This window comes from Lepisosteus platostomus, chromosome 5, assembly GCF_059453375.1.
Source record: "Lepisosteus platostomus isolate fLepPlt1 chromosome 5, fLepPlt1.hap1, whole genome shotgun sequence".
Taxonomy (NCBI): Eukaryota; Metazoa; Chordata; class Actinopteri; order Semionotiformes; family Lepisosteidae; genus Lepisosteus; species Lepisosteus platostomus.
This window is the reverse complement of record NC_142615.1, coordinates 44,968,391-45,029,338: the sequence shown is the minus strand read 5'-3', so window position 1 is coordinate 45,029,338 and position 60,948 is coordinate 44,968,391. Positions and strand designations below refer to the sequence as shown.

Below are 60,948 nucleotides of genomic sequence, written 5' to 3'. Positions count from 1 at the left end.
TGTCTCTAAATACTAATAATACAGTATGTGATCTCCTGTTCCAGCCTGAGGAACAGACAGTGAGCCTGTCTCTCAATAATAATAATACAGCGTGTGATCTCCTGTTCAAGCCCAAGCGAAGACACAGTGAGCCTATCTATCAATAATAGTAATACAGTGTGTGATCTCCTGTCCCAGTCTGAGGAACAGACAGTAAGGCTATCTGTCAATAATAATAATACAGTGTGTGATCTCCTGTCCCAGCATGAGGAACAGACAGTGAGCCTCTCTCTCAGTAATAATAATACAGTGTGTGATCTCCTGTCCCAGCCCAAACGACGACACAGTGTGCCTATCTGTCAATAATAATAATACAGGGTGCGATCTCCTGTCCCAGCCTGAGGAACAGTGTGCCTGTCAATCAATAATAATAATACAGTATGTGATCTCCTGCTCCAGCCTGAGGAACAGACACAGACTGAGCCTGTCTCTCAATAATAATAATCCAGTGTGGGATCTCATGTCCAACTCTTAGGAACAGACAGTGAGCCTGTCTCTCAGTAATAAGAATATCATGTGTGATCTCCTGCTCCAGCTTGAGGAAGCCCAAGCGAAGACACAGTGAGCCTATCTGTCAATAATAGTAATACAGTGTGTGATCTCCTGTCCCAGTCTGAGGAACAGACAGTGAGCCTGTCTCTCAATAAAAATAATACTGTGTGTGATCCCCTGTCCCAGCCAGAGGAACAGACAGTGAGCCCGTCTCTAAATAATAATAATACAGTGTGTTATCTCCTGTCCCAGCGTGAGGAACAGTGAGCCTGTCAATCAATAATAATAATACAATATGTGATGTCCTGTCTCAGCCTGTGGAACAGAGAGTAAGCCTGTCTCTCAATAATAATAATACAGTGTGTGATCTCCTGTCCCAGCCTGGGGAACAGTGAGCCAGACTCTCAGTAATAATAATAATACAGTGTGATCTACTGTCCCAGCATGAGGAACAGTGAGTCTGTCTCTCAATAATAATAATACAGTGTGATTTCCTGTCCCAGCCTGTGGAACATACAGTGAGCCTGTCTCTCTATAATAATAATATAATGTATGACCTCCTGTCCCAGCCTGGGGAACATACAGTGAGCCTGTCTCACTATAATAATAATACAGTGTGTGATCTCCTGTCCCAGTCTGAGGAACAGACAGTCAGCCTATCTGTTAGTAATATAATACAGTGTGTGATCTCCTGTCCCAGCCTGAGGAACAATAAGCCTGTCAATCAATAATAATACAGTATGTGATGTCCTGTCTCAGCCTGAGGAACAGAGAGTAAGCTTGTCTCTCAATAATAATAATTCAGTGTGGGATCTCCTGTCCCAGTCTGATGAACAGACAGTGAGCCTCTCTCTCAATAATAATAATAATACAGTGAGTGATCTCCTGTCCCAGTCTGAGGAACAAACAGTGAGCCTGTCTCAAAATCATAATAATACAGTGTGGGATCTCCTGTCCCAGCCTGGGGAACAGTGTGCCAGACTCTCAATAATATTAATAATAATTATACAGTGTGATCTACTGTCCCATTCTGAGGAACAGACAGTGAGCCTGTCTCTCTATAATAATAATTCAGTGTGGGATCTCCTGTCCAGCTCTGAGGATCAGTGAGCCTGTCTCTAAATAATAATAATACAGTGTGTGATCCTCTGTCCCAGCCTGAGGAACAGACAGTGAGCCTGTCTCTCAATAATAATAATAATAATAATAATAATAATAATAATAATAATAATAATACAGTGTGTGACCTCCTGTCCCAGCCTGAGTAAGAGACAGTGAGCCTGTCTCTCAATAATAATAATACAGTGTGTGATCTCCTGTCCCAGCCTGGGGAAAAGACAGTAAACCTGTCTCTCAATAATAATAATCTAGAGTGTGATCTCCTGTGTTAGCCTGAGGAACAGACAGTGATCCTGTCTCTCAATAATAATAATCCAGTGTGGAATGTTCTGTTCCAGTCTGAGGAACAAACAGAGAGCCTGTCTCTCAATAATAATAATAATAATAATAATAATAATAATAATAATAATACAGTGTGTGATCTCCTGTCCCAGCCTGACGAACAGACAGTGAGACTTTCTCTCAATAATAATAATACTGTGTGAGCTCCTGACCCAGCCTGGGGAACATACAGTGAGCCTGTCTCTTTATAATTATAATAATAATTCAGTGTGGAATCTCCTGTCCAGCTCTGAGGAACAGTGAGCCTGTCTCTAAATAATAATAATACAGTGTGTGATCCTCTGTCCCAGCCTGAGGAACAGACAGTGAGCCTGTCTCTCAATAATAATAATACAGTGTGTCATGTCCTGCCCCAGCCAGAGGAACAGACAGGAGTGAGCCAGTCTCTCAATCATAATAAAGCAGATTATGATCTCCTGTACTAGCCTGAGGAACAGACAGTGAGCATGTCTCTCAACAATAATATGAATAAACTGTGTGATCTCCTGTCCCAGCCTGAGGAACAGACAGTGAGCCTGTCTCTCAATAATAATAATACAATGTGTGACTTCCTGTCCCAGCCTGAGGAACAGACAGGAGTGAGCCAGTCTCTCAATCATAATAAAGCAGATTATGATCTCCTGTACTAGCCTGAGGAACAGACAGCGAGCCTGTCTCTCAATAATAATAATACAGTGTGTGATCTCCTGTCCCAGCCTGGGGAACAGTGAGCCAGACTCTCAATCATAATAATAATACAGTGTGTGCTCTCCTGTCCCAGCCTGAGGAACAGTGAGCAGTCCTAATAGTTACCGCTTTCCTGATTTATCTCAGCAGCTTTAATTTCGCCTGAAGCGCAAGCAACTTGTGAGAACAGGTTGGGTTTGCTGTGCTCAACTGGCTCGGCGTCTTCGTGTCGTAGCGCCGCAACGGTGTGTTTTCTTTCCTTCTCTTTTCAGCCCGGAAGAAACATTTTACTTGTTCCTTTTGTAGCCCACGCATGCCGACGCCTGTGTTGTGTTGTGGATTTTCTCCTTCTTGAATTTATACTCCTCCTCCCTCTCTCTCCCTCTCTCCACCTCTCCCTCTCTCTACCTCTCTACCACTCTACCTCTCCCTACCCCTCTCTGCTCTCTGTCTCTCACTCTGGAGTTTATTTTCCAGACAGAAATCCAGCTCCGTCCCTCCTGTGGAAGATTGGTGATGCAGGATGAGAGCCCCTAACCGAGAGCACTGCAGCGACAGGTTCTGTGGTCTGTTTCAAATCAGCCCGCAATGAGACACCGAGGAGAAATGAAGAGCCCCAGTTGCGCTAGAAAATCACCCGGGAAAGAGACTTTCAATGTAGAAAAAAAAAGTCGTTAGTAACGGACATAATATGTTTGTTTTGTTTTTTTAATCGCTGCAATGTGTGACTAAGCTCATACTACTAAGAGTTGCCCACTTTGTCTAGATCTGGTAACCTGCTCGTTGCTGGTGGGCCAGATCGTGTCCCCCATCACTATACTGGGGCAATAGGACCCACACAGACGGCAGGGTGAGCACCCCCTGTTGGCCCACAGAGAGGGAGAGGTAGAGGTAGGGAGAGAGGTAGGGAGAGAGGTAGGGAGGGGAAAAGGGAGAGGTAGGGAGAGAGGTAGGGAGAGGGAGAGGTAGAGGTAGGGAGAGAGAGGAGGAGTACAAATTCAAGCAGAGGCCTGAGTGGAGCACTGTCATATGGCCCTGACATCAGTCCCTCAACTCTCTGCATAAAGCAGTGTCTTATGGCCATTACATCCCACATCCACCGCTCTCTGCGAAAAGCAGTATCTTCAGGCCCTGCCATCCTACCCCCGCCACTCTCTGCGTAAAGAAGTATCGTCAGGCCCAGACATCACACCCCCGCCACTCTCTACGTAAAGAAGTGTCGTATGGCCCTGACACCCACCCCTCCACACTCTGCATAAAGTAGTGTCGTCAAGCCCTGACATCCCACCCCCGCCACTATCTGCGTAAAGCAGTACCTTCAGGCCCTGACATCCCACCCCCACCACTCGCTGTGTAAAGCAATGTCGTTTGGCCCTGACATCCCACCCCCGCCACTATCTGCGTAAAGCAGTATTGTCAGGCCCTGACATCCTACCCCTGCCACTCCCTGCGTAAAGCACTGTCTTATAGCCCTGACACCCACCCCTCCACTCTCTGTGTAAAACAGTGTCATATGGCCCTGACATCCCAACCCCGCCACTCTCTGTGTAAAGCAGTGTCATATGGCCCTGACATCCCACTCCCGCCACTCTCTGCGTAAAGAAGTGTCGTATGTCGTATGTCGAGGTGAGGTGAGGTGCGACACGCCAGAGCCCCGCCGCTGCTAATGCGGAGCACTTGTTGAACTGGCATTGAAAGGACGTGTGCGCACGGAGCGAGCCTTCCCTGCGGCGGAGCGTGGAAACTTTCTCCCCGCGCTGCAGGAGTTGTGTGCGCTGCAGCGGTGCCGAGAGAACAGCACAGAAGGCAGCAGGCTCTGGAGAGCGGGTAAGAGACGGAGCCTTGTGGGCAGGCGAGCAGGCCCGTTTTTTGGAAATTGCTGAAAAGGCTCCGGTGTTTGTTCGGTTTGTGGCAGGCGCACGACGCGAGCTTGCGTAGCGATCTGCCGGTCTGGTGTTATGCAAATGAGGCCGAATTGCATCCCGGGACATGCTGCGAATGCGCATTGGCGACTGCAGATGTGTAGGAAACGGCGCGCTCGTTTTCTCGTTTTGCCCACCCTTTTGAGTGTTAGTGTGGCGTGTGAGTGTGCGAAAGAGTGGGCCCAGCAGGAGACAGTGGCGTGCGGGGTGAGGAGCTGGCCTAGGCTGCGCGCTTTGTGCTGTGGGTGCGGGCCGCTTGCAGGGCCTTATACAACTTTTACTTACCTGGCAGGGGTGATACCTTGATCATCCTGTAGGTGGAGTAGTTGGATTGTTTTCTTGTTTTGTGGAAGCAGTGTTTGTTTTGCAGTTTACGAAATGACAACTTTTGGATCCCGCAAGAATGTTGTGCGTTTTGAGCTTTTGGATGACCTCTTCATGGATCGCATGCAATTCAGCAGAAAAGTGTTGCAGAAGGAACTTGGCTTTGAACCTTGGCACTTGGATTTCATCTTCGCTTTCCCAGGTCAGAAAGCATTTTAGGTTGTTTTTGCTATCTATTCTCTGTTTGAACAATGTGTGGATGTGTTTGAGGCAAAAAGAGGGAAAGTTCCTGCCCTTGAGAAGATCAACTTGCAGCCTCTGACACAGAGAGAGAGGAAAACGGTGCATGTTATTATGTTCTCGGATCTGGCAAAGACGGAGGACATTCACACCTGGCTTAACCAGTACTGCACCGTCCACCATGGAAATGAGGTTAGAGATGTTGACGGTATAAAAACAGGAGCAAGGAAATTCAAGGTTCGCTTGCTACCGGACAATGTAAATGGAGGCTTAAGGCACCTGCCCTCTACAATCCGGCTGGGCGCCTGCAATGGCTATGTTTTTTATGTGGGACAACCAAAGGTGTGTCGGTGCTGTAGGGACACCTGGCATCATCGTGCATTGATAAATGCTGCAAGACCTGTGGCAAACAGGGGCATTTAGCCTCTGACTGTTCAATGCTGCCAAAGTGCAATTTATGTGGCTCGAAAGGACACGTTTTTAAGAACTGCCCTCACGCCTACGCCAATAAACTCAAAATGAGAAAGGATGAGGCAGTACTTGTTTCAGCCAAACCGGCCCGACAATCCAAAGCAAACAACAAGTCAAACAAAGAACCCTTGTTGGACAAAGACTCTCAGCCTCCAGCCAGGATCAGTCCTGCTGTGCTCCAGGGCCGGTGGAAGAGAAATCCACTACGCCCCCACAACCGCAGACTGCTCCAGACAAGCACGAGGGTTTGAAAACCCCAAAGAACAGCGAGGACCCCTCCCCCACTCCTGCTCCTCAGAATGAGGGCCAGTGTGGGGCCCCCCGGTGGAGCGGGTCCAGCGAGGATACCCAGGATTCAGCCGAGCTGCTTTTCTCAGACTCTGCAAGTGCTACAGATGTCCTCCTCTCCTCCATCCAGTCCATCACGGAGGATCTGCAGCAGCTGGTGGGTGAGGGGGAAGAGGAGACTGGTGCATCGGCTGCACCCCTTTCCCCTCAGTGCTCCCAGGAGCTGGACTTGAGGAAACGGAAAAATTACTCTGTTTTCTCCCCGAGCGAGGAGGAAGGAGAGCATGGTGATGGGGACAGCTGGAACCCCTCCACCCCTCCCTCTACCCCCTTCCTTGAAATGGACTCCGTGAACGCTTTTACTGCTGCCACCCTGATGAAGGCTCATTCAGAGGATGGCTGGCAGGAAATTGGTAAGAAGAAAAAGAAAAGAAGAAGGTAACAGGTGAGACAGAAGAGAAATGTGTTTTGTAAAGACTGGTTCCACTTTCTTATGTAATACGGCTCTAAACATAATTTCTCTTAACACCAGAGGTATCAATGACAGAGTTAAATGCCAGTCTGTCTTTGATTACCTCCAGCAGAGAGAAGGAGATGTGTTGATATTGCAGGAGTGTGCTTTAGCCTATCAAGAGAGGTATAAAAGCTTTGAAGATAGGTGGGATAAAGGGCTTTCTGTTTGGTCAGGGGACAATAACAACAGAGCCTCTGGCGTGGCCATTCTTTTCAAAGGACGGGCATTCAAACTGAAAAGTATTCAGAGGGTCATAGATGGCAGGTTGCTGTGTGTGGATGTGGAATGGGGGACCGTTAACCTGCGGCTAATCAATGTGTATTGTCCTAGTGACGTGGGAGGAAGGGTGGAGCTACTCAAGGCACTTTCTCCCCTATTGTTATGTAGCACAGACATGATAGTGGGAGGGGATTTTAATTGTATCTTAGAGTACATAGACAGGCAGTCTAGCTCTCCGATAAAATTGGATTCCAGCTCACTGGCCCTGCAAAACTTAGTTAATCTCCTCTCTCTGCTTAGTTCAAGGGACTTTCTTTGGCCCAGGCCTCTGGAAACTCAACACAAAGCTGCTAGAGAACGAGGGGGTAGTATCCCGCTACAAGGAGAAACTATCACAGTGGCTGTCCTTGTAGTGTCTTTACGGGTCAGTAGGAGAGTGGTGGGAGGAGGTGAAGGTCAGGACAAGGGCCTTTTTCGTGGCTGAGGGGAGGAAGGCTACTGCCAGACGGAAAGGAGTGCTTGCCAGGAAACAGAGGCAGCTGCAGTGTCTCTACACGATGCTGCACAGTGGCTTCGATGTGCTCAAGGATATCACCCTTTTAAAAAAGGACATCCGGAGCATAGCCGAAGAAAGTAGTCGAGGAGTGCTGTTAAGAAGCAGAGTGCAGTTCTTGGAAGAAAATGAGAAGTGTACTCGCTTCTTTTTCAGGAAAGTGGTAGGCTCCAAGTCTGTCATGGAAAGTGTAGTTGATGAGGAGGGACGAGAGAGAACAGAGCCGAGTGCTATCCTCTCCTGCACTGAGGCCTTCTAATCAAGACTGTACAGCTCTACAGAGGTAAAGGATGAAGAAATTCATTTTTTTACCTCAAAGCTAGAAAACGTTTTGAGTGAAGAAGATAGGGAAGTACTTGAGAGGGATTTGACAGTAGAAGAGCTGAGACAGGCTATGGAGAGCTTACAGAAGGGGAAAACTCCGGGTGCTGACGGGCTCCCTAAAGAATTTTATTGCACCTTTTGGGATCTGCTTCAGGATCTGCTACTGCTCCTATTCGGGGAAAGTTATAAGATAGAATTGCTGCCTGACTCCTTAAGAGAAGGCACTATCTCTCTCTTGTTTAAGAAAGGAGCAAAGAATGACATAAAGAACTGGAGACCCCTCAGCCTGTTAGGCGTGGACACTGAGATCCTGTCCAAAGCCCTTTTCCTGCGCCTACAAAATGTAGTGGCCTCACTGGTAGGGAAAGGACAGACTTGTGGGATAGCAGGACGCCTGATGAGCGACAACCTGGCCCTGTTGAGGGATGTCTGTCTGTACTCAGAGGATCGCTCCCTCCCTCTGTGCATTTTAGGTGTAGACCTAGAAAAGGCCTTTCACTGCCTAAACCGGCAGTACTTAACATCGGTACTTGAGCACATGAAGTTTGGCCCCATCATGAGAAAGTGGATTAACCTGCTGTACACAGGTAGCAACAGCAGAGTAATGGTTAATGGCAATAGATCACGCCCCTCTGAAGTCTGTTCAGGGGTGAGGCAGGGCTGCCCATTATTCCCCTTGTTATTCGTTTTGGCTATGGAGCCCTTAGCCTGTGCCTTGCGCCAGGATCAGGCCATTAATGGGATACCAGTGCCTGGAAGTGGGAGAGGAGAGGTAAAGACATCTCTATACATGGATGACGTCACCCTGCTCCTCTCTGACAATGCCTCAATTAGCAGAGCTCTGCAGTGCTGTGATCGTTTCTCTTTGGCTTCCTCTGCAAAAATTAAGAAATCTAAGAGTGAGATTTTTTATCAGAACTGGAGGGAGCCAAAAGAAGGACATGATCTCAGGCTGCAAGAGAAGAGAATTAAGGTCCTGGGGGTGTATTTTGGAGAACAGATGGGAACAGTAAATTGGCAGAACAAATTGCCAATCTTAAACAAAAAACTGATGCAATGGAAGGACCGAGACCTCACCATGACAGGGAAGGTGCTGGTCATCAAAGCCGAGCTCTTGCCTGTCTTGAATTTTCTGGCATCTACCTTCCCAATCCCACACCGTGTTGTGACGGTGCTGAGGAGATTGATGTTTCAATTTCTACGGGGTGGGAAACAGGAAAGACTCAGAAGGGAAGTAATGTACAGGCCGCTACCCTCAGGGTGGAAGTCTGTCCCAGATATTGCTACGAAGCTGCTGTGCATTTTCCTGGCCTCTGTGCTGAGAGGCTTTGCAACAGTACCTGCAGCGCGTACCTGGACTTATTTTTCCAGGCTCTGGGTAGGTAGGGAGGTGTTCAGAGTGTGGGGTGTCAGACCCAAGCTGGATGTCCCACTCTCTGACACATGCCCTGCAATTTATGGGACAGTTAAAAGTTTTCTAAGATCTCACCCAATTGGCCATATTCCCCTCCGAGATGTCAGCGTCCAAAAACTGGAAGATTTTGTTGCACCCCAGAACAATAGGCAGACCCCTGTGGGCATTTTAACATCAGCCCAAACAAGGAAGGTGTAGAAACACACATCCTCTAAGTTTCTGTGCAACATTCACAGAGATTTAGCCTGGAGTGTCGTCCACCAGTGCTTACCGTTACGAACTTTCTTGTACCGTAGGGGCCTCACCCCCAGCCCTCGCTGCGTTAGGGGCTGCGGCGAGGAGGAGACTGTGACCCATCTCCTGTGGTCCTGCTTTTTTGCTGAGGCCTTCTGGGCACAGTTTGAAGATTGGTTGCAAGCTCTCTCGCCCCAATTTACCCTGACCGCTGCTTTCGTCATATACGGCATCTCTCCTGTAAAACTTCCTCCTGATGTGTTTGACAGGATCTGGGCCGTGGTGAACAGTGGGAAAGACGCCCTGTGGAGAGTGAGGAACGTGGGGCTGTTCAAAGGCATCGAGGTCCTAGTCAAGGCAGCAGGTAGCCTGGCCCTGTTCATCACCCGAGAGAACTATTACCTCAGAGATCTGAGGAGAAAACGGAGGGAGTAAGCAGAAAATCTGTGGGAAATAGAGAACATAGGTCAATATCTCAAGAAACTGTAAAAAACATTATCATGTTTAAGTAAAGAATGTGATTTGCACCAGAAAAAAAGAAATTGTTGCTATGTAACTGGTACCGTGTCAAAATGTAATGAGATGTGATCATATATACTGTTTTAAGTACGTATATTAATGTAAAGCTTTCTAATTTGTGATGTCCTGTGTTTTTTTTGTGAAAAGAAAATAAAGTTCTTAAAATTAAAAAATCGGTTCACCCAGGGCGAGGCTCGGCCATTAAACTCCGGCTGTGCTGACCTCTGCGAATTCCCCAAATGTGGGAATCTCGACTGCATAATTTCTGGTAGTGGGGGACTGCGTTGGCGCTCTCCCCTGATGTGCTTGGTCCAATATCAGATACGGAAGAGTTACGACACCACGAGCTGCGATAGGATCCCAGTTCGAAAGGAGTCGATGCCACTGCTGGTTCCCGGTTTCTTTTAGTTAGAGGTCCAGAGAAGCATTTCAAGATGGTTACACTACTCTTTCCGGACATTCGTTCCCTTTTCAAAGTGAGTCTTTTTGCTGTAGTCTGCATTATTTAGGCTCATATCGAGGTTAGCCTTTATTTGGTCATGGGGGGGCCTCGGTACTGTATGCTAATTCTCAAGACAGTTTCACCCGTTTTCTGATTGCTAGATTCTGTACCAGTGCAGACATGTCAAAAAGTGAATGGCTGTACCTCTATTTCATCCATGCATCCGTGCTCAATGAATGAAATCAGTAATAAATGAATATATGTATAGTTATACGAAAAACAAGTGGTTTATTGACTCATCTTCATTTGCAGATTTAGAGGCAGCTTCGATATTCGTTTAACAAATGGGTTTTTTTATATGTATGAGTCACACACATGCCATAGCAACAAAACATCTATGCAAATGAAGCTATAGATCACTTTTCTTGGAAGTGTTAAATGTCCATACTTCAGGCTTTCCTCCCAAAGCCTACGGCACCAATCCAGCTCATCCAGCTCTGTCTGTAGAGAAGCCAGGGTATCGGCTTGTTCCACACCCCACCTCTCTCTGTGTACAGTAGAGCCTTCTGTCCTGACTGGAGGAGCTCATCCAGCTGTGTTTGGAGAGAAGCCAGGGTATCAACTTGTTCCCCCCTCCCACCCCTCTCTGTGTACAGAAGAGGTTCCTGTCCTTACTCGAGGAGCTCACCCAGCTGTGTCTGGAGAGAAGCCGGGGTATCGGCTTAATCCACACCCCCACCCCTCTCTGTGTACAGTAGAGCCTACTGTCCTTACTGGAGGAGCTTGTAGGCATCCTCTCACGAGGCACCAATAAATGTAGGTGTCTTGTGCATTTACCGGGACAATTATTAATTGTAGCAGTAAGTCACAAAATGATTCTTTGATGGTTATTAGAAGACCGACCCAGCGGGATAACTCAGCAACGCACACACACGGATACTAATACACAAGAATACATTTATTATTACATAAAATGTGCATATCAACATAACAGATCTTATAGTGACGGTTAGCAGAATACAAAAGGTATATATTCAATCACAAAGAGTTACAAACCAAGAGGGACATACATTCCGTATATCATTCATTTAGACCGTTTTGTAAATGAACTTTGTTACAACTTGTACATTAGATACTCAAAAGCAAGTACATGACTCATAGGAATTAAATTGCTATCAACTCAGGTTAAGGTAACAATTGAATTCTCGAGCTGTAATGCAGAATGTTGAATACTCGTCCACTCTGTGGGGGTTCAGATCTCCCGTGGATACAAAGAAGCAGTGGCAGGCTGTTGCCGTGTCCAATCGGTGCTCTCTGGCCCGGTGCCAGGCAGTGCTGGTTCGACGTGAGAGAAGGAGAAGGAGGGAGAGATTTCTGCTGAGGTGCGCTGCTGATGCTCTCTGAAGACAGGCTAGTTAGTGTTGGCTGAAACTAGCAGAGTTTGCGCGCAGAAAAGTCACAATCTTTAGACAGGAAGAAGGCCGGTTCGTTCCCGATGTAGCGCGAGTCCTGAATACTGATATTCAGCTGTCCACAGTTCCAAAAGTAGTTCACTCGTTGATCAGGTGAGCGTTCGTGGTGGGTTCACGAGGCTTGCTGCTGGGCTAACCTCAGGTGGATCCTTTGGTAACACGCTGGCAACCTCCGTTCTCGACTCTTAGAACAAGGAAAAGTCCTGGCACTGGGACACATTGGCCGTTACGTGACTGTCTGAGCTGAGTCTGAGGATGTCCAGGAGGAGCTGGAGTTTTACCTGGAGGAACTACGGTCGCTCATTGGTTGAAAGTTCCATGGGCATTCGAGAATCATTTTGTGACTTACTGCAACAATTAACAATTGGCCCAGTAAATGCACAAACCCCTACATTTATTGGTGCCTCGTGAGAGGATGCCTACATTTATTGGTGCCCAGTGTGAGGATGAGTAACCATGCACTCATCCTTGGGTGTAAACCACTTGGGATGAGACTCTCCCTTGGAATCTCCCAGACAGTGAGGCACCAGAGATGACCATTAATTAGGGTGGCTGATGTGTCTCAGCTTTGGGAGTTGTTCCTTATCAGAACACACTATCAGCTAGAAAAACACCTTAAATGTGAACCAAATGGAATGGCCTCTCTATGTCCAGCACCACTTGAGATGAGGGGGAGAGAGATTGGCAAAGGAGCAGCAAACTCAAGGTACAACGGTCTCTGTCCTGTGTGAATGCGCTGGTGGACTATTAAGCTACTTGACTGACTAAAACTCTTCCCACACTGACTTCAGCTGAAAGGTCTCTCTCCTGTGTGAATGCACTGGTGTGATTGTAAGCGGCTTTTCAGACTAAAACTCTTCCCACACTGATTGCAGCTGAATTGTCTCTCTCCTGTGTGAATGCGCTGGTGGGTTTTTAAGTGGCTTGACTGACTAAAACTCTTCCCACACTGACTACAGCTGAACGGTCTCTCTCCTGTGTGAAGGTGCTGATAGGGTTTTGAAATGCTAGACTTACAGAAACGCTGCTTCTCCCTGTGCCATAATGGCAGTTTGCCCACACCATCTGAGCAAGGCCTTGAGTGATTCTTCCTCATCCCCTGATCGTGCTGGGGTCTCTTATTCTGCAAATGCTCCATGGAATGGCCTTGCTCTGTGTGATGGAACTGAGATTTGTTTTCATCATTATGTCCCTCAGTGTGCTGCTCAGCAGTGTGAATCATCTGGGGCTCCTTCTCCAGCTCTCTGAGACTAAAACCGTCCAGTTCATTCAGTTGTTCCTCTCTTTGCCCAAGAACAGACATACTCTCCAGTTCATTAAAACTTTCAACGATTTTTTCTGTAACCAGATTATTAAACCTGTGTGTAAAGTCATCAGATACTAAGGGATCATATGATTGTTTAAGAATCTGCAATGACAGTCTCTCCGCTTGAACAGAACAAGGCCTAATTATTATCAAGCCCTGTAGGAGCTGCTGTTGCTGCTCCCTGTACTGACTCTTCTCAGTATGCTGTAAATCAGTACTGTTCTCTTCACCAGGTACATCAGTCTGCTGTTCTGCAGGGTCAATCAACTTGGGCTCCATGTCCTGCTCTGTAAGATTTAAAACATCCAGTTTTTCACTGTGCTCTTGTACAGAGATGCAGCCCAGTTCATTACAACCTTGTGTAATATTGATTGTGTCCAGATTATTAATAGTCTCTGTAAAATCATCACATACTAAGAGCCCAGGTGTCTCACTCTCAGGCTCTGTCTTCATCATGGGCACAGAGTCCAGTGCCTCTTTCCCTTCTGCGGCAGTGACCTCTGTTTCCTGCATCAGCCTGTGCATCTCCACACTGTGCTGCAGTTCAAGAGGAGCCCTTTCCCCAGCTTCAATAAGAGCACTGGCCTCTGAATCTGTAAACACAAGACAAGACCTTTATAAGAATAAACTTTATTTTATAGTTTTATACCTTTAGAGGTGGCTTCTCAAAGCATTTTACAGAATGCCAACAACAAAAAATACACAAACTTAGCATGACGAGAATACACAGTTAGAGGAGACAGTAGACAGTGGTACTAAGTAAAGTAGGAACAGAGGGGTACAGAACAGTTAAATAAAGGTTTTTGAGTCTGGATTTGGAGTTTAGAGAAGGTGACTCTCTGATATCCTTGGGGAGAGAGTTCCAGAGCTTGGGGCATAAAATTAGAAGGTCCTGTCACCCATACAATGTAGACGGGCTTGGGGGACAGATTGGAGAACAGAATTAGAAGAGCGAAGATTGCAAGGTAGGGAGTAGGGTGATAATATGAGACCAGTATGGAGGTGTCAAGCCAAGCCAAGACAAGACATGGAGAGTCTTATAGGTGAGCAGGAGGATTTTTAAGTCGATAAATAACTTGACAGGAAGCCAGTGCAAGGACTCCAGGATAGGAGTAATGTGATCATTTGTACAAGACCTGGTCAGGATTCTGGCTGCTGAATTTTGGACATACTGCAGTTTGTTCAATGTGGATTTAGAAACCCCAGAGAGTAGAGCGTTACAGTAGTTGATTTGGGAGAAGACAAAAATTTTTAGCCACAGGGCGTAGTCGAGCAATATTTATGAGGTGAATGAAAGATGTTCTGACAACATGCTGCACATGTGGGTCGAATGTCAAATATCATCCCCAAGTTTTTCAATTTAGACTGAAGCTTAAGTACAAGACCATCTACAGATAGGGTTACACATTGGTTGTACAAAGTTGATGGGTGGTGCCAATAAGCACGACTTCAGTCTTGTCACAGTTAAAGGAAGGACATTTTGAGTCACCCAAGTTTTTATATCGGGGATGCAAATTAATAGAATAGAGACAGCCACATCATCGTCAGGTTTGGTATGGATGGATATTTGAGTATCATCAGCATAGTAGTGATAGCTGAGGCCATGTGATCTTAAAAGCCTTAAACTACACACACGCATACTAGTACACTCACAATCAATTTGGGTTGTTTTAACATAGTGGAATAAGTGCGTATAAGGGCGTGTTCTGATTTAGCTTTGTCAGAAACATAACTACCATGCAAAAAGTAAGACTACTGTAATAATATCACAATTACATTACATTTACATTAACACTGCACTGAGAGAGATAGAGAGGGGTTAATATAGACACACTGTCTAGACACTCCAGTACATTAACACTGCACTGAGAGAGAGGTTAATATAGACACACTGACTGGACACTACAGTGCATTAACACAGCACTGAGAGAGAGGGGTTAATACAGACACATTGACTGCACAATACAGTACATTAACACTGCACTGAGAGAGAGGGATTAATATAGACACATTGACTGCACAATACAGTACATTTACACTGCATTGAGAGAGGGCTTAACACAGGCACTGCGACTGGACAAAACAGCACATTAACACTGCAACCAGAGAGAAGGATTAATACAGACACTCTAAGTCCCTCTAAGTCTACACTCTAAGCTCTAAGTCCCACACCTGAAGAAGGCTCCACAGCCGAAACGTTGTGTTTTCTTTCTTCTTTTTTTTCAGCATGGAATAAACCTATTACTTGTTCCTAAATTAAAAATGGATGACTAGAAGGTGACTATGACAGACACTTGACTTGACTAAGACTATGACTAAATCAAAAACTGGAAACTAAATGAACACTGCAAATGAGTACACAGAAAAGTAACACTCAGAATTAACAACTTTTCTAAGCACACATTACATTTGTTAGTATCATACACCTCTATTGACAGCAACAATCAGCATCGACCAGCAAATTCTTAAAAACCACGTCAAGGTTTAAACGTGAAAACAGCGTGGTGATTGGTCAAAGCCCAAGCACAGTCCTCAGTGTGCTGTTTATGGTTGAACTCTAGAAGCAGTGAATGGTTTAGAAAGTGAATTCAGAGGGAGACAGTCTGATACAGAACTGTTTAATTACAGAGAGGCTCCCAGCTGGATCAGAATGAGGTGAGCTGGTGATTCAGAAAAAAAAAAAACAAAGAGGGGAAAAAAGGCAAAAAGGTACAGAGAAAACAAGATCGAAGATGATTTTCTACTAATTCATTAGGATGCAGGCATCAATCCCGCTACCTCTCGCATGCTAAGCGAGCGCTCTACCATTTGAGCTAATCCCCCTCGCTTTATGTGTCTCGGCATCATGTCTTACAGCCTCTGCCCCTCTTACCGGGCACCGCCCACTGCCCTTGGTCTGCAAGGCAGTCCTTTCAAGTGCGATGACGACGCTGGGACCTTCGTTGCCTATTGTACGAGCTGAACTTTTGTGCTCATCAATTCAACGCTCTTTCCATCAACTCATCTTGTCTTTTGATGCTTCGTGTTTTGCGCTCCTTTGACTATCGGCATATCGGGTGACTGCAAACACTGAAGTTCTTGCTTACGGAGTGTGGAACATTGTTTTCAAGTGATTGCTGTTCTGTCATGTTGACGCCGAGTGAATCTTTCTTTGGCAACATGGGCAGGCTGACAGCAGTGCGAGCGAAAGTAATGACAAATTTCTTGACTTATTTCTGAATGTGAATGTTCTTTAGAAAAGGGATGCGGCGTTGCTTCTCGCCCGTGGAAAGGTCACGCATTCCAGATGTGGTTATGAGCGAACAGTTGCCGCAAGTGTTTGAAAAGAGCAAGAGAGGAAGCAGCCCTGCCCCGTGTGAGGATCAAACTCAGGCCCTTCAGATGACGAGACTGACGCACTACCAATTACGCCAACAAGACCAGCTGCAGTACACACACCGGAAAGTTTGCCTCACATGGATTTCAGTCGCCCGTTCCCTAATCTTTAGACGCCCTCTGCTGAATGTTGCATTTGCCTTTTGATCTCACCGACACATTTTTGGTCTGTGTCTGTTGCGAGTCCGTCTTTCAGATCTCACCTAGCACAAGTCTCTGTGGCTGAAGTGGCCTCTCTGCTTCAGCATCGTGCCCTCACTCAGCCATTAAAAATGTCACTCGGACTTCTGACATGCAGACATGAAATGTCAAGAGAGAGTGGCGGAGTGACGCTTAAGCCAGAGAGAAGATGAAAAGGGGGCGTGGCTGCAAAATGCTTGACAGCTGCACGATGCTCTCCATGCAAGGCGTGACCACAGGCTGAAGGACACCTTTCGGCACATCAAGCTCTAAGCACACACATGGAGGATGCGGGAATTGATCCTGCTACCTCCCACATGCGAAGCAAGCGCTGTACCATACAAGCCAACCCCCCTCGCTGGGGCTTATGCCTCGGCGTCATCTAGTGCCGCTTGTTCCCCTCTTACTGGGCACAGTTCACTGCCCTTCGTCTGCAAGGCAGTCGTGTAATTGCGGCTTTCTTGACTTATTGATGAAGGTCTGACTGGACGAGCGAATGAGGCCTCTCCCCCATCCTCAAGCTCGCTGACAGATTGAAATGGAAAGTGCTGCCGTGGCTCGTTGGTCTAGTGGTATGATTCTCGCTTAGGGTGTGAGAGGTCCCGGGTTCAACTCCCGGACGAGCCCTCGTGTGCTCGTTTCCTCCTCTTCCACAAGACTGGGAACTGATATCCACATCACTTTGCAGCGTCTGTTTATGGCAAACGATGGAATGTGACTAATGACTGAACGAGCCTGGTGAATTCTCATCACGTGGCACAATGAGAGCGTGCAGTCAGCTGTCCAAGGCGGCAACCTCATTGCTCGTTCAAAAGAACACGTACTGAAAACTCATCACCACTATGTCGTAGATGAGCACCGCGATTGCTTGTTGTCATGCGTCCTTACTTGGGAAATGCAGAAGCAAAAACTGCCCTCTCTCAGCCAAGGCGGCTCGCCTTGCGCTCTCTGCGCCTCGCATATTTGTGGAGCTGTCTGCTCTTCTTTCTGTTGAAGTAATCAAGTTACAGGGCGTTCTGCAGCCTATGATGTTCTCACTGAGAGCTTTCAAGATTTGAAGGAAAACTACGAGCTTGATGGCTCAAGTCGAACGAATGTGATTGTTAAGCAATCGATGATCAAAAGCACGTCTTCTAACAATTCGTGAGAGTATTATCAGCACTGTTTTCACTCGGATATACTTTTCACTTGCTAAGCTGACAAATTGGACGAGAAAATGCTGGAGACGCACTCAGTGCAGACTGAGGTTGGGAAGGAGGTGTGGCCCTTCAACGCTTGACAACTGAAGGACATTCTCTCCGCAACGGAGGAGCACCTGTCAGAAGTCGCAGAGGCTAAACGAGAGCACCAGGCTCCTGGAGCTCCAAACTCAGACCTAGAGGATGCGGGAATTGATCCCACTACCTCTCGCATGCTAAGCGAGCGCTCTACCATTTGAGCCAATCCCCCTCACCTCCTGTGTCTCGGCATCATGTCTTACCACCTCTGCCCCTCTTACCGGGCACCGCCCACTGCCCTTGGTCTGCAAGGCAGTCCTTTCAAGTGCGATGACGACGCTGGGATCTTCGTTGCCTATTGTTCGAGCTGAACTTTTGTGCTCTTTCCATCAACTCATCTTGTCATCTTACAGTCTGGGTAATTGGAGACTGCACTGTTCTGCTTCCTAAGGTCATATACGGGTTTTTCGCATGAAGCCGTATTGAACAGTATTTCTCGCATTGTGAACATGTGCACACAGGGGTCCCCCGGGTTCCAGTTAGTGCGTAATTATGCATCGATGAAAAACGAAATTAGCTCACTGAAAGTTTGATGTAGAGAATGTGGAAATTTCCACAAGTTGTGGTCTTTAAAATGCATTTGGTTTGAAGACATTCTGTGCTTCCATTGTGAAGATATGGACAAAACAATATTTGAGCGTGGTAAAAAAAACTCATAAAAATGACAAAGTGAAGGCTGAGAAAGCATTCACAATGCATTTTATACACAAAGCAAGTGTTTTTGTAACAATAAGAGATTTCGCGAAAGCACTACAGGCGTGCCAAAATCGTTTTCGAACTTCAAGCTAACTTTACCCCGGTCTAAGAGAAAGGACTGCCTTTCACTTCTCTGTGTTTTCTTTCACAGCGCTGTGCACTTTTTCATTTCTCTCGCTTTCAGAGCCTCTGCACAGCACACGACTCGACATCAGGAAGCACATTGAAGTGAAAGCAGAAAGCGCTGCGACATGCACTGTGCAGATCCCGCCACACTAAGAGGTGAGTGGGTCTGTTCGATCACAGCGCTAGGCGAATCCCCAAACAGTGTGCGTGGCAACAAAAAAAGCTGCTCTGTTTTGAACTGGGGACATTCCACGTGTGAGGCTAACGTGATAACCACTACACTATGGAAACAGTGGGAAATTGTGCCCAGTGGCCCAGTGCTGAGCTTCGCCAATGCTATTCAGGGGCTATTCAGGGGCCAATTCTATTCGATGTGAATTGAATGCTATTCAACTCTCCAATGCTATTCAGGGGTGGAAAAGGGTGGAGCCGTGTGTGTCTTTTGTTCAAAGACACCCCCATCTCAGAGCCGAAAGTACAAGCCTTCCTCTCGCATGTCCACAAAGATGTTATTTTTTAAGAAGATCCTGCGAAAGTCGGCCATCTGCCTTTCAGCCCTGCAGTAGGCCAGGCTGAGAGAGAAGCAGTCCTTCACCCTGGCAATGTACAGCCTGACAAGGTCTGGCTTCAGGCCATTGTACATCATGAGGTTCCTCCTCTCCCAGACAGCTGTCCTCGTTAGGCTGAGGAGGAGGTTCACTAAAATGGCGTTAACCCCCCCCCCTCAGACCCGTGGTACCCAAAGAGGAACAGCTCTTTCCAGGGCACCCCGTCAAGAACAGCTCCTCGAACAGAGCGAAACAGGCCATCCAGCAGATCCGTCAAGTACGCCCTGGCTCGAGCTGGGGGAAGATCTTACCCAAGAACACCTCTGAGACCGGCACTCTGAAGCGTTTCGCCACCATCAGCCTGTAGAACATGCTGGTGGTGCACCCCAGGAGGTCCACCCCACGGTCCCCCCACTTCACCCTCAGCTCCGGCCAGGCCGGGCCTGCTGCCCCGTCTTGTAGATGGAGCTTCTCCAGCCAACTGTCTGGGAGACCGAGTTTGAGCTGCTCGTAATCCTAACGGATCTTACTGACAGGCAGCTCGTCGTCGACCTCTCGGACAGCGTCGACAATAGCCTGGGTGGGCAGAAATCCGTCCTTTACTTCATAAAGAAGATCCTTGACCTTGGATATGCCAGCCTCGTAGAGCTGCCTGTTCCATCGAGACACCAGAAGGGGGTTGAGGAACAGAGGCTGTTCCAGAAGCTGGGCCCAGGTCTCCGGTGTGTAGGAGACATGCTGGGACATGAACTACCCCCTCGCCAGCAGGACCTCCCTGTAAAAGGAGGGCAGATGTTTTATCAACCCCGGAGTCAGCCTCACTAGGAGGGTCTCCTGCCCCAAGCCCCCGCAAGTCTCGAAGTAGCTTGCCATACCAATCTTCCAAATGCTGACATTATCCAGGTCAAGGAACTTCTTCACTACTTTCAGCCTAAAGCTTTTCAGCTTCAGGCCTACATCACACAGCTTCAGCCCACCCCTGGAGATTTCCCCAATGAGGATGTCATGAGTGACCCGCGGAGGCTTCCCCTCCCACACGAATCCCACCACCAGTTGCCTAATCTCATTCTCTACCCGTTCAGGAAGAGGCATCACAGACAGTGGGTACCACAAGAGGGACAGGCACAGTGTGTTAATGAGCAGGACCCTTCCCTTTAGGGTCAGGGACCTGTGTCTCCACCGATTTAATTGGCCCTCATCTTAATGAGCTTCTCCTTCCACAGGAAAAGCCCAGTGCCCTGCTCATCAGCGTTAATGTAGATGCCAAGGACCTTCAGGTGACCCGTCTCCACCCTGAAAGGGTAGCCGAAGAGCGGGGCAAGGTCTGCCCTCCCTACCGGCATGACCTCAGACTTCTCCAAGTTTACCTTGGCGCCCGAGGCAGCGCAGTAGGCCTGCACCACCTCTAAAATGGCCGAGATCTCCGCCACCTCTGCCAACGTCAGTCTGGTGTCGTCAGCATATTGGTAGATCAACGAGGTGGAGGTGCCCCCAGGCAAGGTCACTGGAAAGAAGCTCGTGAGGGAACCATTCACCTTGACACAGCTCACGATCCCCTTGTACACGAGCCTCACCCAGGAGATGAAGGCCTCGCCGAAGCCCAAGCTCTTCAAGACCTCAAACAGGAAGGAATGCTCCACCCTGTCGAAGGCCTTCTCCTGGTCCAGTTTCAGGACGTATCCACCCCTCGGCTGCTCCCGCATAAGGTCCACAACATCTCTGATGGAGCACACCGTGTCCGCGATGTCTCTCCACTTGACGCAGTAGGTCTGCGAAGGCGACAGGATCCTGGGCAGAACCTTCCCGAGCCTGAACACGAGTTAGTATCTTATAGTCCGTGTTCAACAGGCTGATCGGACGAAAGTTTTTCAAAAGGGAGGGATCCCCCTGCTTTTTGTAGACAAGGGAGATCACCCCCCTTCTCATAGATGGGGTCAGAGCGCTGGTCCTGGCAATCTCCTGGAACACCTCCAGAAGGAGGGGCCCCAGGGACTGCTGAAAGTGTCTGTAGAGCTTGGAGGAGAGCCCGTCCCACCCAGGGCTCTTGTTAGGAGACGAGCCCCGAAGTGCTTCAAGCACTTCCTCCAAGCTCAGCGCACTGTCACAGAGCTCACGATCGCTCTGTGACAGGCGGGTACTCACCCACCTCTTCGGACCAGAACAAGGCGCTATAAAAAGAAAACACCTCATTCCTAACGGCTTCGGGGGCAGAGAGCCGCACACCGTCCTCTCCCACCAGCTCCTCGATGAAGGAGCTGCGCTGCCTCTCCTGCTCCAGGCCGAAGAAGAACCTCGTGCTCTTCTCGCCTTGGCAAGATACTGGGCTCTGCTGCGCACCCTGGCTCCTCTCCACTTCTCCTCCTCCAGGGCTTGCAGCTCACCCCTCAGCTCCAGCAAGAGCTCGCAGCCCCCGCCGTGATCTGCCAGGAGCCCGAGCTCTGAGGCGATCCGAGCCCGAAGCTCTCTCTCCCGCCTGGCCTTCTCCCGCCCCTGGGACAGGCCATACAAGATACTGAACTCTTTGATGCCGTACTTGAGATTATCCCACCTGACCAGCTTTTCTGACCTATACAGGGGACACTGCAGCTGCTGCCGGATTAGGTCTTCTATGCCCTGACAGAATGAAGCCTCCCCCAGGAGCGCGTTATTAAAGCACCAGGGGCTGGGGCCCCGGTCCTCCTCTGCCCCTGCTACAGAGAAGTGAAGCACAGCATGGTCGCTCAGGGTCGTGAACACATAGCGCATCCGGCTCAGGCACGGGAAGAGACTCATGTGCCCCAGCAACAGGTCGATCCGGCTCTGTCTCAAGACACCTTCAACGACCTGCCGCCGAAAAAAGTCCTTCCGCGCACCATAAGCCTGACACCACGCATCCACGAACCCGTGAGCCTCCGCACTGCGCTCCAGGAAGCTGCGAGCAGCGCTGCTCTTAAAGATCATCCCAACCGCGACATCGAGCGCACTCAGTGCACAGTTAAAATCTCCGACGACCAGCCCTGGCTGCTTGAAGAAGGCGAGCCGCTCAGCTTCCCCATTGGGGGCGTAGATGTTGCTCAGCAGCACGGACTGTCCCAGAAACCCGAGACAGACCTGCAGGAGCCGGCCGTCCGTGTCGCGGTGCAGGAGCCTTACGCTCTCGTACACTCCCCTCCTCACCAGCACGGCCACCCCCCTCCTGCACAGGCCGGAGGCATTGCTGTAAAACAGCTCCCAGTCCCACTGTGCTCGCACCTTCGGGACACACTCCTCGTCCCAGAAGGTCTCCTGGAGGCAGACAACATCCGTCCGCCTCAGCAGAGCTAACACTGCCCCCAGCTTCGCTCTGTCCCTCAGCCCGTTGGCATTTAAAGAGGCGAAAGATGCCATCACGTATATGGCCGGGAAAGAGTGAAGTTAATTCTCCAGCCCGCACAACAGTTTCCCCGCCCTTTCTGCCACATTCTCATTGCCAACACTTGCTGCTTCCTCCCCACCTCCTGTCTCCGCCACCGCAGACACATCAGGGATGGGTCTGCGGACAACTCTTAAACTGGGATTGAGGTTGGGCTGAGGCCTGACGTGGTGCCACTGGATCCCGGCCTTCGAGGGCCCAGGCGGTTGTACCCCGGCTCGCCCACTCCCCTCCCCCTCCTCCCTGTCCTCCCTCTCCACCCCATCCATCTCCACCACCTCCCCTTCCCCCTCCATCTCCATCTCCATGCTCTGTAATTCCCCCTTCTCCGTCCCTGCCCCATCCATCTCAAGACACCCATCCTCCATTCCTTCTTCAGGTTTGTTAGGTTTGTTAGGGTAACGGGGCGCCCCCGCTGGTGGAGATGCTGGCTGGTCCCCGGCTCCTTTCTGCTGCGCTGTACCCAGGATTGGAGGGGCCTCCTCTGCCTCTCCCCCATCACCGGCTGGGGCGTTGCTGGCTCACTAGGGTCCTGGGGCGCCGCTGCTGGCAACTCTCCATGCTCAGCTGCAGCGGCCACTTGTAGTCCATCTTCAACCCCCTCGGCGTTGCAGGCAGCTGCTCCTGCCGCGGCTGGATCTTCCGACTCCAGCTCGCAGTTGCAGCTCATGAGCGCGTGGAGGCAGTCAGCGGTGCGGTTCCTGGCGCGGTGGCCGGGCTGTCTGCACTCATAGCAGAGGAACTCAGGGCAGTCCTTGGCGATGTGCCCCGAGTCCAGGCAGACATGACACACCCTTTGCTGCTGGTCGTGGAGGACCCTAAAGTACTGGTCCCCCTCTGCCGTGGCGAAGCGGGTGCTGTATGGCAACAAGGCTGCATGCTCGGGAAAGCGAATCCGAACAAACCTCGTGCCATCAGCAATGGTGGTACCAGGGTAGTGGCGCATCCTGATGTCCAAAATCACTCTCACCCCCCAGCTACTCAGCTTCTCCTTGATAGTCTCGTCTGAGATATATGCCGGGAGGTGGAGGAAGGAAACCACTACCTCCTTCCGCTCCAGCCAGCGGCAGTAGCAGGGTGTGCCCTGTACATCCAGCCCCACAGCCACTGCGTCCACTGCGTCCATGATCTTTTGAGTCCCCATGATCTTTTGAGTCCAGAGTCAGTTCAAACTCTTTTGGCGTCCGGGGGCGGCAGGCAAAAAGAGAGCCCTCCCCACAGACGCCGTGCACCGCTGCGATAATAGCACCCGCTCACATCCACCACAACATTATGCGCCCTTGCAAAAACCCGCCAGGGGGGTCGGTCTGAATTCCTCATCCTTCTCTTTCTTACACCACTCTCCTCCTCCACTACAATAACATTCTCTGCCTCCATGATTTTTCCTACCATTAAAACACAAACAGGACTCAGAAAGCAACAAAAAAGCAACAACAAAAAACCAAAAGCCTCTCCCCTCCCCAAACAGAGCTAGGCTGAAGGGGAGGGCTTCAAAATCAACCAAAAACACCAAAAAAACACAAAAATTCACAAAAAACAAAGTCTTACTTGAGACAAACAAATCCTCTATTCCTCTCCTTCTTCCTGCTCTCACGCTGACCACGCCCCCTGTGACATCAGAGGTCCTGCTCAAGGGGGTGTGGCCGTAAGCGAGAGCAAGGCTCAATGGCACCCTTCTTATAGAGAGGACAGCTCCGTCACCTCTTTTACAACGCTGCTTTTTTTCCCTTGCGTTTTTCTCTTCTTCCCACGTTCTCTTTCTTCACTGCCTTAGTCCCCGCTCTATTTCACTTCAGCCTTTCACTCTTGCTTCCTTCGAATGAGGACGGAGCTGCGGGAGAAAGGGCGCTATAGAGGATCGCTGTGGAGAGCTGCTACTGTGCTTTGACATCTGAGCTCTGTGGAAAACGATCTCAATACAATTCTGAAAAACGCGACTCCCAGAACGCCAGCCGAACAAGTCTCCACAGCCGAAGCGCTGTGTCTCTTTTCAGCTGGCGATAAACCTTTCCTCGTTCCTTTGCGGACTTGTAAAACTGTGCATGATCAGAATAAAAAACGCTCACACTAATACACAAGCACCCGTGTCTCGCCAAAGCTGACAAATAAACAGACAGAAAAGCCGCACTGCACGTGTGAACAGGGGAATGAGCGAGCGAGCGGGGATAGGGCGCCTCCTGCGCTTAAAAGCTTACAGCACCTGGTATTCCCAGGCAGTCTCTCATCCAAGTACTAACCAGGCCCATCCCTGTTTAGCTTCCGAGATCAGAAAAGATCAAGCGTGCTCAAGGGGGTGTGGCCATAAGTGAGAGCAGGTTTCAATGGCACCTTTCTTATAGAGAGGACAGCTCCGTCACCTCTTTTACGACGCTGCTTTTTTCCCTTGCGTTTTTCTCTTCTTCCCATGTTCTCTCTCTTCACTGCCTTCGTCCCCACTCTATTTCACTTCAGTCTTTCACTTGTAGCGGCAATGCTTGTTAATAAGACAGAATTAAGTGTTGCTGTGCTTTTCCAACTGAGGCTCCATCTCTCTGTTCATCTCTGTGGTGCACCCACAGAGAAACTATTCATGCAGGCTGATTTAAAGATGTTTTCTTTTGTTAAGGGACAGCTCCCAAATGGGGATGCACTTAGCTAAGCCTGGCTATCATGATCAATGGTCATCCATTGACACCTATCTGTCTAGGGTGTGCCAGATGGACATCTGGACTGCATTCCTAAGTGTCAGGAGTAAGTGACTCATATCTCACCTTGATTAACCAATCAGGGACTGGTAGGGCCGAGTAACTCACGTGGGACTCTGATGCCCATGGAACTTTCAGCCAATGAATGAGCTGAAGTTCCTCCAGGTAAAAACAGGCAACACAGAGGGCCTGAGAGACTATTTCGTGGACTTTTCTAAAGGGAATTCAAAGGAGTATTCCAGGGCAGGACGGCCCAGGAGCAGAAGGCTCCCAAGGGCAGGACATTCTTGCAGCGCACCTCCTGACCATCCTGAGACTCAGCCCTGACAACCACGGAACGGCCAGTGTGTCTGAGTGCCAAAACTTTCCTTTGTTCTAAGAGTCGAGAGCGGAGGTTGCCAGAGAGTAACCAGAGGATCCACCTGAGGTTAGCATCAGCAGAAAGCCTCATGAACAGGTCGGAACTGTGGACAGCTGAATCACTATTCAGAACTAGCGCTTCATCAGGAATGAACCGGTCTTCTTCCTAACCTGCTGGGACCCACAGTCATCTTTTCTCCTGTGCACAAACTTTGCTAGTTAAAGCCAACACTAACTAGCCGGTCAGTGAGCATCAGCAGCGCACCGTCGCAAGCTGCACAGCACAGCCTGGCACGGAGCCAGAGAGCCTGCAGGAGATCTGAATCCCTAGAGATTGGATGAGTATTCAACTTCAATGCATTACAGCTCGAGAATTCAATTGTTATCCCAACCCCAAGTTGATATCAATTTAATTCCTAAGAGTTATGTACTTGTTTTGAGTATCTAATGTAGAAGTTGTAACCAAGTTCAATTACGAAACAGTCTAAATGAATGATATACTGAACGTATGTCCTCTTGATATATGTAACACTTCGTAACTGTTTGAATATATATCTTTTGTATTCTGATAACCCTCTTGATAAGATCTGTTAGGTTTACATGCATATTCTATGTATAAATAAATGTATCCTCGTGTATTAGTACCTGTGTGTGTGTGCGTTGTTTGAGTTATATCGCATGGTTGGATTCTAAAGCCATCAAAAGAATCATTTTGTGATTTACGGCTACAATTAATAATTGTCCCCATAAATGCCCAAACCCTACAGAACTGGTGCCTTCAGAGAGCACACTACACTCCGGTGTTTGATCGGTGTGTGGCAGGCGCACGTTGCGAGCTTGTGTAGTGATCTGCCGTTCTGGTGTTATGCAAATGAGGCCGAATTGCGTCCCGGGACATGCTGCGAATGCTCAATGGCGACTGCAGATGTGTAGGAAACGGCACGCTCGTTTTCTCGTTTTGCCCACACTTTTTGAGTGTTAGTCTGGCGTGTGAGTGTGCGGAAGGGTGGGCACAGCAGGAGGCGGTGGCATGCAGGGCAAAGGAGCCAGCTCCTGCTAGGCTGCGAGATTTGTGCTGTGGGTGCGGGCCTGCAGGGGCTTGTACAACTCATACTTACCTGGTGGGGGAGATACCTTGATCAAGAAGGAGGTTCACCCAGGGTGAGGCTCGACCATTACACTCCGGCTGTGCTGACCCCTGCGAATTTGCAGATGTAGAGGCAGCTTCGATATTCGTTTTACAAACAGCTTTTTTTATATGTATGAGTCACACACATGCCATAGCAACAAAACATCTCTAGAGATGAGGTTATAGATCACTTTTCTTGGAAGTGTTAAATATCCATTGAAATGAAAATCTAATTTCCGAAGCATCCAAAGTATGGGAGCCTCCTGGGAATCCATATGAAGTATCTAACTTTAAACATTTTAAGAATAAAAAGGAGGAAATTGAAATAGAAATCAAATAAGTAAATTGATTCTTAAAATGTAGAGAGCTTTAGGAAAATATATAACAAGAATGTAACTGCTGTGCTACGCGCAGATTTTTAGAAGACAGTACGTCAACAAAGTATGCACTGTCTAGGTTACTTTTCGAAGACAGTGTATCAAAACAGTATGTATTGTCTGGGTCATTAGATCAGCCGAAGGTAACTGATAAGCTTTGCAAAAAATATATTGGTGCTTCTTTTTTTTCGTTTTTGTGATGTAATCTGTTTTTGTCTAAGGAAAGGGGAAGTATTAGAAATGACAAAATGCTGAACTTTCCCTTACACTGCAACATCTTATAAAAATCCTGTGCTGCTTGTAATGAGTTGAGTCTCTGATGTACTTTGCAGAGTGGCAACAGGGCTCCCAATATTGCAAAATTGAAATAAAGACCTTACTCAGGTGAGAACTCTCTCTTGTGGCTTCCTTGATAGTTATATTTCCATGACAATTTGGGGGGTTGTACAGGATCACAAACCTGAGCGCGGACGGCTTCTGAAACTTCATCCGGACCCGGACAATTTTAGCAAATTGGACGAACCTCGGGGGATAAACTTTTTATCCTTCGAGAGACGCATCTGGAGAATTCACAGCAGTCTGACATCAGTAAGTGATCTTTTTGTTGCAGAGAAATGGGAGGCTGGTGAGGGTGTTCTCACGCGGGTTTGATCAGCCTGGGACACATATAAAGAACTTATCTTAACACAGACGTGTAGGTTTTGCTCTGCGGAGTAGTTAATGTGATATGGTTCTAAGTAAGGCACCGATTGGTAAAAATGGGGAATGAAAATTCAAAGACGAAAATGGGACCGAGCAGTCCAGCAAAAGTACATGTACGACAAATTCAGAGAAGCAGGAATAGGTGTAAACGATTATAGTCTGGGTTAGAGTCCCAGCAGAATAAAAAAATGTTTATGTTCATGAACTGGTAATAGGTGTAAGGGAACTTGCACATAATTTATATATGATAATTAGGGGCCCATAACTATGAAGGATCTTTGTAAGTGGTCAGAATGGACAGGGGAAAGTGGAATTAGGAAAAGAAGTTTCCTGAAGATGAGATGACAGGGATAAAATAGAAATGTTAAGGGAAAACTTAGAAGAGAATGAGAAGAAAGGAAAGAAAGTGAATTGGAAAACTGGGAAAGAGGAATCACAGAAATGATGGGAAGCTTCAAAAAAGACTAGTCTTGAAACTAAAGAACAGCAAGCTGCAGCTAAAGTCATGGCCATGCGTACTAAAAAGAAAAAGTCTCCACCAAAATTAGAAAGTGGTCCGGAGCCAAAGCCTTTTTACTTGTTCGTGAAATGCCAATGTGCACTTTTACAGGTCCAGAAGGAACTCCAGCATATATACATTGACCTTGGTCTCCTAGTGAATTATTTGCATTAGTCAAGTCTTTTCCTAAATTGCCTGATGATCGTAAAGAATTTAAAAGAAAGATAAGCCTTGTTCTTGATTGTCTTAAGCCTAATTACAGTGACATAACCTTGTTGCTAGATCATAATGTTCCTAAAGGTTTACAACGTCCTCTAAAAAGGAGGAGGCAGATTGGTGGATACATGATGCAAATGATGAAGAAGTATCCATCTAAATTAAACCACATGGACATGGAGAGGAAAAGTTAGGCGGCCGCTTCTAAAAAGAAGTAAGGACTCCTCTTTTCTAAAAAGTCGCTTGTCCTCTCCATGTTGCTGTGGTGGGTTCAGGGTTTTTCTGAAGCTAAAGTAACTAGAACTGTACTCGCAGAAGAGCCGAAAATGGTAACTGTGTGTTTAAAGCCAGGATCTGGAACCTGGTCCGTGTTCCTGTATTGTGATAGTTCGTCAGTTTGTCTCGACTGGGGTATTCCGCGGGGCGCGTGGGAGACGTGAAAATGGTTTGGTGTGAAGGAAAACAAATTAGATTAATGCAAAGAAATATGGACTGTCAGACGGAATTTCGGCTGAACAGGAATGTAGAAAAGTGTATGAACATTGGGATAAAAATAAACAGATAAGGGTTTTATTTTAGAGGAATATTTGAGAATTCAACAGAATATCATAGATAAGACACAAAAATCCCTGACGGAAAAGCTAAAAGCAATGGCTGAATGAAACGAAGTTATATATGTAGAAAAAGAAAAAGCAAAAGAAGAAATAGAACGCCTTAAGAGAGAATCAGGGAGAAGGGTGGGAATTAGTGTGGAGATTTTTGAAAGAGCATTCCCACCGAAAACTGATTGGAAAAAAGTAACAGCATGTTAGCAAAGGAAAGTGAGGATGTTTTAGATTTTACAGAAAGGTTTATAACTTTATGGATAGTATTCTTGGGGTTAGCTGATGAAAAGGAAGTGAATGAAGATACTTCCACAGTAATAAAACAAATTTACTTGAGTGGGTTAAAACCTGATGTTGCCAAGAATGTACAACTGTGCTTTCCTGATATTATGGAGAGCGGAGACAGATTTGATTTAATAACTCGTGAAGCATGCATGCAGAAGTGCGAGCGCTGCAAATGGGAGGTAAAAAGACTCCCAAGGAGGAGAGAAAGGAGCTGCCAGTTTGTCACAATTATTGTGCGACTTTACTATACCAAGATATAAGACCCCTTCAAGAAAATAATGAGGACTGGGATAAATCTCCTGATTGGGCATATCCAGATGGGGGGTGAGTTAACTAGCCCTGGGGGAAAGGGGGGCAAGACCCCACAGACAAAACTACTAATAAGCTGGTGTGCAGTTACTAAAACAAAGGGTGTTTTTTGGAGAAATTGTAAGAAAGAGGCTTGATTTCACAATTAAAGAACATGTCAGAAGCTGAAACGAGAGCCGTGTGTGAACTAATAGATTTTATCTAGTAAGCCCCTTTGTAGCCTTCATAAGTTTATCTCAGGATTTAAATAAAAGTGAAATAATCTTACAGTGTGCAGTAACTGGAGCACAGCTGTCCTGTTTTTAGACTATAACTGCATAAAGATGTGATATAAAGTTTTCTAACGGGTAACAGGAGGCTACAGGAGAAGGGGGGCAAGGGTTGCGTTTAAAGCAGATACAAGCTGTCACAGTATGCTTGGGAAAAGATGTACAGTTTCAACTACTGATGTGGGTGGGGGACACCCCAGACCTATTGAGCTGGGATGCCCTGCAGCATTTACAAGGAATTACTGTATGAAATAGAATTTATGTGAACTATCTCAATAGAGTTATGTGATATTGTGATTGTTTTACCTAATGAGGGAATCCATAAGGCCGGGCTACTCCAAGTATTGGATCTAAAGAGGAAAAAAAAGAGTATAAAACCAACTACATGATAAAGCCAGGGTGAATGCCTTCTCAGAACGAGCTTGTCTAGTGACGTATTGGTTTAAGGGGGGTAGTGCAGTCTAAAGACAAAATTGCCTTGACCCCTGCAGCAGAAACCGTTTTTGATGTTTTAAAACAAGCTTTCTTGCAGACACTGGCCCTGGACTGTATTCCCTCAGACGGATCATCTGTATGTAATCTGTCTGTAAGTGAAAGAAATGGGTTGTGAGCCGTTGTGCTGGTGCAGGAGCATGGTGGGTTATTATTATTCAGGACCCCTTGATGCGGTGGCCAAGGGGCCGTGTTTATGTGTTGTGCAGGCTACCTGCCTGGCTGTATAAACTGTGGATAATCTGGTGTAGAACTAGCAGACCGAATGAAAAGATTTAATTGAAACTTGTAAATATGCTAAATGGAAAATTGTAGCAATTTATATAGACTGTATATATACATTTGGTGTATGCCACAATTTTGGATGGCAGTGAAGGAATAGGGATTTCCCCAACATGGCAGGGACTCCAGTCAAGAATGCTGGGTTTGTCTCTGAACTGTTAGAAGCTTTGCAGCTACTGACTGAAGTAGCTGTGGTAAAGTGTAAATCACATAATAAAGAAATGTTTCCAGTAACTCGAGGGAACAACTTTGCAGATGTAGCTGTCAGGTGCACAGTCCTGGTAGAACAGGAGTCTGAGACCCCCGTGAGACCTCTGTTGGTGAAAAGGGGACAGCTACAGGATATTCAGGCTGAGGCCTCTAAAGCAGAGAAAAGGACATGGTTAGAAAAGAGTGTGGTGCTGCCAGCACACTGGACGCTCTGCATGCCCTCACAGCCTAATGCCCTTTGTAGCTCGACTAATGCACTCTGTCGGACACCTGGGTGTGAGTCAAATGGTGGAGGGGGCTGTACCAAGGCTGCTGACCACTGCGACTGCTGTGAAAGTCACGGAAAGGGTGCCCTGGATTCATGCTTCCCACTGTAAAAAGGTCACAAACGAACTGAGCAAAGTGCAGGAGTGATGTCTCCACAGGGATAGATGGGGATCACATGCTTGGTACTGATGTGCCAAGCCTTTTTCCTTTTTATGTGGAAGCCTGTCACCACCCAGAAAGAGGAAGAATCTAAATGTGAAGCCTTTTTGTATACAAACTGGCTGAATGAAACTGATAATGAGGGGGATATGAGTAATTTGTGGTATAAACTTATAAATCATACTGTAAAGTTAAAGAAATTTAATGCATCTTGTTATGTATATGTTTTAATGCCTCATTCTACAGCCTCACCCATTTCTCTCCTGGTTAGAATCACTGTTTGGGCCAGGGGGAATGTTTTTCTTTAAGTTACTAACACCGATTATAGTAGCTGTGATACTTGTCTTCCTGTTTTTGTGTTGCTGTACGACATATATTATTCCAATGCTTTGAAATATGGTAATGAATATGTTTGCGCATCAGTATGTTCTGATAAGAACGCAAGAATCCGAAGTATGGGAGCCTCCTGGGAGTCCATATGAAGAATCTAACTTTTAATCATTTTCAAGAATAAAAAGGAGGGAATTGAAGTGTAAATCTAATAAGTAAATTGATTCTTTAAATGTAGAGAGCTTTGTAAAAAAATATATTGGTGCTTTTAGATAATATATTTCAAGGATGTAATTGCTGTGCTACAGTAGGTGCAGAATTTTAGAAAACAGTGCGTCAACAAAGTACACTGTTTAGGTTACTTTAGAAGACAATGTACCAAAACAATATATGCTGTCTGGGTCGTTAGAATTAGGTAAAAGTAACTGATAAGCTTTGAATAACAAATCTAGTGCTTCTTCTCCCGCTCTATGATGTAATCTGTTTTGTCTTAGGGAAAGGGGAAGTTTTAGAAGGGACAAAGCGCTGAGCTTTTTTACAGCGCAATGTCTTATAAAAACCCTGTACTGCTTGTAACAAATTGAGTCTCTGGTTGCACTTTGCGAAGTGGCAGCAGGGCTCCCAATATTGCAATATTGAAATAAAGACCTTACTCAGGTGAGAACTCTCTCTTGTGGCTTCCTTGATAGTTATATTTCCATGACACCGGATTTAATGTCTGTAGATTGTATCTTATTTTATATTATGTGTTTTCACCCAGTTGACTCCAGTTAATAACAGTTCACCCAGTTAATAGCCACTTTTTATGCGCGAAAAACGGGTGATCTTTCTATCTCGTGATCAGCTTAGTATCTTTCTGTAAGTTTTTTTCTTCTTAATTAAACGTTTAAAATACATGAATTTCATAAAGACAACACACGTTTCGAACAGAAAAAAATCATATTCTGTTCTCTTCCTGGTATGTATAACAGATCAGCAGGTCTTCTTTTCCCAATTGCTTTTTTCCACTGTATTTATCATATTGGCTAGCCAATGTCCTCTCTTAGCTAGGTAATGTTACTTGTGGATGTGTTTCTGCGTTGCGTAGAAGCACATGTATCCATAGAAAGTGTATTATACTACTATTTGAGCTACAGTACATAAAAATAATTATATCGTTATTAATTTCTTTAGGTACGTGATTCCATATTATATTCCCTATTAATCAAATTCTAAAAGTATGCTTTTGTTTACTCCAATAACGAGCGCATTCACAGAAAATGTTAATATATTATGACTTTTCACAAAGTATATAAACTTAAGATGGTCAGAAGGAGCATGTAAAAACGTTTCCAAAACGTGGTAAAATCTTACTACATGTAAGACTTTGATGCTTAAAATGTTTAGGAAGAAAGTGGAAAACTGGTGTGTATTTTTTCTTTAAACTACCAATACCAGCCATATACAGTTTACACTATATGTTTATGTTCCTAAATTAATATCGTTTATGGTGGTGTATCGTGGTTGTAGAGGTTTGATGGGTTTACTGAGACAATTATTAACTGTAGCAGTAATCACGAGGTTGTTCGTTGTAGCTTTTAGAAAATCAATCGTCAGAACAACTAATAACGCACACACACGGGTTCAATACACGAGATACATTTATTCATATAAATTGTGCACCAAACATATACTAGTCTGCCTGGATACGAGCGGCAGACCTTACTGTGAGGGTTATCAATATACAAGGTATATAATCTCGAAGAGATGCAAACACAAAGAGATACACAACAGAGAATATATGTCAATATATATCGTTCGGTTACCAAATCGCTAATCAGTGTTATTACCCACTGTTACTCTAAACTCGGAAGTAAATACATTACTCATGAATTAAATTGATAACAACTTGTGTGACGCAATGTAGAACATGGGGTTTACTTATCTACTGTGTATGGATTTGGAATTTCCCGGCACGAACACCAAACCAGCTGACAGGCTCTGTTGCAGCCTCTGTTCCAGCGGTTGTCCAATGGGCATTGTCCCGGCATCCTCTGGCTACCGGCCAACCAGTCGAGGTGCAGCTCGGAGTAGGACGGGCGGAGAAATCTGACTGTGGCGCGCAAGACTACGAGAGAGTCCGGCTGGCTAGTAGAAAGTCTCTATGCACAGAGTGTGACCGCGAGTCCTCACAAGTCACTCTTTTGCCTGGGAAGAAGCTGGTTCGTTCCCGGTCCAGCGCTGCTTCTGAATAAGCTATTCAGGTTGTCAACGAGGGTCCAACTGTAGGCTGCCGTTGATCAAGCGGAGCTTTCACATTGGTAGAATTCTGAGTACGTACGGGATCCTCGGCCTCGCGCTTAGTACAAAGTCCAAGTCCCTTTGCAGACAACAGCAGTTGTCACGTGATTGTCTCTGAGGATGCGCGAAAATGGCCAAGGAGAGCCCCGATCTGAGCTTGCGCTCCCTTTTTGACCAAGAAACAGGTGTGTGCTGATTGGTTGAGAGTTTGGCGGGCATTAGAGACCCACGTGGTATTACCACGCCCTGCCAGTCCCTGATTGGTTGGTCAAGGTGAGATATGAGTCACTTACTCTTGACACTTAGGAATGCAGTCCAAATGTCCATTCGGCACTCCCTAGACAGATAGGCGACAAAGGATGACCATTGATCATGATAGCCAGGCTTAGCTAAGTGCATCCCCGTTTGGGAGCTGTCCCTTATCAAAGGAAAACATCTTAAATCAGCCTGCATGAATACTTTCTCTGTGGCTGCACCACTAAGATGGAGGGTGAGATGGGGCCTTATTTAGGAAAGCATACCAACGCTTAATTATGTCTTATTAACAAGCATTGCTGCTACATATCCCCCCTTTTTGAAGGTCACGAGGTCCTGAGGCGTTGTTGCCTTCAAAACAAAAACAGAGTTAAGTGATGTCTGTTGTACCACGGTGGATTCTACCACCCAATATTCACATTACCTCTCGAGAATTTGTACAGGAAATAGTGTTGGAAAGAACATTGTGTATACCTGCTCTCAGTTATAAGGTACATAAAAATGAGGCATCGGGCATCATCATTAGCCCTAGACCTTAAACTTCCGGCAGTTCACTCTCAGTATCGGATAGCTCTGCAGCAGGCAGACGTTTGGGAGTGGTTACCTGATTTCGGTGATACACCATTGCTCCCTTTGTCTCATTCAAACTACCCCGCAAGGCTTTGATACAAGAGAACAGCATCCAACACATTACCCCAGCCATGATCCAGCTACCCAGCAGCAGTGTCAAGATGACCACATTTACTGTTCCCAGCGCCCCAGAGGATCCACAACGACTGTGCTTGGGACCTACCAGCGTGGTTTTTAAGTTTGTGTCGTTGAGAACAAATTCGACTAACTGTACGCCCTCAAGACTTACTGTCTCTTGGATTCTCTCATCCAAGTCAATGCTGTGTCCTCTGAAAGCGTCCACAATCTCGAGTTCCGTTTCATACAGTTCTGACTCCAGGTGATATAGTGCTAAATCGTTGAGATGCACTATAGCTCCTTCAGGAACTTGTAGAAAAACTGTTTGGTTGGGTAGCTGCACTTCGGTAGCTGTATCATGTCTGTCATAGGTTATTGTAACAGTTAACTGTGGTGTGCTGACCAGCCATATCTTTCCCACCTGCTCAACCTGGAGTTCGTTAACCTCACTTTTGCTCGTCACTGTGGCTTTACACTTTTCAGTGGCAGCCCCCTTTCTGATACCACACAACCTCTGAGTTGTGTCCCTAAGGAATGGCTTACTTGGGCATACCCAGTGGATATCCTTGGTTGATATACACAGTTCCAGGTTTGGAACAAGGTACAAATTTGGCTCATCCTCCTGGTACGAGCGGCGGGGTGGTCAACTTCACATGCATGTCCCCCCTCCAGAAGCCAACGTTCGATATAGACTTGAGTCTATAGATATCCTTGCTACTCACGATGGGAAGGTTCAACAGGAAACCTATTTCCTTGGCTTCGGGGTTGACATGTATGGGAATGGCACTGCCTAGACTGTATGCAAGATGTACTTGCAATGGCTGCACCATCTTGGAAGTGGTTGTCCTCAGTACTTCTTCTACTAAGGACAGTGGAACCAAGTAGGTTGGAATCTGTCCCATGGCTAGGCTAGTTACCGTGGCACTAAGCTCCCTAAGCAGATCCTGCATCAGCATTCTGACCTGTTGCACATAAGCATAGTACCACTGTAACACGTCGACAATCCTGCCCACGGTGTGGAGGGTGTTATTTAACACTGCTGCATGATGGTTTACTGCTAAAATTGTGCCCTGTAAGGTTTTCCCTAGGCTTTCCAGCCGCTGCTGCTGTTGGTACAGCCTGTCATAAATTTCTGTCATTTCCTTACGTAACCCAGACACCTGCCTTCTCAGGGTGGTCAGGGTGACAGTGTTAGCAGCAAACAGACCCACTGAAAATAGCGAACCCACGGCGGAGGCCGCAGCAATCAGACCCCCCAAGAACCTTTTGGGGCGGCTGAGGCCTGTCATCTCCTCCTGGGTGACTGTTGCCTTCCTCAGCTGGCGGAGCATGTGTATAGTGTCTAGCTGGGCATGCCATACAGTATCCCCAGCCCACTGCCTACCATGATAGGACACCCTACTGTTCATGTTGATGTGCTTCCGAAACACATCATGTGGGTCCAGCCGTACATACACTCGCTGAGTATATGTTCTGCAATTTGTTAACAACAATCCGGGAGCGTCCTGCAGGACTATGCTGGTAGGAGGACCGGGTTCCACAACTTCAAGGGGCTGTGTCGAGGCGATCCAAAGTACTGTCAGGACCAGCCGTGGCAGTTTTAGGATTCCCATTCTGGAACACAGATGAGGCACATGGTACAGTTCCACTATAATTTTGAATACATTTTCCTAGCAGGACCTACACTACAGTACCTAACTACCTGCAGCTACCAAGGGGCACCCCCCTCTTTGATCGGGTTTGGACTTTTAACCCTATTCTGTGTCCTCCGGCACCATTTGAGGTGGGCGATACAACCGGAGGTGGTTGCGATGCACCCACTTGTAGACCAGAGATTGCCTTCCCTTTTCAATCCGAATTCGATAAGCTACCGGTGATACCTTATCGACAATCTCGTGGGGTCCTGTCCAACTGGGTAAGAACTTCCGGGCCACCCCTGTGGGTTTGGCAAATTGGAAGTACAGGACCTTGTCTCCTACTTGGAGTTCCTGGTTAACTGCCTTTCGGTCATAGTATGCTTTCCTACCCTCTGCACTCCTTCCCAGATTGTTCTGGGCAAAAGCAAAGGTTGCCTGCAGATGTGCTCGCAGGTCTGACACATACTGATGGGCGGTAGCAGCCCCAGTCGTGCTCAGGTCCTCCACCCCATAAAGACAGTGTAGGGGAAGAGTCATCTTCCGACCTGTCATCATCTCAAAAGGTGGGACCCCCGTAGAGCAATGGGGCGTAGCTTGGATGGCCATCAGAACCAGGGGCAGCTTAATGTCCCAGTCCCTACTGCTGGTGGAGACAAACTTTTTGAGCATACTAACCACCGTTCGGTTTGCCCTTTCTGCCTGGCCCGAGGATTGAGGGTGGTAGGAGATATGCTACTGGGCCGTGACCCCAAGCATATTCCACAGGGTTGCCATTACTGTAGCTGTGAAATGGGTTCCCTGATCCGAGTCCACGGTCAGGGGGAGTCCCCATCGACTGAACACATGGTTCACCAACAGCACTGCAGTTGTCTCTGCCGTGTCGTTGGGTGCTGGGAGGCACTCAATCCATTTTGTGAATGCACACGTAACAGTGAGGAAATATTTGTTCCCTCTGGATGACCTCACCAGCGGCCCCACCCAATCCATTTGTAGATTGGACCAGGGGAATGTCATGCCCTTTTTCTGGAGTGGTGCACGGTGCAAGGGCCGTGATGGTTGGAACTGGCTACATGTCAAACACCCCTTTACATACGTGGCGATGTCTTGGCCCATGTGAGGCCAGAATGCCACCTGCTGGATAGTGTCGTATGTGGCCTTGATTCCCCGGTGACCTCCACAGGGTTCGTCATGAGCGTGTTGGATCATGACCCCCCGATGACAGCGGGGAACTACCCACTTTGGGACACCTTGTGCAACTGGTACACAAACCAACAACCCCTTTATAATTTTTAGGTTGTCTTTCACCTCTGCCAGCTCCTTCAGCTCCGGAGACTGGCTCAGCACCTGCTCCGAAAGAGGTTGACGCACTTGGTCAGCGATATGCCGATACATTTGCCCAATTGCTGGGTCCTGTTTCTGCATTTCCGCAAGATCGGTGTTAAAACCCTGTGACCCAAGCACTACAGATTGAGGGTCAGCTCCGACATCCTGTCTAGCCCTGCTTCGGGTGACCGCCTTGACCTCAGCCACGGTTTCTGGGGGTAGCCATTCCTGCTGGAACTGCCAGGGTTCACCCTCTAAGGCGCCAGATTTGGCCAGCCGGTCGGCCTCATCATTCCCGTCTTTGTCGGCTCCCTTCACCTGGGAGTGTCCCTTCACCTTCCTCGAGTAAACCATCATTCCAGCCTCGGTCGTGAGCTTGTCACTGGCCAGGAACAACTCTTTGTTCTTTACTTCCTCGCCCCGGACATTTTTCATGCCATTACCCTTCCAATACGGAAGATGGAACACGAAGCTATGTCGGGTGTAGTTCGAGTCACTACAGATGACAAACTGTTTAAGGCCATGTGTTAGGGCCTGCTGGAGGGTGATCAGCACCCCAGCTACTTCCGCATACTGACTAGTCTTTGGTCCTAGCTTATAGCGGGTCGGCCCACAGGGAGTATTGTCTTGCCAGACTACTCCTACCCCTGCTAGCACCTGCTGTTCGTGGCGAAAAGAGCAACCGTCAACATAGGCCATGGGTAAGCCCTGGCCCATGTTCTCATCGTAGTACCGATGATTGTTCGGTAGCTCAGCAGCGGGAATAGTTTCTGGAGCTTCCATGTCAGTGTCACAGCCGTGACACACTTGGCCCAAAGCCAGGCCCTGTCCCAGGTACATTTTCTTGCTCTGTGCATAACGTACCTTTATCTCATAGCCTTGTAGGGCCATCATCCATGCCACAATCCTGCTATTTGACACCCTGCCCGCTTTCAGTCTCTGGCTATGCAGGAATATCACAGGTTGGTGGCAGGTTTCGATGATGATCTTTTGTCCCCCAACATAACTACGGAAGTGTTCTACCGACCAGACCGTAGACAACAGGGCCTTCTCGCAGTCCAAGAACTTTTGCTCCACTGGGCTCAGGGCTTGACTGGCAGACGCCACCACCCTTTGCTCTTGGTCATATTCCTGCTTCAAGGTAGAAGACCTTATTTTTGTCAGGGTAGGCCAAGCACGGCACACTACCGAGTCTGCGCTTCAGCTCCATCACAGCCTGTTCTGGGGAAGGCCCCCACTCAAAGGGCACGTCTTTCTGCAACAGCTTGTGGAGGGGCCTTGATATTTCAGCGTAATCCTCAATGAACTGCCGGGAATAATTACATACTCCCAGAAAGCTGCGCAGTTCAGACAGGTTAGTGGGCGACTTCATCTTCTAGATAGCTTGGACTCTGCTGGACTGTGGCTGTATGCCTTGGGCTCCAACCAATGGTCCCACGTACTCCACTTGGGTCCTACACCACTGTCCCTTAGCCAGGGACAGTTTGGCCCCTGCACGGGAGAGCTGGGTCAACACATGCCTGATCTCGGCCATGTGTTCTTCCCAGGTCTGACTCCGCATCAGAATATCGTCCACATAGACCAGGTTGCCCCTGGCGGCTGCATCACTCATGGCTTTGTGCAGAAATATGTTGAACTCCGCTGGGGTGTTGGAATACCCAAAGGGGCATCGATTCCAGGTGAACTGCCTGTTTCCAAAGGAAAAGGCCAGTTTGTACTGGTCTGTTGGTTCTACCTTAAGGGTCCAGAACCCATTGGCCACATCCACTGTGGTGAAATATTTCGCTGTTGTCACCTTGGCTAACTCCTGATCTAGGTAGATCATTGGCCATCGTGACAAAGGAACCTGTTTATTCAGCTGCCGGTAGTCAATGGTCAGACACCACTTACCATTGGGTTTCAGCACCGGCCACAGTGGGGAGTTATAAGTGGAGTTACACTCCCTTATGATCTGACGCTCTAGTAGAGCATCCAACGTCTGCTTTATGGACTCGTATGCCGTAAGGGGAATGCGATACTGCCTGACATAGGTTGGGCGGGCGCCAGGGGCCGTGGGAATGCGCACTGTGTGCAAATCCGTCACCCCGCAGTCATAGGCGTCCCGTGCAAACACTTCCTGGAAATCCTGGAAGATCTGATGCAGCTGCTGATGCTGGCTTTCCGTTTCCAGGGCATCTGCCTTACCAACCTGTTCCTGTACCTGCTCTAGGAACCCCGCTTTTGGCGGCATGGCGGTATCCCGGGTCGCACTCTCGGCTGAGTGGTCCGTCGGAACACTTGCGTGTACTGTGTACACAACCATCTCATCCCTATCGCTAAGGTCCACCCTGCACACCTCCAGAATCCCTCTATTGGCATAATTGCAATCATCCGCCGGGGGTAGGTGTAGTACACCTGCTCGGTTCCCCCCTCCCTGGCCAAGGGACCAGGGAGCTGCCCCAGTACTGGGATGGCCAGTTCGAAATCATAGAAACCATTGTCAATTACCAGTCCCATGTCAGTGCGAGCAGGGATTTTGACATCTTGTTTTGCTATGTTCTGCACCAACAGGCAGTGGCTCGGCCATTCCGTTCCAGTCTGGGGGTACCACAGACTGCTAGGTTCAGTCTGATAAACTGAGCTGATGGTTGGAAGAAAACCATCTCAACGTCCATTCTCTGTCCCCTCTTTAGGACAAGGCGTACCGGAAACCCTGCTGTTGACGCAGGAATGATCAGGTCCGATTCGTTTACTACCTGGCAGGCCTTAGGAATCGTCTGACCTGACCGAATGTTCTCGAGGTCGCCGCTTAGAGAGTGGGCATCTGGGTTCGCCTGTTCCACAGCACACTGTTTACTGTGTCTAGCTGGGCGCCCAGTCGAACCAACAGGTCTGCACCAATACAGACCGAATGGGTCAGCTGAGGTGCTACCAGGAAGTAGTGAGCAAACTTCCTTTTTCCAATGGAGATGGAAGCTACACAGCTTCCTTTGCTCCAAATGGACCTATGAGGTGGGGGTGCCCACCACAGAACCTGTGACTGCGTCACCAGGGTCACCTGACGGCTTTGTGACAGGTCCTCGAACAGACCTTCACTGATTATGGACTTCTCAGAGCTGAGCCTAAGAATTACATCATCAACCTGCACTTCTGCCACCTGGACCCCTCCCACCACCATGGGGTGGTAGTCCTGGTCCCCCTGAGGTACCAGGGCGCACAGAAAGGACTCCCATTCATTACCGGACAGGGAGATCCACTCTTCTTCAGGGATGAAAAAGGGGTGTGCTTTACCTGGCGGGTCAAGCAGCTGCTCGGAGCACTGCTCCTGTAGTTGGGAGACCGTGGGAGTGCTGGCCTGGGCAGGACTTCCCTGTAGTTTTGGAAAGCAAGAAGAGACATTTATTTCTCGTCCAGAGGAACCAGGAGGAACCTCCAACTCAGCTATAATGTTCAGTGGGCACTGTGTGAGCACAGCATAACCACTGAACCTCCCTTTTTTGCTGTGCGACAGGGTTAGGGTTTTTGACCTGAGCCCACAATTTTCCACGCTGGCAGTCCACCAGAGGCTCCAGCCTGTCAAGCAGGTCTTGGCCAATGAGTAGTGGCTCTGTTTTAAACCTAGAGACGTAAACAGGATGCACCACGTTCATTGGCCCGAACCTAAGTGCCACCCACACTCAGTGTGTGATCCTGGCATGATCCTGGGTATAGCTGGAAATATCTATCTTACACGGTTCTACCTTAAGTCTGATGCCTTTTCCTTTCGCTACTCGTTTGAGCTCGCTGAGTAGATCGGCTGACATCAAACTAATTTCAGCCCCAGTGTCAATCAGTGCTTCTCTATCTAAGACGTTTTCAAGAGAAACCTTGATATAAATACGCCTTGCTTTGCCTTTCTGGCTGAGATTCCCTAAGAATTGTTGGAAGCCTGCCTTTTCTTTGACTTCAGGGGCGGGGTCAGCGCCCAACTCAGAGTCACAGCCTTCTTCACAGATAGACTGAGGGAGGGGCTTGGGACGGATCCCCGCCTCCTCCAGTGAGAAGGGGCGTGGTCCCCCTCAGCTCATTCACGCTTCCGGCATTCGGTGCGGAAGGTTTACCCTGTCCTGATCTCTCAAGCAGGGCTTGTTCAAGCCGGGCCAGGCGGGCTGCAGTCGACTCCCTTCGTCCAGCCTTATGATAGGATCTGCCTGAGCCCTTGCCTTCCCCGTAGCGCTCACGGCGGCTCTGACGCTTAGTGCGGTCCTGCCTGCCTATTTTGCGCCGGGGCTTATAGGGCTCAGGAACCTCAGCTCCCTCGAGCTGAGGCGAGTCGTCAACCCTGCTGGCTTTAGTGGCGAACACGGCCGTTTTAGCAGGTTTTCGCTCTGAGGAGGCAGAGACTTCAGCTCCCCAGGCTTTTTGAGCCAACCTTCTAATGTCAGCCATTTTCATCGCTTTTGCATCAGTGTGGATCACAATCATTTTCCTGACTGAGGGATGCAGATTAGCAATGAATAAACCTTTGAAATTCACGTTCTCTTCGCAACCCTCTTCATTCCGCCCCGCAAAATAAGTGCGCCTAAGCCTCTCATAATAGTCGCGAGGGGCTTCAGCTTTTTCGTGCTTAATATGGTGCGCAGCGGCCACGGCAGATATGGGATCGATACAAGCCGAAAATTCTCCGATCATTGCCTGACACAGCTCCTCAAAGCTATTACAGACCTCCGGTCCTTGTCTAGACATCCACTCGTGGACCGCTCGGCTGGTAGTTTTCCTTACTAACATAGCCTTTTCCTGTTCGGACGCTTCGGGCATAAACTGCAAAGTATATCTCAGCTCATCGATGTAGGTTTCCACATTATTCCCTGACACTGACGGGTCAAACCTTTCTACATCTTTGGCTAACTGCCTCAGGGAGTGGAGGTTAATTTTTATGGTTTCTCCGCGGGCAGGAGGACGGCCGTGATCAGGAGCAGGGGGTCTATGCCTGAATTGAATCGCCCTTGCGTCTCGCGCAGGACTTGGCGATCTCCCCCATGCCGATCCGACCACAGACCCTGGCCGGGAGAAAGCTCCTCCCGGCGCGCTGGGTGAGCGCTCCGGGCTGCTAGGTGGGCTGGCATGCAAGTGGGATCTAGCCTGTTTTGCTTCCAGTACGGCAGCATGTAACTCCTTTTGCCTTTCCTGGCTGAGCTCATTTAAACTCTCAATTTCTTTTTCTTTTTCTTTCAAGCTCGCTTCCAGGTCTCTCCTAGCTACCTCAGCCGCAGTTTCTCTAGCAGACAGGTCATCTAATTTACCTAAAACTTCCCTGAGTCTGTCTTCACTTTCCTCATTTTTCACTCTCTTTTCTCTGATTATATCCAACAACTCAACTCGCTCCGCCTTATACAGATGCAGCCATTCAAAATGCGCGGGCGATACCGCATTATTTTGCCGTACGCTGTACGCAGTCTACCGCGAGTTACCGGTAAATACCGCGAGTTACCGGAAATTCTCCTATAATACAGCAAGCAAAATAATAGTATCCAGAATTTCCGCAAGGTGGAGCTAATAAAGCTCACCTCTCATGTTTTGAGCTGTCGCCATCAAAGTCTTTAACGAAGATATTACTAATAGTATGAATAATGAATGACCTTGGACAAGCTGTAAGTGTAAACTCAAAGTATTGCCCTGGTCAACATTCTTTTTTTCATTGACCGTCTTTGTAAAAGTAACACCACAGCATTTCGCAATCACGCATTTGTTTCCAATCATGCAAAGTACAGTGATTCACCATGCCTTTCACATGCTCATAAAAGAGATTGATTTAGGAACATAAACATATTACCGTATGCAAACTGTACTGTATACAGTATGTATATGTATATTTAATGTCTTAACTGTGCCTGTTTAAGTATTGAATATTCATATCTAATTTTACCACTGAAGGGAAATCTTAGTAGCTGAGCATAAAAAGAATAGGAGCATACTCCAACGCGTGTGAAGGCCATAAACAATATTAATTTTGGAACATAAACATACAGTATATGGCTGGTCTCGGTACTTTAAAGAAAACATACACGAAACATGGTTTCATTATGACCAGAATCGGTCTGGAGATATTTTTAACTTGATTTACAGTATTTGAGAGGTATGTCTTAACACCGATACTACAGTGCTTAAGTACTGCTCACGTTTATGTTTCTAGGTTTATAGTATGCATTTCATACGGTCAAATTACTTTTGAGCAACTAATAAGAAGCGCGAAACGGTATGCGTTTTAGTTTCGTTTTGTGCTGGGACCCGTGGATTGATTAGAGATATCAAGTACATACAAGTCATTTTTTAAATGTTGTAGTTCGTCTTGAAAAAATGTTACGAGTACATCATCTATCAACAATTACACAGGTTCTGTTTCCATATTGCGGATTTTGGTTACGTAATATTATTTTCTAGATTTCACGTTGTGAATATATGATTTGGGCAAACAGAGCCGCAAAGAAGTACATTATAGGTTGTTGTTTTTTTTTTTGCAGTTTTATCTAGAACAAGCGATGCTTAAACCTTTGTCTGATTCTTGTGAAACTATCCACACGACAGTTACAGTACCTAGGAGTTGACTTCAGTGATGTCACTGATGGGATGTTTCTAAAAATCCATCCTCTGTATAACGTCTTCTCTAGTCGTCCTGCATATGTATTCGCTAATGAAGCTGTGTGTTCTGAGCCTGGATCTTTACATTTCTGTATGAACCAGCTTAGAGGGCTAAAGACAGCTTGTGTTTAAATTGAGGGTAAGGCAATTTATGCTTCTAAAGGCATGGTCAGCATTTATTATTGTACTGTGCTGTAAACTTGTTCTGTGCCAAGTCACATTATTTTATAGCGTTTTTATAGCGTTATCGAATCCGGTGGCGCTGTGTGTTAGTTTCCTGACTCCCATGTCACATGGTCTGTGATTGAAACCTGTAAAACCGGTTTAATTCGTCACAGCCAGCACTCCGGTTGTAAAGTAGAAGCAGGCGAGATTTCCAGCGAAAAACACCTCCCCCTTCTTCAGGTGTGAGGGTCTTCTGCTCAGAATGAAACGCTAAAATGTAATGTAGGCTCTGAATGGGTTCAATTATGATTTGGGCTTGATTAAGGTCGCTGCCTTTCATCTAAAACCCTACTTGAATCCTTCTAAACTAAAAATCAGTGTTAGTGAGTTCTAAATAAAGAGGTATCCAGGTAACAGTGAAACGGGCGGACAGTCTGGGGAGATCGGCAGTTTTCCATGTAAATAGTTCCGCACCCCTTGGTGTTTCTCTCGCTCTCTCTCGGGTCACCTGATCATTAGCTCGAAAGATTTGAGTGCTTTGTGTATATTCTAATGGTAGTGGGGGCAGGGTGTGTGGGAACAGGTTTGGTTGAAATTGCATTGGAGATCTATGTTCTTCACACCTGAAACATTTTCTCTGAAAGCATTTTCTCTGAAAGAATTTTCTTCGCAGTTTAACCGATCTTGTTACAGCATGTTACAGTTTACTATTATTAACCATATTAATTTTAAGTGCTTAATGTAAAATCTTGTAAAAATATATTTTCATTGTTCAAATATACATTAAGTCTGACTATCATATAATAAGTTAAATACAAAACTAAAGAAAAAATAGGGTTAAATATAATTCAAAATATTTTGCTAACAATGTTAACTGTTTATGAATAATAAAATGTATTAACTAAGGAGTAGGATGGCACAGTTGTTAGTATGTTTTTTGTTTTGTTTCTTTTTCATAAATACAACAGTAGTACCTGATGTCTCAGTGGCTTTCAAAATTAAATTATGCATGCAAACCTGTGAACTAGAAAGATAACTAAGCTATCCATCCATTTATAATGGTGGCAAAGTGGTTAGCATTGCTATCTTGCAGCACTGGGGTCCTAGGTTCAATTCCTGCCATCCTGTGTGTGTGGGGTTTACATGTTCTCTCTGGGTTACATGGTTTTTCTCCATATGTGTGATATGACTCCCTCTCGCACTCCAAAACATACTGGTAAGTTAATTGGTTTATGGGAAAACTGGCCCTGGTGTGTGTGTGTTTGTGTCTGTCTGTCCTGTGATGGACTGGCGCTATGTCCAGGGTGTATTCTGCCTTGTGTCCGTTGCTTGATGGGATAGGCTCCAAATCCTCTGTACTGGATAAAGAGAAATGGAAGTAAAGGCACTGTGTGGATGGAACTATACACAGAAACCCACTATGAAATGGCAGCATCTCACTGAGAATAAAACATTTTATAGTGCTGGCTTAAGGAAACAGCCTTTCCACCTCTCTTGCACATCAGTATCCATACCTAGTTATTTAAACAAATTGCCTCTAATTATAAACATCTTAATATGCTGGCTCTGTGGATCCGCATCAGCTATGTTTGCCCATTCCTTCAATTCATGTGCATCCAACACACAGTTCAATGCCAGCAACTACACATAATCTAAAATACAATCCTTATTTCAGTATCTATGTAAACATATAGTCTGTTAACTTCATCATCTTCATCAAAAGTATGCCTAATCCCATTAGGAAGTGTTCTTGTTATAAGTGTATTCCTCAGCTTTCCGCAAATTATCTTCTTCTAGCCAACATCTCTAGTCTTTTATCCTGCAATAACTCAGCCAACACTTAAATCTCCAAAAGCTGCTTGTGTTAATTTCTTGAAATCACAAATATCATGTGTAAATACTGGCCATGTAATACTCTGCATTGTGGAATAATAGTTTATTTTAAAGGGAACTAGAGAAACTAAGAACTAGAGAAATCAAGAAAGGCTTTTTTTTTCTAGAATTAATAAATGCACATCCTGTTCACTGGGGAAATCCACACTGAGCAATCTTCAATATGTTCAGAATATGACAGCAAGAATCCTATCAGGGATGCATTACACCTGTTTTCAAGTCCTTGCACTGGTTACCTATCAGATTTCAAGTCAACTTCAAAATCCTTATCCTCCTTATATACTGTCCTACAACTGTTATTATTGATCACCGAATTATTGTACTTGACATGACTTCATTCAGCCTTTCCTGAACGTCTATGACAGGCAGAGAGAATGCTGTTTCTGGTGCGATCTTTTGCAGCTGACATTTCACTGTTTTAAACGAACAAGAAATTAGATTGCTCATAAATCACTTATTCTATATAAACACAGTGTAATTGCCCTCCGAAAATCCTCTTTTTCTTGTTCGTTTTAGAGACCTTGATCGAAACTGATTTAAGATGTCAGAAAGGATTTATTTTCTCTGTATTTCCTACATTGCTTTGTCGAGATTTTAACTTTATATCTAACTTTATATCTAGGCTCAGATTTCAACTATAAATCTTACAGTAATTAATAGCAGTAAATACTGATGTTTTGCGCCCTCTTACCACAAAAATATATGTTTTGTAGTTGGGATTAACTTTATTTCGTACGCGTAGCTACTCCGATTCGGACACCGAACAGTTAAAGATGGCAGCAAATCAGACACCCAGAGAGGGGGGCGTCTTCTCGCCTCCATAACTAAAATGCCAAATAGGAGTGGCTTAAGCGACATACACAGTCGTGTAACTGACAGTTTGAGGTAGCCTACCGTGTAAATTTCGCTTTGTTGCTGATAGGTTAAGCTTTCAAAACTCTGCCCCAAAGTCATGTGACTGATTTTTCACCCTGTTTCGTTGGTTAAACGCAATGATCACAAGCACCACCATGGTAACTGGGATGTGTAGTTTTTAATTCCGTTTGAATTATAACTGTACGTACTGTCTTCATATTTGGCCAGGGCTTTAAAGAGAAGGCGCGCCAAAAAATTTCGGTGCCGTCGTCTCCGCTTTAAAGGTACCCCGTGCTGGAAGAATTTGACCTCGGAACGTTTGCCCAGCGTAGTTATAGTGGACATAAAAACAAGAGTTCGCTGGCATTATATCCTAGAAGACACAGACCGGCGCCAGACTGGTAAATGCTTGATGAACTAGGGATTGGACAGTTTCCAAGTGCTTGTACAATCGATGGAAATGTTCAAATAAATGTGCAAAAGAAATAAACAAAATAATCATTTATTTCTTTATCATATTGGCAAGCTAATGTCCTCTCTTTGCTAGTTAGTGGCTATGTTTCTGCGTTGGGTAGCAACGGGTGACTGTTCTCAGGCGTAAGATGTAAACAGCTTAATTTTCGTGTTAAATAATTTTTAAAAATTAAAATTCATTCTATACAGCAATCACATATTTGGGTACCGTTTCATAAAACTTTCATGCTTAAAATGTTTAGGGAGAAATGGAAGACTGGTGTGTATTTTTTCTTTAAACTATCAAGACCAGCCATACACAGTACAGTTTATGTACATACAGTAATGTTTATGTTCCTAAATTAATATCGTTTATGACCTTCAGATGCGTTATGCTCCTCTTCTTTTTATGCTCAGCTACTAAAATTTCCCTTTAGTGGTAAAATTCCATATAAATATTCAAAACAAAGCGGATTGAAACGTGCACAGTAAAGACATTAAATGACTAAATCTTTTCACTACCAACCAATGCACCACGAGTGCCCCTGTCAGTCATTTTGGCCAGCCAATCACTTACCGCGGTGCCCTACGGTGCCCTGCGGGTTGGTTACTGTACCGCGGGTTTTTAACGCTCATTTTGAATGGCTGCATCTGTATTTCACTTCAGCCTTTCAATCTTGCTTCCTTCCAATGAGGACGGAGCTGCGGGAGAAAGGGCGCTATAGAGGATCGCTGTGGAGAGCTGCTGCTGTGCTTTGACATCTGAGCTCTGTGGAAAATGATCTCAATACAATTCTGAAAAACGCGACTCCCCGAACGCCAGCCGAACAAGTCTCCACAGCAGAAGCGCTGTGTCTCTTTTCAGCTGGCGATAAACCTTTCCTCGATCCTTTGCGGACTCGTAAAACGCTCTCTACATTGCTCAAGGGGGTGTGGCCGTAAGCGAGAGCAAGGCTCGCTGGCACCCTTCTTATAGAGAGGACAGCTCCGTCACCTCTTTTACGCCGCTGCTTTTTTTCCCTTGCGTTTTTCTCTTCTTCCCACGTTCTCTCTCTTCACTGCCTTCGTCCCCGCTCTATTTCACTTCAGCCTTTCACTCTTGCTTCCTTCCAATGAGGACGGAGCTGCGGGAGAAAGGGCGCTATAGAGGATCGCTGTGGAGAGCTGCTGCTGTGCTTTGACATCTGAGCTCTGTGGAAAATGATCTCAATACAATTCTGAAAAACGCGACTCCCCGAACGCCAGCCGAACAAGTCTCCACAGCAGAAGCGCTGTGTCTCTTTTCAGCTGGCGATAAACCTTTCCTCGATCCTTTGCGGACTCGTAAAACGCTCTCTACATTGCTCAAGGGGGTGTGGCCGTAAGCGAGAGCAAGGCTCGCTGGCACCCTTCTTATAGAGAGGACAGCTCCGTCACCTCTTTTACGCCGCTGCTTTTTTTCCCTTGCGTTTTTCTCTTCTTCCCACGTTCTCTCTCTTCACTGCCTTCGTCCCCGCTCTATTTCACTTCAGCCTTTCACTCTTGCTTCCTTCCAATGAGGACGGAGCTGCGGGAGAAAGGGCGCTATAGAGGATCGCTGTGGAGAGCTGCTGCTGTGCTTTGACATCTGAGCTCTGTGAGAAACGATCTCAGTACAATTCTGAAAAACGCGACTCCCAGAACGCCAGCCGAACAAGTCTTGAAGTGGAAATCTAATAAGTAAATTGATTCTTAAAATGTAGAGAGCTTTGCAAAAAATATATTGGTGCTTTAAGATAATATATTTCAAGGATGTAAATACTGTGCTACAGTACGTGCAGAATTTTAGAAAACAGTGCATCAACAAATTACACTGTTTAGGTTACTTTAGAAGACAATGTACCAAAACAATATATGCTGTCTGGGTCGTTAGAATTAGCTGAAAGTAACTGATTAGCTTTGAATAACAAATCTAGTGCTTCTTCTCTCGCTCTATGATGTAATCTGTTTTGTCTCAGGGAAAGGGGAACTTTTAGAAGGGACAAAGCGCTGAGCTGTTTTACAGCGCAACGTCTTTTAAAAACCCTGTACTGCTTGTAACAAATTGAGTCTCTGGTTGCACTTTGCAAAGTGGCAGCAGGGCTTGCAATATTGAAATAAAGACCTTACTCAGGTGAGAACTCTCTCTTGTGGCTTCCTTGATAGTTCCATGACAATTTGGGGGCTCGTCCGGGATCACAAACCTGAACGCGAACGGCTGCTGAAACTCCATCCGGACCCGGACAATTTTAGCAAATTGGACGAACCTCGGAGGATAAATTGTTTATCCTTCCAGAGACGCGTCTGGAGAATTGGCAGCTGTCTGACGCCAGTAAGAGATCCTTAAAAATTAATAGTTTGAGAAGCGAGCCACAGGGGTGTTCTCACGCGGGTTTGATGAGTCTGGGACTCATATAAAGAACTTATCTTAACACAGACGTGTGGTTTTTGCTCTGCGGAGTAGTTGATGTGAGAAGGTTCTAAGTAAGGCACCGATCGGTAAAAATTGGAAATTAAAATTCAAAGATGAAAATGGGACCGAGCAGTCCAGCAAAAGTACATGTACGACAAATTCAGAGAAACAATTATAGCCTGGGTTAGAGTAAAAAAATGTTTTATGTTCATGAACTGTAAAGCTAGGGTAATAGGTGTAAGGGAACTTGCACATAATTTATATATGATAATTAGGGGCCCATAACTATGAAGGATCTTTGTAAGTGAATCAGAATGGACAGTGGAAAGTTGAATTAGGAAAAAGAAGTTTCCCGAAGAAGGGGAAACTTAGAAGAGAAGGAGAAGAAAGGAAGAAAGTGAATTGGTAAACTTATGTAATGGGAAGAGGAATCACAGAAATAATGGGAAGCTTAAAAAAAGACTAGTCTTGAAACTAAAGAACAGCAAGCTGCAGCTAAAGTCATGGCCATGCGTACTAAAAAGAAAACGTCTCCACCGAAACTAGAAAGCGGTCCGGAGCCAAAGCCTTTTCACTTGTTAGTGAAATGCCAATGTGCACTTTTACAGGTCCAGAAGGAACTCCAGCATATGTACATTGACATTGGTCTCCTAGTGAATTATTTGCATTAGTTAAGTCTTTTCCTAAATTGCCTGATGACCGTAAAGAATTTCGAAGAAAGGCAAGCCTTGTTCTTGATTGTCTTAAGCCTAATTACAGTGACATAACCTTGTTGCTAGATCATATTGTTCCTAAAGGTTTACAACGTCCTCTAAAAAGGAGGAGGCAGATTGGCGGATACGTGACCCAAATGATGAAGAAGTATCCATCTAAATTTAACCACACGGACATGGAGAGGAAAAGTTAGGCGGCCGCTTCTAAAAAGAGGTAAGGACTCCTCTTTTCTAAAAAGTCCCTTGTCCTCTCCATGTTGCTGTGGTGCTGAAGCAAGTACAACAGAAAAATGAGTTAATGGTGTATGTGTTTTTAGATGCCTGTTTTGTGAAGGTGGGGTAGAATAAAAGGGATTGCTGAAGGAATAGTGTCTCGCCCTGCCCGTGCGAAACAATCCAGGTGTTGCATCCTGGTACACAACTGCAGTACGGCTGAAGGTAGTAACTAGAACTGTACTCGCAGAAGAGCCGAAAATGGTAACTCGATTCAACTGTGTGTTTAAAGCCAGGATTTGGAACCTGGTCCGTGTTCCCGAATTGTGATAGTTCGTCAGTTTGTCTCGACTAGGGGGGTTCCGCGGGGCGCCTGGGAGACGTGAAAATGGTTTGGTGTGAAGAAAAAAAAAGTTTGATTAATCCAAAGTGAAACTTAAAAGAAATATGTCAGACGGAATTTAGGCTGAACAGGAATGTAGAAAAGTGTATGAACATTTGGATAAAAATAAACAATATTTAGAGGAATATTTGAGAATTCAACAGAATATCATAGATGAGACGCAAAAATCTCTGATGGAAAAGCTAAAAGCAATGGCTGAATGAAACAAAGTTATATATGCAGAAAAAGAAACAGCAAAAGAAGAAATAGAACGCCTTAAGAGAGAATCTAGGAGAAGGGTGGGAATTAGTGTGGAGATTTTTGAAAGAGCATTACCCACCGAAAACTGATTAGAGAAAAGTAACAGCATGTCAGCAGAAGGAAGTGAGGATGTTTCAGATTTAACAGAAAGGTTTATAGCTTTATGGATAGTATACTCGGGGTTAGCCGATGAGAAGGAAATGAATGAAGATACTTCCACAGTAATAAAACACATTTACTTGAGTGGGTTAAAACATGATGTTGCCAAGAATGTACAACTATGCTTTCCTGATATTACGGACAGCGGAGACAGATTTGATTTAATAATTTGCGAAGCATGCATGCAGAAGTGCGAGCGCTGCAAATGGGAGGTAAAAAGACTCCCAAGGAGGAGAAAAGGGAGCCGCCAGTTTGTCGAAATTATTGTGCGACTTTAATGTTATACCGAGATATAAAACCCCAAAGACAAAACTACTAATAAGCTGGTGTGCAGTTACTAAAAAAAAGGTGTTTTTTGGAGAAATTGTAAGAAAGAGGCTTGATTTCACAATTAAAGAACATGTCAGAAGCTGAAACGAGAGCTGTGCGTGAACTAACAGTTTTAATCTAGTAAACCCCTCTGTAGCCTTCCTAAATTTATCTCAGGATTGAAATAAAAGTGAAATAATCTTACAGTGTGCAGTAACTGGGGGACACAGGAGCACAGCTGTCCTGTTTTTAGACTAAAACAGCATAAAGATGTGATATAAAGTTTTCTAACGGGTAACAGGAGGCTACAGGAGAAGGGGTGCAAGGGTTGTGTTTAAAGCAAATATAAGCTGTCACAGTCTGCTTGGGAAAAGATGTACAGTTTCAACTACTGATGTGGGTGGGGGACACTCCAGACCTATTTTAGGCCCAGACTGCAGCATTTTATAAGGAATTACTGCATGAAATAGCATTTATGTAAACTAACTCAATAGAGTTATGTGATATTGTGATTGTTTTACCTAATTAGGGAATCCATAAGGCCGGGCTACTCCAAGTATTGGATCTAAAGAGGAAAAAAAGGAGTATAAAACCAACTACATGATAAAGCCAGGGTGAATGCCTTCTCAGAACGAGCTTGTCCAGTGAGGTATTGGTTTAAGGGGGGTAGTGCAGTCTAAAGACAAAATTGCCTTGACCCCTGCAGCAGAAACCGTTTTTGATGTTTTGAAACAAGCTTTCTTGCAGACACTGGCCCTGGACTGTATTCCCTCAGACTGATCATCTGTATGTAATCTGTCTGTAAGTGAAAGAAATGGGTTGTGAGCCGTTGTGCTGGTGCAGGAGCATGGAGATAGGCATCGTCTGGTGGGTTATTATTATGATGGACTGAGATCACCCTCAGTCTGCTGGAACAGTGGAATGAAGGAACAGAAAAGATTGACTAGACATCAGACTGAAGGAACACCATGGGATGCGGGCTGGATCAAACAGAACTGTGTAATAGACCTGTTTCATATCATCACAGGCCAATCAACGAAACTTCCTGGAGGGATGAATTTGGCTAATGGATTGTTGAATTTGCTAATTCTCTATTGTAGTATTGTAGGTTGTTAATTGAAGTGGTGCACGGGGCTGGTGAACAGGTGCTGGACGCTTGGAGACCTCCAGTAGAGGGAAGACACGACCTGATACCTGGCGAGTGGGTGTGGGTGAGGAAGATATACCCTGCCAGATGTTGCAACCCTGCTGGGAAGGACCATATCAAGTGCAACTGACTACCGACTCTGCCATCTGAGTGACAGGATGAGCTTGCTGGATCTACGCATTGCGCTGACACCGAACCACTGCACCAGAGACTAAGTGAACATTATTATATTGTCACTGTTTCTGTGTTTGTTGAGCTTCCTGAGGGAGGGTGACAGTGTACCTGTTAAGTGTAAGGAGTTTTACTTTTATAAATGGGGATATGGAATCAATACTTTATCAGTCAGCCACAAATAATAATCAGAGCTCCTGTTGGGATTGTATTGCTATAAAAGATGCTCATGGGAGTAATCCCCTTTGATAGAGGTGATTATTCAGGTTTATTGGCATGGGTAAATAGCCCTGCTTTTAGTCTGAGTGTAACTCAGATGTATTAGAATGGAAATAACGGTATGCTCCTCGCTATAATCACAGTTTTAGGCCATTCTCTATTAGGGTGATAGACAGCTGTTTAGGTGAGCAAAGACTAAACAGTACTTGTATTCTAGACAATTATTAGCAAATTAATGACTTAGCAAAGCACATCTATGATGAAGAAAAATATATATCATAATTATAATCCAGATGATTGGGGCATTGGTGCATGGCTACAGTCTGTGCTAGGAACCTGGAGAGGGTCTCTGGTTCAATACGTATTCGTGTGTCTGGTATTATTCGTTATAATCATACTGTTAATATCCTGCTTGAAAAACATGTGGACTAAAGCTGCTGCTTCTGTACTAATTGTACGCCCTGAAGGGATCATGAAGGAAAAAAAAATCATGGGAAAGGTTCTCTTATCTAGTGGCAGAACCTGATGTGTAGAGCAATATAGTTTTAAGGGGGGTTACCCTTGGGAGTGATTCCCCTAGATGCACATTATTATTATGATTTGTTTGTTCATAATAAGATGTTTTGCAGGAACGGGCCAATCAGAAATTTTACAACTTCAGCTAGAATTGTTCTGCAAAATGGCACAGCTGAGGCAGTGGAACAATGTGTAGATTTTTCTAAGAGTTATTACTCTTCTGGTGAAAGACTTCAGGAAAAAGAAGTGGTGTTCACTCAGGTGGAGGGGGCCATACCAAGGCTGCTGACCACTGCGACTGCTGTGAAAGTCACGGAAAGGGTGCCCTGAATTCATGCTTCCCACTGTAAAAAGGTCACAAACGAACTGAGCAAAGCGCAGGAGTGATGTCTCCACAGGGATAGATGGGGATCACATGCTTGGGACTGATGTGCCCAGCCTTTTTCCTTTTTATGTGGAAGCCTGTCACCACCCAGAAAGAGGAAGAATCTAAATGCGAAGCCTCTTTGTATACAAACTGGCTGAATGAAACTGATAATGAGGGGGATATGAGTAATTTGTGGTATAAACCTATAAATCATACTGTAAAGTTAAAGAAATGCATCTTGTTATGAATGTGCTTTAATGCCTCATTCTACAGCCTCACCCATTTCTCTCCTGGTTAGAATCACTGGGCCAGGGGGAATGTTTTTCTTTAAGTTACTAACACCGATTATAGTAGCTGTGATACTTGTCTTCCTGTTTTTGTGTTGCTGTACGACATATATTATTTCAATGCTTTGAAATATGGTAATGAATATGTTTGCGCATCAGTATGTTCTGATAAGAACGCAAGAATCCGAAGTATGGGAGCCTCCTGGGAGTCCATATTGTAACGCCCTCACCTGGTGGTGAAGAGGAAGCGCCCCTAGGCCCTCGTAGTACCCCTGGGCATGCTGGGAGTGGTAGCCGGGGAGAGTCTGAGGGTCAGCACGATGACCAGCGGCTGACCCTACCTGTGTAAATAATGTCCTAGTAATTCTAGTGCCCTGTGTAGTCCTATAAAAGTATAGTGTGTTGTTAGGTAATTACCACCCTAAATATGTGTACGTGTTCCGTCAGTCTCCTCATGTGTGTGTAGATCCTGTGTTTGGTTTTGTGTGGTTGTAAACAAATAAAGCTAATGCTTGTTTGTTAATCGCGTCTCCACTCGTCCTTGTTCTGAAATGAACCTGCAAACGCTACATTGGTGTCAGAAGCGGGCAGAATGGACAACTCGTGGCAGACACTACCGGGCGCTACCTGGAGCAGGGCGGAGATGGAAGGAGTGGCCTGCCAGGTGCTCCTGGACGTCCCGGAGGAGGACAGAGGCGACTACACAGCGCTGGCGGCGGCTCTCCAGCTGCGTTTCGGTGTAGAGGAGGCGCCGGACTTGATGCGGGAGAGGCTGGCCCTGCGGCAGCGCCGACCAGGAGAGCGACTGGGCCCGGTCGCCGCGGATGTCATGTTCCTCGCCCGCCGAGGATACCCAACTTTCCCCCGGGAGGCACAGCGGGAGATGGCTCTCCAGGCTTTTCTCAAGGCCCTCTCACCCGAGGAGCTGCGGCGCTACGTGCAGCTGGCCGCGCCAACATCGCTGGAGCAGGCCTCGGCCATTGCTACATGGGCTGAGGCCGTGTTCGGGGTGACTGGAAGCGCCAGCAGACGCAGTGCGCCCTGCCGGCTGACGGAGACGGCGACGGAGGAATTCAGCGAGGGGGAAGAGGAGCCAGCCCGGGCAGCGACCCCCGCGGAACAGCCCCGCACGCTGTTTTACAACCGCTGCGGGAAGAGAGGACACCGAGCCCGGTTCTGCCGGGCACCCGAACCTCGCACTCCTCGATCGGCGTCGGGAAACGGGAACGGGGCGACTTAGCGTGGGGAAGGCCGCCCCTCGAACACCTCAACCCCCGCTCCGGAGAGCGCTGTAAAAACCGGCGCCCCTCACGGCACCGTGGGGCGAGTCGGCTGTAGCCGGGGCCTGTACCTCCACTGCCGGATCGAGGACCAACCCTGCCTGGCCCTACTCGACACTGGTTCATCGGTAACCCTACACCGGCCGGGCGTCCTCCCCGACACCGAGGGCACCAACCCCCCAGGATGGGAGGCCTCCAGCCTGCGGCTATGGACCGTGACGGGACAGCTCGCTGCAGTCCAGGGGAAACAGGTGCTTGCCTTCCATCTAGGTGCAGCGACGGTACGCCACCCCTGCTACCTCGCACCCATCCAGGAGGACTGCATTCTGGGGCTGGACGTACTGCAGCGAGTGGGGGCCAGTTTGGACTTGAGCTGGCAGGAGTTGGTGTGGCAGGGGTGACTTCACCTGGTGGAGGGCAGGCCCGGCGAAGGCTGAGGGACGCGGGCTTGCCGGAGCTGGGAGAAAAAGAGGCAGTGGCGGCGGCGGCGGTGGCAGTCGCCGGGGCAGACCAGGCCTGTGAGCCGGGGAGCGAGCGTGCTGGATCCTGCTCCCGAGTCAGCCGGGGGGCCAGACAAGGCGGCGGCGGCAGGAGCCGAGCGTTGCGTGGAAGCGAGGCGCGCCGTTGAGGATCTCTACCAGCGGAGCTGCGAGGGCCTCGATCAGGACCAGCGGCAGCGGCTCCAGGCGCTACTCGCCCAGAACGAGGATCTCTTTGCGGCGATAGATGAGGACTGCACCCGCACTGCCCTGGTCCAACACGAGATCAACACCGGCGACGCTCGGCCCATCCACATCCCACCGGGACGCATGGTTCATGCCAAGCGGACCGCCGCCGAGGAAAAGATCCGGGAGATGGCCACAGCGGGGGTGATTGAGCCCTCCGCGAGCCCGTGGTCGGCGCCAGCTGTACTGGTAAAAAAAAAAGACGGCTCGTGGAGGTTCTGCGTCAACTACCGCAAGGTGAACGAGGTCACCCGGAAAGATTCCTACCCCCTGCCGAGGATAGATGACGCCCTAGACTTCATCACCGGGTCGACCTGGTTCAGCTCCCTGGACCTCCGCTGCGGCTTCTGGCAGGTACCGCTTGCTCCCGATGCTCGCCCGAAGACGGCCTTTTCTATCGGCCAGGGCCTCTGGCAGTTTACTGTCATGCCTTTTGGCCTGTGCAATGTCCAGACGACGTTCGAGAGGCTGATGGAGAGGGTGCTGGCATCTGTCCCGCGGAACCAGTGTGTGCTGTGTCTGGATGATCTGCTGGTTCATGCCCGGGGCTTCGACCAGGCCTTGACGAACCTCCAGGCGGTGCTGGCCTGAGGCTCAACCCCCGCAAGTGCGAGCTCCTGCGGCGGGAGGTGAGCTTCCTGGGACATGTTGTTGGACCGCGAGGGGTGGCTACGGACCCAGGTAAGGTCGCCGCAGTGAGGTACTGGCCGACTCCACGCACCGTCACGGAGCTCCGCAGCTTTCTGGGGTTGGCCTCGTACTACCGGAGGTTCGTCCGGGACTTTGCCAGCATCGCTGCCCCGCTGCACCGCCTCACCGACAAGGGCCGCCATTTCGACTGGGACTCGGGCTGTGAGACTGCCTTTGGCCGGTTGCGTGAAGCTCTGGTGGGGGCCCCCGTGCTGGCCTACCCCGACCCGCGGTTGCCGTATGTTCTCGACACCGACGCGAGTGACTCGGGGGTGGGGGCGGTGTTGGCGCAGGAGGGGCCGGATGGGGAGCGCGTAGTGGCCTACTATAGTCGGCCTTTGACTAGGCCTGAGCGGAACTACTGCGTGACCCATCGCGAGCTGCTGGCGGTGATGGCGGCGGTCCACCACTTCAGGCTGTACCTGTTCGGGACCCGGTTCCGGCTGAGGACCGACCATGCGTCCCTCACCTGGCTGCTCCACTTTAAGGAGCCGAAGGGGCAGATGGCGCGATGGATAGAGATCCTGCAGGAGTACGACTTCACTGTCGTGCACCGTGCGGGGTCTCACCATCTCAATGCCGATGCTCTCTCGTGGCGCCCCTGCGAGGCCGCGGACTGCCACCACTGCGCCCGGCGGGAGCAGCGTGAGGAGGCTGTCCGCACCGTGGCGGGGGTGAGCACCGCGGTCACGGCCCGGGAGGGGCCGCTGGGGGTGGGCCTGCCAGACCTGGCGCAGCGTCAGGCAGCTGATCCTGACGTGGGGCCGGTGCTCTGCTGGAGGGCAGCAGGAGTGCGGCCTACGCGAGAGAAGCTCGCCCCGCACCCGAAGTCTGTCAAGGCCCTCTGCGCCCTGTGGGAGGCCTTGGAGGTAAAGGACGGGGTGCTGCACCGGGGGTGGCGGGTACCCTCCAGTGGTGAGGTACGGTGGCAGCTGGTGGTGCCTCGGTCGCTCCGCGGGGCGGTGCTCCGAGCGGTGCACGGCCAGCCGGGCATGGGGCACTTCGGCGGTAAGAAAACCCTGCAGCGTCTCCGAGGCCATTTTTATTGGGGTCTTTGCCACTGGGACGTGCAGAGGTACTGCCGAACGTGTGCGGTGTGCGTGGCGCAGAAGGGTCCCCCCGAGCGCTCTCGGGCCCCCCTCCAACAACACCAGGTGGGGGCTCCTATGGAGCGGGTGGGGGTGGACGTTTTGGGCCCGTTTCCGCGCACCGAGGCTGGGAACCGCTACGTCTTGGTGGCCATGGATTATTTTACGAAGTGGCCGGAGGCCTACGCCCTCCCGGACCAGAGTGCCCCAACGGTGGCCGATGCACTGCTGGAGGGGATATTTGCCAGGCTGGGGGTGCCGGAGGAGTTACACAGTGACCAGGGGCGTAACTTCGAGGTCTTCGCCAGAGTGTGCCAGCGCCTGGGGATCACTAAGACGCGGACCACACCGCTGCATCCCCAGAGCGACGGGTTGGTGGAGCGGTTTAATCGGACGCTCGCCACCCAGCTGGCCACCCTGGTGTCCCGGCACCAACGGGACTGGGACCGCCACCTCCCCCTTGCGCTCTGGGCGTACAGGACCGCGGTCCAGGAATCCACCGGGTGCACCCCGGCCTTGCTCATGCTGGGCCGGGAAATGCGAACCCCGGTGGACCTGGTCTTCGGCCCGCCGCCCGGAGACGGGTCGGCACCGCCGGCTGGACCGGACTACGAGTGGGACCTGCGGCAGCGGATGCAGCAGGTGCACAGCTTTGCACGGACCCACCTGACACAGGCGGGGGTCCGGCAGAAGCGGCACTACGACCTGCGCTGCAGGGGGCCTGCCTTCCAGCCCAGGGACTCGGTTTGGGTGTACAACCCACGCCGCTGCAAAGGCCTCAGCCTTAAGCTGGCGCCGTTGTGGGAGGGTCCCGCTGAGGTACTCGGGGTGGTGGGTGAGGTCTGCTACCGTGTCCGGTTGCGAACACGGGGGAGAGTGGTGGTCCTGCACCGAGACCGCCTGGCCCCCTACCGGGCCCGGGAGGAGGAGCCGTGTGGGGAGGCTCTACAGGAGCAGCCGGGGCTGGAGCCGGACGATAGTGGGGCGTCCGTGGGTCGCCAGCCGTCACTGCGGCGCAGGGTTCCACAGCAGTTAGCCCAGTACGAGTACAGCCTGAGGGGGGTGTTCGAAGTCGGCGAGACGCCAGACGCAAGATGCCAGACGCCAGACGCTTCAGGTGGGGGCAGTGTAATGCCCTCGCCTGGTGGTGAGGAGAAAGTGCCCCTAGGCGCTCGTAGTACCGCTGGGCATGCTGGGAGTGGTAGCCGGGGAGAGTCTGAGGGTCAGCACGATGACCAGCGGCTGACCCTACCTGTGTAAATAATGTCCTAGTAGTTCTAGTGCCCTGTGTAGTCTTGTAAAAGTATAGTGTGTTGTTAGGTAATTACCACCCTAACTATGTGTACTTGTTCCCTCAGTCTCCTCATGTGTGTGTATATCCTGTGTATATCCTGTTTTGTGTTAATGTTTGTTTGTTAATCACGTCTTCACTCGTCCTTTGTTCTGAAAAGAACCTGCAAATGCTACAGGTTTTATTTTATAAACACCAGTATTGACACTTTGATCAGTATATTTATTATTAGTAGCCAGTCTTATAAATTTACAATTTAGATTAAGTCTGGTAACAGTTATACAGTTAATTTAAATCATCAGACCACTGATGGAACTGAGAGCTGGGTGGAAATAAAACCAGGATACACATTTTAACCTCCAGGATCAGGAGTCTGATCCTCCTGGCTTCTTTACTCTGAAGATTTGTGTAAAACTCTTAAAAGCGCTTATTTCAGGGACTCGTGCTTGTCCTCTACTGCTCCACACGGGTACGCTTTGTAACGCAATAATCTGCGATGTAAACTTTTTTTTCTGTTTAATGAATTTTATTCCTAGGTTTGTCGCTCTCCTTCTCCAACTGTGATGATTCGCTTCTCTTCACAGTCCGGTGTGTTTTTTTTTGGGGGGGAGATTTTATATCTGTAAGAAAAGCCCCCCCGGGGCTCCGGACAGGAGTCTCCTCCAGCTCTGCTTTGTCAGAAAGAGCGCTGTGACGTCACAGACACCAGCCAGAGCGCCGGGATCAGAGAGCGAGACCGCGGGAGACGCGCGGAGGGAACGGAGGAGAATTATTGATCACTTATGTATCGACAACCAATTTATTCAGCTGAAGGACCATAGAATAATCGATTAACTTCACTGATTGGTGAGTACTGATTCTTTTCTTGACCCTGTTTAAATATCTAGAAAACAGTCAATAAAGACTG

At 47.8% G+C, this 60,948-nt stretch overlaps 2 non-coding genes and 3 pseudogenes across 2 annotated transcripts; 3 read left to right on the top strand and 2 right to left on the bottom strand.

Moving 5' to 3' along the window:
• Nucleotides 1-9,841: 9,841 nt before the first annotated feature.
• On the top strand, nt 9,842-9,980 carry LOC148667081 (U1 spliceosomal RNA; annotated as a pseudogene).
• A 7,030-nt stretch (nt 9,981-17,010) lies between these two features.
• trnap-agg (transfer RNA proline (anticodon AGG)) lies at nt 17,011-17,082 on the top strand. The gene has a single exon. It is a non-coding gene; the product is annotated as a tRNA-Pro (tRNA).
• Nucleotides 17,083-17,831: 749 nt separating this feature from the next.
• Nucleotides 17,832-17,904, bottom strand: trnaa-agc (transfer RNA alanine (anticodon AGC)). The gene has a single exon. It is a non-coding gene; the product is annotated as a tRNA-Ala (tRNA).
• A 6,777-nt stretch (nt 17,905-24,681) lies between these two features.
• Nucleotides 24,682-24,800, bottom strand: LOC148667078 (5S ribosomal RNA; annotated as a pseudogene).
• A 1,847-nt stretch (nt 24,801-26,647) lies between these two features.
• Nucleotides 26,648-26,783, top strand: LOC148667077 (U1 spliceosomal RNA; annotated as a pseudogene).
• Nucleotides 26,784-60,948: the final 34,165 nt, after the last annotated feature.